Source organism: Nicotiana tabacum, chromosome 22, assembly GCF_000715075.1.
Source record: "Nicotiana tabacum cultivar K326 chromosome 22, ASM71507v2, whole genome shotgun sequence".
Taxonomy (NCBI): Eukaryota; Viridiplantae; Streptophyta; class Magnoliopsida; order Solanales; family Solanaceae; genus Nicotiana; species Nicotiana tabacum.
In genome coordinates, this window is record NC_134101.1 from 95,619,785 (window position 1) to 95,691,873 (window position 72,089).

A 72,089-nucleotide genomic window follows, 5' to 3' on the forward strand; every position below is an offset into this window, starting at 1 on the left:
TGAATAGTGTTTTTGCTCAGATTTATCTTACATGAAAAATAGCTAAATTTCAATTACTTTTGAAATTGAGCTATTTTTGAACGACTAGTTTTAAATCATGCTATTTTTGAATTTATCCATTACATACACTTTTACTTCTAGAAACTAGTCAAACAACCATATGACTTTTGACTGCAGAGTATTTTGACAAAAAACAAAAAAGTGAAGTGCTGAACATTAAGTGCTCGACTATATTAACCCTATATGCTATAAGCATAAAACTATTACAATAATTTTTCTGAGAAATTTCTTTCTCTCGCTCTGATTAAAGTTTCTCATATAAGAAGATGACGGCACTGTCGGAGCTCAACGATGACATTGTTCGTAGCATGACCGTAGCATCAGTCTTCTCAGATTTTGTGAGTAATCCCATCGAATTTTCAATATGGAACTGCTCTTGAATTCTAACGTTGTGATTTCCGGTGAACTCTTACGGTTTAATCGCCCGAGAATTAAGTCAATCAATTAATCCAACCTAGCTGGTGTGGGTTCTGTATATTCAGTTCTATTCGTGTTCTTTACTATTGGCCTGGGAGTTTAAGTGAGAGTTTTACTGAACGATTGACAAGCATTCTGTTACAAAATAACGGCCTATTTTTTAAAATCAAAGACCTGACACTTGTGAATTTTTAACACACTTCTCTGGCGTGGTAGCATATGATCTTACTCGACTTTGGGGAAGGATATTCAATTTCCTTTTACCTAATAATACGGGAACAATGTTAAACAGAAGTAGAAGGGCTGAATCAGGAAAGAGCAAGTAGCAAACACACTGGCAAATATAGAACTTTAATGTTGAAAAATCAACAAACTGGCTTTTATTTTTATTTTTTTCTGATATCGCGGAGTATGGGCTATCTTGTTTGCACCTCGAGTAATCTACGAGCAGGAATTTCATCAAGGGGTCCAAAAGGATGCTCTCTTGTATCTAGAGGAGGAATCAATGATTTATAGATACACAAAAAGAATTTTCACCAATAGACACTATATAATTTTTCGGCGAAGGGAATTCAGTTGAACCCCCTTTAGTAAGTGTACTGCTACTATGGCTGCAGCAGATGAGTTCATGGCTAATATTATAGTGGGAGATTCGGTCCTGGGATTTCTAGGTTGTTATTCCCATCCCTCAACTACTAGGCGATCACCTTGGGAACTAGTATCAAAGAACTTATTTTTATTGAAGTAGAACACTTCGGCTTGAGATAGTTATATGATCTAAAGAATTTCGCGTTTAACAACTTTGACAGCCTTACATAGTGGACTTCGAGTTTGAGCTGATAGAGAGATCATGATCAGGGCACTGTTTTCAATATATTGTAAATCAAGTGGTGTCTAATAAGTGGTTGTTATATCACATCCTATAATTTTTATCCCCTATACAAACTCAAGGCTAGATGCCTAATGAGTCCCTTTTGTTGGTATAACCTTGAAAATGTGAATAGTCTAGATAAATTCATGGATTTTGTTAGCTCCTTCAACTTCTACTAGCAATCAGAGGTGCATTATATCAATGTTGTCAAAGGCTCCTTTAAGGCGCGCTTAAGCCCTAAAGCTCAGGAAAACTTAGTTAGGGCATTTTGCCTCGCTTAACCTACGCTTTAGCGTAGGCAAGGCACTAAGGCGTGCGCCTCATTGCCCATGAATTCTATCCTGAATCGAGGATACTAAACAACAAATATAATCTGCAACTAAGTGTATTAGTTGTTGATGGAAACATTACAAATGAGTTGTTTCTTTTTTGTTGAATTACATATATAATTTTATTTTTGTCTGTCATTGCACCTTTTCTTTTTTTACTAAAGCCCACACTTTAGTTGCGCTTTGCGCTAAAGCCCTAATATACCTGGAGCGCTTTTTAGCGCTTTTTGCCTTCGACAATACTGCATTATACTGGAGATACCTTTTTTTGCTCAGCCGATGTAACTTTGGCATCCTCTGGATGCATTTTAATGAATTTTCTCATTTACTTGATAAAAAAATATATCATAATAATATAATATTGAATTTGTAAAGATTTAAGTATGTCCTTAGAGCAATATCAGTTTGCCATTTGTTTTTGTACCTATTAAGGAATTTTCTCTTTTGCAGAAAAGTTGATTTTTTAATGATAACAAATATATCTAATTATAGTAATGCTCACTCTCGTTTAGGCTTTGGCATAACCTATTTCGCTGAGAATCTAACAGCATAAACGTCCCTGATGGTTAAAGTAGTTCTAGCATTTTCATGAACTCTGAAAAATGACTTAGTAGAAAGGATTTAAGAAAGAGAGGCAAAGATGCATTAACACTAATAGCAAAAGCAAGGATGAGATTATGGGAAATTGGTTACCTTGTTCATGTGTCTACCGGCTCCCTCTCCTGGATGCATTTATTTAGCTGCAATATAAATAGAAAATAACTATATCCATGATGCTTTATACTTTTAATATGCAGTCAAAGCAGGGCGGATGCAGGCTTTAAGATATGGGTTCGGCTGAACTCATTAGCTTTGGCCCAAACTCTATATATGTGTTAAGAAATCTACTAAATATGTACAAATATTAAACTCACAACCGAGTTACTAGCACTTGATGTCTCTATCCTAGAATCCATAACCCACAAAGGTCAAATCCTGGATCCGCCTCTGGGTCAAGAAACCCTTTATCCTGATTAGGATAGAGGAGGTTAATGAAGAATAACTCTAAGCAAGCCAAGCGACAATCCATACTTTTCACCCTACACATTCATGCTCTTTATGCAACATCACACTTTCAATCTTTCATGACCTTTCTTTTTTCTGGCCCTTATACTGACTTGTAGCTTTACTTGAAATTCTGCAATGTACGAGATATGCTTATAAATAAGGTTAATACTTGTTTACAAAAGGTTCTTAAATCGAATCAGTAGCGATCTATATAGCTTGACAAATTGTTGTTTCAATCTATTAATTTTTAGTTTTAGATCTATGGCAACTTTGATTTTACCCTGACATATCTCTTTCTTTTAGGGCGGGCAGATAAACTCTCTTGATTTTCATCGGAAAGAAGATTTGCTGATAACTGCAAGTGAGGATGACTCAATTCGACTTTTTGACATTGCCAATGGGAAGTAAGTCCTTGAAGCAAGCTTGCAAGAAAAGGTCTTCCTTTACTTTCTTTTGTATGATCCACTTACTGTGCTGCGTCAGGTTATGAATCATGCCAAATTAGTGGATTAATCATAATTTATTCATCAGTATGATATTTATAGTGTCGTCTGAGATTGGATTTGGGTTTATAGAACAAGACTAGAATAGGAATCATTGCAACGATCCTTGAATATACTATCGTTCTTGTTCAGAGCATAATCAGGGTACAAAACCTTGAGTGTGTTTGTCTCCATTTTTTAAAGACCTGATGCTTCTCCATCAGAGCATTGCCCATTTTGTGGGCTTATCAGGTTCTGTCAACACCATATGTTCCTGCTTGCAAATTCTGGCCAATGACTTCAGTCTTCACGTTCTTAAGTATTAAATTTTGTGTAATTTTGGACTAAAATTTTGAAGTTAGTGAACCTTTGCAATATCTAATGGGCATATGGACAGATTGCGTGACCTTCATCTGGCATCAAGAGTTTATAGTTCATATAGTTGTCTTTGTCTGTGGTTATGTATTTCAAAAAGCCACATGCATTCTTAAACTTAGGAATCGTTTATCAAAAATTCTTAGACTTAGCAATCCTTCAAGCAGTAGAAGATGTTACATAAGGAGATCCTCTTCTTCTGGAAAGTGACTTATCACACCAACTCATACTTATTCTCTTCATTTACGCGGGATTAAAAAATGTGAAGAACTTCAGTAGAAGTGCATTTGAATGACTTAGGTTCACAGGAAGATTGCATTAGGCTGCAGCAGCCTTTCCATAGGAAAAGCTGATGTTTAGAGACAAAAAGGGGCTGAAAATTTTCAGTCATCCTAGAATTGCCCCACTGGTTGATTGGTGTGGGAAACTGAGACATTCACTTCCAAAAGTGGCCATTATATCAAAACAATAGTTCAAGGACTTGACCATGGTAGTTAAGGCCTATATGAGACTATTTCAGAAAGTTAAGGGACTCCTGTCTTTAGGGCTCTTGAGCATGAAAAGCAACTTTAACATGATTGTTTGAGCTATGTTAAGAAGCTTGAGTGTACCTCAATTTTTGGGCTATCTATTGGTGTCCTCCTCTGGGCTGTGGCTGATTTATTTTGACCCTTGATTATGTACCAAGGGAATGTGGATAAATTACTTATTCAAATTCATTTCTAATTATCTTCAAAATAAATTTATCCTCATTATCTATTATTCATATGAAAGTCTGTCAACGATAGAATCTAGTGTTCGTACTAGTTCCGCAATTGACAAAAAAAGTTAGGTTGGGGGAACATATTTTTGGGAGCATATTCTATTACCTTGTGCCTATTTCTCCATTTTGAAATGTTGAATGAATATTTAAACAACTTAGGCCTCGGACTGATTCAAATCGGGATTCTGTTTGGTCCTTCAGCAAGTTTAAGCTTTTGCATAATGCAACTAATGTCTCTATGAGCTATCTTAACTAGACCAAAATATATAGTTCCTGTAATTTCTTTTTGACCTTCAGGTTGCTGAAGACTGCATATCATAAGAAGCATGGAGCTGATCGAATATGCTTTACCCACCACCCTCACTCTGTTATATGCTCTTCAATACACAACTTGGATTTGCATGGAGGTGATTTTCTTTGGACCAACTTTTGATTTTGCATTACATGAAAGGATATTTCACATTTTTGCTTCCTGTCTGCTGCCAGAATCTTTGCGGTACCTATCCATGTATGATAATCGATGCCTTCGTTACTTTAAGGGACATAAAGAGAGGTAGGGTGCTTTTTCCTTGGTATTTATCTCTGGAATGATTAAAAAATTGTGCATTTTCGGTAGAAAAGTTGGGGACTGACAATGGACTGCCCTGGTTGTTTTATAAATGCTTACAACAACAACTACACCTCAGTCACAAACAAGTTTTATAAATTCTTTTTTTGAAATTGATAACTTTTGTATATATTAATAAGTAGATGTGCTGGTGTGCAACCTAGCAAGATCCTAGTATTTCTACAATTGTCAATGTATCTTCTGTGTAAATCTGTTTACACCAAAAACAAAAAAGAAGAATACAATTGAGTTTGATCTTCTGTACTGGGTTGCTTCTATCTTCAAAACATCTAGCATTCCTTTCCCTCAAGACTGTCCACCAGATACAAGCTGGGACAGTCCTCCATCTCTCTCTATTAGTTGCTTCAACACCAGCTTCTTCCCAACTATAAAGAACTTCATTAATCCTGCATGACATTGTCCATGAAATACCCCTAAGACTAATAAAGATTTTCCATAGTTGGTCAGTTATCTTGCAATGTAGAAATAAATGGCTAACAGTCTCAGCGTTTTCCCCACATAGGAAACATCTTGAACACAGAGAAATTCCTCTTTTTATGAGATTATCCTGGGTTAATACAGCCTCCTTTGCTAGTAGCCAAGAGAAACATGCTACCTTATAAGGAATCATTGTTCTCCATATATGCTTCCATGGCCAAGCATCTATCTGGAGATCATTTTGATTCAAAATCTTATGTGCATCCTTCACCTGATAGACCCCTCTTTTGTGCCTCTGCCACCAAAGTGAATCCACCTATTCCTGTAATCCTTTAAATGTTTCCAGCTCTTTGTAGAGGTCAGCTAATCTTGTTTTTTTTTTTTTTAATTTGCACCGGGTGTCCGAGTCTCTTCGAGCCCCGACTAATCCCGGGGGTGCACAGGCCCTCGACAAGGAGTTTCCCGCAAGTGCACCACGGTTAATTCAGGTTTTACCCAGTCCGATGGCCCACAGAAATTGTTTGCACCCAGTGGGTTTCGAACTTGAGACCTTGAAAGGGAGCAAACCCCAAGGCTCAAGTCAATTGCCACCAGGCCAACCCCTGAGGGTTAGGTCAGCTAATCTTGTTATCTCCCAGTCATTCAACTGTCTTCTAAGAGTGAGTTCCCATCCTTGATAACTCCATATATCAGCTACTGTCCTATGCTGGTTTTATGCCAAACCAAACATATCAGGGTATCTTTCCTTTAGGCTTCCATGTCCCAACCAATTATCATTCCAGAATGATGTGTTCCTTCCGTAGTTCACTCTTATGGAAGAGTGAATTTTCATTATAGGCCAAAGTTCTCTGATGGATTTCCACACACTAACTCCATATGATGTGCTGACTTTGTTTGACACCTAGTTATTTTCCTCACCGTACTTAGCTTTGATCACTTTGCTCTATAAAGTTTGAGGTTCTTGAGAATATTTCCAAAGCCATTTCAATCTAAGAGCCTTGCTTTGATTCTTCAAATTTCTTATTCCTAAACCACCTTGTTTTTTGGCCATTGTCTTCCATTTAACTTGCCAAAGGTCTTCCACAAATGGAAGACCTTTTTCTCCTTATTCCCTTGCCAAAGGAAGGTTCTTCGGAGTTTGTCTAGTCTCTGTATGATTCCGGCAGAAATTGGGAACAAAGACATCATGTAAGTAGGAAGTGAGTATAATACTGAGTTGATTAAAACTAGCCTGCCCCCCATTGATAGGTATTGCGATTTCCATCTTGACAGCTTCTTCTCACACTTTTCAATGACTGAATTCCAGATCTCTTTGGATTTGGATCTTGCACCAAGAGGCATTCCAAGGTATACAGTAGGTAGGGACCCTACTTCTCCTCCCATTATCTGTGTCAGTTGCTCCATGTTATTAACTTCATTAATGGGATAAATATGGTTCTTTCTCCAGTTGATGTGTAGTCCCGAAATTCCTTCAAATAAGACCAAGATGATCCTTAGAAACCTGAGTTGCTCCTTTTCAGCGTCACAACAGACTAGAGTATCATCATCATATTGAAGATGTGTGATCTCTAGACTGTTTGCCCCATTCCTGTGAACCTCGAAACCTTTAACCCATCCATTGACTTTGGCCGTTTTAATCATGTTGTTCAGTCCTTCCATAACTATAATGAACAAAAAGGGAGATAAAGGATCGCCTTGTCTTAGAGATCTATGTGCATGGAAGAAACCTTCAGGAGATCCATTTATGAGAATGGAGAATGTAATAGTAAATATGCAAAATTTCATCCAACTGATCCATTTTTGCCCAAAACCCATTTGTTCTAACAATTTCAGTATAAGCTCCAGTTGACATGATCATAAGCCTTCTCATTATCTAGCTTGCATAGGATTCCGGGTTCTTTCTTTTTGATTCTTGAATCCACAGCTTCATTAGCAATCAACACTGCATCTATTATTTGTCTTCCTTTGTTGAAAGCCATTTGTTGAGCATCTACTAATTTTTCTACCACCCTCTTAAGTCTTTCAGTCAAGACTTTTGAGAGCAGTTTGTAGAAACTCCCTATCAAACTGATTGGCCTGAAATCTCTCAATTCTTTCGCACCTGTCTTCTTTGGAATCAAGGCTATGTATGTTGCATTGAAGCTTTTCTCAAACATCTCCTGGGAATGGAAGTTTTTGGAGGCTTCCATGATGTCGTGCTTCAAAATATCCCAGCACTTAATGAAAAAACCCATTGTGTATCCATCTGGACCTGGGGCCTTGTTAGTTGCACACATCTTCAGACAGCTCGGGACTTCTTGTTCCTCAAATTAACTCTGTAAAGACTCCTTCTCTGTTTCAGAGATTTTGGGACTGTTTTCGAAATTGACTGTCGGTCTCCACTCTTCAGGTTCTGTGTATAACCCCTTGTAGAATTCAATGATCACATTCTTTATTCTGTATGGCTCCTCTACTGCTTCATCTTGAACCATAAGTTGATCAATATTGTTGTTTCTCTTGTGTGCATTGGCAGTACGATGGAAAAACTTTGCATTCCTATCCTCTTCTTTGAGCCACAGAGCTCTTGATTTCTGTCTCCATGCACTTTCTTCGTTCTTGAGGTGATCCTCAAGCTCCATGAGGGTAGCTGCCTTCCTCATTGATTCCTCCTTTGTCAGAGCTCTTAATTATTGTGTTGCCTCAAAACCTGCCAATTGACTCATCAATTTTGATTTTTGCAATCCCAGATTTCCTTTACAACTTCTACTCCATTCTTTTAGCTTGCCTTTGAGAGCTTTTAATTTGCAAGCTAAAATATAGTCTGGTCTTCCTGAAAATTCAAAAGATGTCTACCAATTTCTAATTCTATCATCAAAACCTTCCACGTTCAGCCACCAATTTTCAAACCTAAAGTATGATTTAGCTTGTTCCCAGGCACTGCAGCATAGAGCCACTAGTGAATGGTCAGAAATGAGCCTTTGTTGAAGCGTTTGCTTGATATTTCTGAAGCTGTCGTCCCATTCTTCTGAAATGAGAAATCTATCAATTCTAGAAGCGGTTGTATGATTATCCCCTTTGAACCAAGTATAGTAGCCTCCTTCGAGTTGAAGATCTATCAACTCCATGTCTTCTATGAAATCCGAGAATTCCACCATCTCTCTGGACCTCTTCGAGCATTCCCGTTTTTCAGAAGGGTACCTTGTGACGTTAAAATCACCACAGACTACCCAAGGGCCTTCCATCAATCCCCTCACTGCACCAATTTTTCTCCATACTGTTCTTCTTTCTATTCTGCAATTTGGAGCATACACTCCTGTTATATGACATTGAAAGTTCTGTAAAAGAGCTTCGAACTTGCATGTCAAAGTGTATGCACCAGTCTGTAACACCTCCCCTTTCGATACTCTGCAATCCCATAGTAACAAAATCCCCCATCTCGTGCCGCTAGCTTCTAAACATGCGTACCTCACCCATCTCCTACCCCAAATTTGATTGACTATTTCCTTGAAATCCCCCTCCACTTTTGTCTTCTGCATACAAATAATGTCTGCCTTCCAATTCAGCACTTGACTTTTTATGATCTCCCTTTTCTTCTTATCATTTAATCCCCTTACATTCCATGAAATTAAATTGATCTTCATATTGCAATAATAGATAGATCTCTTCCCCTACTCCTTTTCCCATCACTCTTGAATTTGACATCAAAGGAGGTTAATCCTTTTAATTCCAGTGAGCCATTAAACCTCCGTTTCTTCACCTCCATCTCTGTCTTCACTCTTCTAACTTGTTTGCAACTGTCAATTTGCATTAGTAACTCCAATGCTTCTTCTTCATGGCCTTGAAAATCTACTCCAAACATTTTCCCCAATTTGATCATATTTTGATGGACCCACAGTGTTGCATCCATCTCTTTATCCATTACTGGATTGTGTTGTTGTACTGATATAGGAGTAACCTCCTCTATTTCCCAATCTTGGATAGAGTTGAAGTGCTTTAGTTGTTGGTGCTCCAATGCATTTTCAACTTGATCTTCCCCCATCTTTTTGTTTATGGTATTCTCCCCTGCCTTCTGTCCCAGTATTCCTATCTCTGCTTCACCTTATGGCTGATCGCAACTCATATGTGTTGCCTGTGGCATAATTTCAAGGTTTGCAATGGGACTTGGATCCCCTGGATTGGATTCTTTTGCTTTCAAGTAAGAGTTGCATCCCAGTTCCTCAATATAAGGCGTCAACCTAATTTCATCAGTGGCCTCACACAAGAGATCATTAAAAATGACTTGTGCAGCCAAATCAGACACATTTGATTCCAGCTCATTATTTGCCGCATTCATGCTCAGATTTGTCGAACTTCGACCTTGCGTATGTTGCACCCGTGCCTTTCCCTTTTTATTATTTTGCAATATGGTGCATCCCACTTGGTCGCCCATGTTTCTCTCTGCTCCAAAGCTATATGTGTTTTCCGACGACTTCAGCTCAAATCTTGCCTATTTTTCAACCCAGATTGGGATGAAAAATTTGATCCCTTCTCTTTCAATCCCAATCTCATTAGGAATTTGTTTGCCATCACCAACAATTTGAATTCCAACCCACTTAGGGTGATTTTTGAGATCTGTTTCTTCTTCAGTAGATATCCATCCCCCACAGAGATCTCCTCTTTCTTTGAAGATCTTTTGTGACCACAGATGTAAGGGAATCCCCATGACTCTAATCCAGCATGTTTCCACAATTTGAGAGTTTGGAATGCATCCAGCAGTGTAGTTCCATCATTCCAGATGAAGCTTGAACTTTTTCCATCTCCAATCTCCTTGTAGAATCTGCTCAGCCATGTATCTATTCGGAAACTCAAATAGAAACATGTTGCCAGTCATCTCATACATGTTGACTCCATATGCTTTGTTCTATGAAGCAGTAGCCCATCGCCTTATGTCTGCTAGAGTGGGTCTCTCAGTGACTTCTTTCCCAAAATACCCAATAATGCATCTTTTTAGTAACCTGTGTCCTCCGCTCCCGAGGGTTCCAAAATAGAGATATCTCCATTGTTTATACTGACATTTGCCTCTCGAAGGGTATTAGATTGCCATTTACTCTCCTTAACTGCTTTGACATAAGGGTAGTTGTCCACAGTGTTTCTGGGTGGTACTGTGGTATTGAGCTTGGGGGCATGATAGATGATTCTTTCTATCTTAGCTGCTATGTCTTTCCAGCCTGCATTCAAAGCTAGCTCTGGGATTATAATAACTAACCTCCCTTCTTCCTTTAATGACAAAATACTCATATATATTCCATGAGCATTAAATTTCCTAGTGCAAAAATGTTCTGCCATTTGGTCCTTATACTTCCATCTCTTCACTAAATTCTTTTGGCCTGTCGAGGCTTCTTTAAGTACAAAGCAAATCCATTCCATTGTCTTTTTACCCATGGATAAGCGTCTCATCATGTTGCGGCTTCTCTCCACCCATTCAAACCATATATCTTTGTTGGTGTTCCATCTGGTGATGTCGAAAGATTTGAATCCGGCGTTGAAGTATATCCTGCTGTCTCCCATAATGAACTAACCAGCTGCTCAGGTTATGAAAATTATAGAGGGTGTTTTGTCGTAAACACAGTGGGTGAATACTGATTCCGGAGAAGGAGATGATTGGCTTCGTTGAGAAGTTCCCCGTAATGGAATTCTGCAGACTAGAGAAGAAGAAGCAAGAATTTTGGTTTGCAGCTGAATGAAAAATGATTGGAAAATGGCCGGAAAAAGGCTTCCCGTCGCCGGAGAAAAGTAAAAGTAGTCGGAATCTAGAACTGCAAGGATGGGTTGGGTCGGAATAGGGTGTTGAAGAGGCTATCCCGAAGAAAAAAATTCAAAACTTGCCCGGAGTAGCCTCACGCGCCGGCGCGTGGTGGACTGCTTGCCGGAGCTTGGCTCGCGTGGCTAGTTGGTCTCCTATGGTGTTTGTATAAACTCAGAATTTCAGGTTCTCAGGCTCCTCGGGGAGTGTGCCTGAGAGCATATTTGAGTTAATTGTTCACTGCAGTCCAAAGCATTCTCAGATTATTATTATTTTTTTTATTTTTATTTTTTTATTTTTTTAATAAATTCTTACTATGTAAAAACAGCTAGAATGGTTGAAAATGTGCCTAAAATACTTGATTTACTGATTTATCTTTACGCATTTGCTCAAACAATTTATTTTGGCTTGAATAAGATGTTATGGAGATTTATACATTTTCTCTCACAATAGAAATAAAAAATGTTATAATGTAGAAGAGAAATGAATAAAGGGCGAGGACAAGATGCCCTATAAAATAGGCAAAACATAATGGACTTTTAATTGGGTGACATTTTAGGTTTATTTTATGTACAGTAACAGAGTATATTTTTCATGTTGTCTCCCTTCTGACCCCTTGATTTTGACATATTGATTATCTTCATATCTATAACTCCAACTTGGCTGCAGGGTTGTGTCACTGTGTATGTCTCCAGTTAATGACAGCTTCATGTCTGGTTCTCTTGACCATAGTGTCAGAATATGGGATCTTCGTGTAAATGCCTGCCAGGTTGGTATCACATCTTTTACTAAATAAGCGTGGTCTTCAATTATCAAAGATATTTTAGACTATCTTAGAGACTTTATTTAGCCTTTAATATTTTGAGGAAATGAATCCTTTTTTATTGGGAATAATGGTGGTGTGACCAACTTGCTTAAACCTTGACTAATCTGCTGGGTACCTGTAACTCTGTCCGTCAAGGCTTAGATAGATGAAAAGAAATTACTTAATGTTTTCTTTGCCTCTTTTGCGACTTGAACTCTGGTCATGCATGGTCCCTTCCAGCTTCATTGACTATTAAGCGACACCCTTTAAGGAAGTCCAATTGTGCAATTACAGGGTTAGTAACATAAGAGAAAAGGTGTTATTTGGCACACATTCATTGTGAAATGTCCTCCCTTATCTTAGTGAGGCCAAATGTACTGAGTGATAGGATTTAGCAATGTTAGGTACTATTCCAATCCAATGAACGAAACAAAGAAAAACTGAAACTAATTAAATGAACTTCCCGACTAGTTGAAGAATTAGAACAATCATTTCTAGAACCGAGAACCACAAACATTTATCTTTTAAGGTTGAGCTATTTTCTCTGGCTGCACTTGGCAGTTGTAAGTTGTAACTGTGATTCCCATTTATGATCTCTGCAGCCGTCTCCTAAAACTGTTATATCATGTTAGGCACAACTTAAAAGTATTATTTGGAGTCATGTCTTCATGCAAGAACGAAATTTTTAATGAAGGATAATCTGTTCTTTAGGAACAAATATTGGTGCGTAACTGCATTCTATCCGAATGTTATTTTAGATTACTCAGGCTAGGTAGTCATCGGACTGAAAGAAGTGTATTTATTGAAAACCAATTGTGCAAGTCACAAAATCGGTACTGTATCAGTTTAGTGCTGGCTCTAGGGGGAATTAGCAGCCCCCCCCCCCCCCCAATTTATTGAAAACCAATTGTGCAAGTCACAAAATCAGTTACATATATTGTAAAATTATTATCATTATTAAAAAGATACTAGATTTATGTTTTTTTTGGGAATGTGATAAGAGGTTATTTCGATAAATACTTGAATTTCATAATAAATATGCAATACGTAAAAAAGAACAATTTGATGACGTTATTGACAATTAAAAAAATAAAAATGAAGTCTCTTGTAGTATCTCTTAGAGTTCATATTTCTATAAAGAGTGGATCAAGCCACTTTTTAAATTCATTAGACTTGAACTACTCCGAATGTGATTATATTTTAACTTGTACTTAGCAAAGTGAGATCATTAGATGATGAGAACTATAAAAAATTATCTTAACCATGGATGTTACTATTGTCGAAGCTTCGGTGAGTAGAGTTATCTTGATGGTAGGAGCTAGCAGGTAGCCCAGTGCCTTGGCAAGATAAGTACAAGATGGTCTAAACACCATCTTTACAAACAAAAAGAAAAAAAAACTTAAGATTTGGCTTTAGGCCACCAATACCGTTGAACCGCCTCTGTATCAGTTCTTATTCCTCTATACTCTTCAAGCTTGGACTTATATGTTAATTAATGATCTCGGATGTTAATTCTCCAGCGATTATAACATAACATTTCGGTAGCCTACCACTAATAGACGCATACTTCCAATTACACCGTGAACCTTTCAATGGTTTGACATTGTGGCAGAAATAGCCTCAGATTACACCTATTTGCTTGCACGCATGACTGATATGAAGATACTATCTATTCACTTGTTATAATAAAGCACACAGAAGATATTTTGTATGTATGTGTTCTAGGAAACATATATAATATATGCCTTTAGTCCTACTTACTCTCAAGCAGGGTGGGTGCTAATCTGCTGATATGTCTTAGCATTTGTGAGCTCTCACAAATATTAGTTCGTTAGTGTACAAAAGACCAGTTGTTGGTACTACTAGCTAGTCAAACTTCTACCGCATGAAACACATGTTGGTGATATACGCTCACTCTTGTAGTTTTCAGGGGATTTTGCGTCTAAGAGGTAGGCCTGCAGTTGCTTATGACCAACAAGGCCTTGTCTTTGCAGTGGCAATGGAAGGGGGTGCCGTCAAATTGTTTGATTCAAGATCGTACGACAAGGTTTGTGCCTCTAAAGTTCAGCTTGCTTAAGATTACAGATAATGAATTTGGTCATGTCTTGTGATATGTAGGGACCCTTTGATACCTTCCTAGTTGGTGGAGACACAGCTGAGGTTTGTGACATAAAATTCAGCAATGATGGAAAATCAATGCTCTTAACAACTACTAGTAACAGCATCTATGTCCTTGACGCCTATGGAGGAGAGAAGGTTACTTTTCCATCAGAATTCTTTCATCTGTCTGCTCTGGATTATCTTTTTTTGTTCATTGTATTTTCCGTGATGTTTTACGAACTTATCCAACACTAAAAGGCTCAACCATTTTACTGGCACAGCGGTGTGGGTTTAATCTGGATCCCTCCCCGACAGCAATGGAGGCAACCTTTACACCAGATGGCCAATATGTTGTTTCAGGTATTAGATTAAATTCTTTGAGCTTATTATTGACTGTAGAAGAATTCTCCTATATCATTGTTGTGACTTAGATATTAGACTTAGTGGGTTGGTGTTAGGATACTGTAAGTTTACCCTGAGCATGCCAAGGTCTTGATCTCAAGCAAATCAAATGCTTATTTAAAGTGAACGTGATAAAAAAATTTAGCTGTCTGTATTACTTGGAGATTTTCGATAAGATAGTAAGCTGTATATCGGTGCTTTCCTTGTAATGCAGCTGGAAAAACTTTTATTTATCTGAAAACATATTACTAAATTGTGGGATGACGTTTTATATGTTCAAGTAAACCATTAAACCCTGATTTGTCTGGGAGTCTGTGTAGTTGATGGGATGTTGATTGAAATTGTTGAAATTTTTAACACCAGAGTGTAGTCGAAGCTAAAATTTCCGAGACCTTTTTTCTCTTGGTTTCCAAAGTTTTCGGAAATGAAAGTGCCTTTGTGATAATATACCAATGTTGCGTGATATTGCCTTTTATTATTGAGATAATATGTCAATATTGTGCGGTATAAGTATCCAACATAATAATCTCAAGACTTATCGAGAGCGATGTTGTGTGCACAAAGGAAGTTTGTTACGCTTTTCAACAACTTTTGTGATAAGAAATAAATGCACTGTCCGCAAGGGAGTGACAGAGTGGTTGAGGTGTAGGAGTAACAAATTGGATTTCCCATGTTCTGAACCTTGCTACAACGATCATTATAAACCCACTTTGCTCCAGCCTCAGTGTGTAGGTTTACCTGGCGTTTATGCTTGTGGACTGTAGCAGGCTGCCAGATGACTTAGTTGAGTGCGTGCAAGCTGTCCGTGGACATAACCGTCGTCAAAAAATCTAATGCACTCTAGGAATATCATAGTAGTATTAACTACTTCCAGAATACCTGCCCAATCTTTATACCTTTTTGGTCCTATGTTGCTGCAATCTTTCAGCCTGACCTTGGGAAACAAATTCATGTTAGTTGCAAGTTGTGCATAGGGTTCATTTGGACGCACTACACAAATGTTAACCATCTTGATCTTGCATGAACTTGTTTTCAGTTTCTACCTTTCAGTGATTAAGGATCATTACTGCTCAAATAAAAAATAGATAAGAGTAAGAGAGAAAAAGAGTATACCTATAATCTTAGAGCTTGACCAGTAGGATTCTTGTCTTTAAGTTGTGAACCAGTAGCCATGTATAAGCACGATAACTTGACGGTCATCAGTATTTCACTCTTTCGGGTCCTTTCAAAAAAGTTAAATGAAAAAAGAACATTCTTGCACGGAAGCTAGTACGTATTGCAGACATTGTTTGAGCAAAAGTAGAGGGAAAAGAAATTTTGGCATTAGGCATTCTGGTGCAAACAATCTTTGGGTATTGGTGATCTCCTTGGGAACAGCGTAGCGACGGGTAATTCAGAATCATAATAGGTCCAGTCTAGGGGATAAATCAATAGGAAATGTTATTTGCTTCGTAAGAATAAGAATTCACTTCAATGAAATGAAAGAGTTTCATGGGAATTGTCATGTATCTGCATTGCCTGCACTTTAATATCTTTTTATCTGTGCCTCCGCTTTGATGAGAATTGTTCTTTTGATTCTGTTGTCGATGCTTGGTTCTTATTTTTCATCCTTTTCGTAATAACAATTGCACACTGTCAAATGCAAGCTTGAGGCATTCTACTCTATGATCTTATTTTTGATACTAGAACTAAGATGTTTTGTGTTCATGTTGAAGGTTCAGGAGATGGAAACTTGCATGCGTGGAACATTAACACACTAAATATGGTCAAAACTAGCTCAGGCTTGTGACTTGTTGGCTTTCCATGATTCTGCAAGCAATATAGGAGTGGTTAGTCGTACATCTACTAGCTATACATTCTGCTTCAAATTAACCCCATTCATTGACTAATTCAACGTGACAAGAGGGGTTGCTCTGATGGTAAGCAACCTCCACTTCCAACCAAGAGGTTGTGAGTTCGAGTCTTCCCAAGAGCAAGGTGGGAAGTTCTTGGAGGGAAGGATGCCGGGGGTCTATTTGGAAACAGTCTCTCTACCCCAGGGTAGGGGTAAGGTCTGCGTACACACTACCCTCCCCAGACCCCACTAAGTGGGATTATACTGGGTGAAAAGTGGCTGGCCCGCACTGTTACTTATTTGATTCTGTATCATTGATACATCTGTTTGAGTGGCCTGCCTTCTTGTGTCCCTTATTACTCATGGGAAAACTTACCTACTGTCTGTGTCTACACCAGACCGATTAACACGGGAAATGTATCTTTCATATGCACCTTTATCACTGACCATATTTAATCAATGTATAACATCACCCCAATTTATTGCTAAATGATGGTATACTAATACAGTCTGATGAAACACTGGGTGTAAATAAGATTTTTACAATACCCATCAGTACAGTTAATGGATTCTTTTATCTTCCTAAGGGCTAAAAGGTTGCCTGTTTTGATAGGTTTCTAGCTGGGATAGCCACATAGGCGTCCCATCCTGCTTGAAATGGGCGCCAAGAAGAGTAATGTTCGTTGCTGCATCATCAGTTCTTACCTTTTGGATCCCTAATCATGGTGCTGGTGATGCCGCTGGAGCCCAGACAGAAGAAGTTACTCTTCAATGACGTTTTCTAATGTTAAAATCTTTTGTTGTATACTTTTCATATATCGTTACGTGTGTCTTTGTATACCTTTGAGCTGCTTAAATCGAAACTTGGTCAGCTGATCCCCTCTTGGAGTTTATTAACATTCTTGCTTCTTCTGAGCCCTTTCTATTTCCCAAGGTTTTATATTAGGGTCTTCGAGTGACCATCTCGAAATTTTATTGGTCCTTTTAACTTTTTCCTTCCCAAACTATGCTATATGTGTATGTGTAAGGATCTTAAAATGGAGGTAGCATGTGTCTATTTTGATTTCTTTTTGGAAAACAATGGAGTTGGGCCAGGGTGGTTATTTTAGAGTTTTTGGCGAAAAACGTCCTTTAACTATACCCGTAACCTAAACTATATCCTTCACATATCATTGTAAATAGAAAACATCCTTGTTATATCCCATAATTAACAAGTTGCATCCTTCCGTTACTCTAAAGTTATAAAACTAACGGAATAAAGCTATTCACATGAGTTGCATGTGACGTCCCACACCGCCCAAAGCATTTCGTCGTACTCCTCTTGCCCTACCTTGCCACTACAAAGAAATCCAAACTCATTAGTCCTTTGCACAATATTTCTTTTCTGTTCTTTGCAACCAAAAGATGGTACAAGTAAATGGTAGTAATATCCAGTGATCCACCAACCAAATACAATCAAAACGCACATGCAAGTTGAGTTCACGATAGCGAAGTCGGCAATCTCACCATTATAATACACTCAACAGTACATCAAATGAAGTAGCTTACTGCTACAACTATGGAGCTCTAAATGTTGGAAGATATAATTGCACTTGCAAAAAGTAAATCTTAGTAATTGTGTACGCGTAAAATTGGGCATAAAGCTACTCCGATTTTCTGGTAAAGAAATGGGAGGACAGCCCGATCCAATATGACCTCGGATAAAGCCGAGGGCTCCTATGGATCTGAGCCCGGGAAGACTGAATGATGCGCTAAAAATCGGACACGGCCAAATATGGGAAGAATCACTTCGAGCAAAATAAAGAATCGAGACTAAAGGAAAGCCGGTTGGAAAGGACAAACAAGCGGATGAAATATTCGCCCTTAACCGAATATTACGGCGCAAATCTCGCCCAGTATCAACAGTGTATCACGGTTTACTAGAGAAAAAAAAGATTTTTAACTTATTTAAACTTCTACTAAGATTGAAACTCACCTATTATTTAAAGGGAGAACCTTTTTATTTTCAAGACCACGGTTGGCACACATATCAAAACATTAAAGTCAATTTTTGTTCTCTAATTATTGTTCAAAGTGTTCTTCCGTTGCTTATTTGTTTAATTACAATCGAGCCCGTTTCCCGGCTTAATCTAAACCAACTTTCAGTGTTCGCCATAAAGTGAGGCTTAATCATCCATTGCGTTTGGTTTGATTGTTTTTATCTTACTTTAATTCAATGATTTGTCATTCTTAGGTCATTCGTGTTAAATTAAATCACATATACTTTAAACCGCGTATAAATTCAATTGTTATTCATTTTAAGGATTCATTTTAAGGGTAAACACTAATGTAACTATATAATTGTAGTAGTAATTTTTCCATCATTATTAGGCCGAGAAATATTAACAATAATGGAAATGACAAAGCTTATGGAGTATGTTCCTATTCCGATCAAAGAGAGTCACGAGGAGCCTAGTGACAAGATAATAAGTTGTATTGCATTCCATATATTTTGCAGCTAAAGCTTGACTGGTTGTCTCTGTCATCTAAGTGATTGTAAGTTGTATTTGGTTTGGCACATACGTGACAATTACCTGGTTGCGTCGTTATCTCTTTTTGATTTCTTTGGTGCATAGTAGTTTGATTTCCATTTTTAATTCTTTTTAATTTGTTTGTAGAGTGCTGTAATGCAAGCCCTTTCTGAGATATAGTTTTGACTTCTGAAAAGAAGAGAGGCTCAGTTAGCTGAGAAGACTTTGAAATTTGCAGACGGCAATGATCGTTGAAGCAGACTTGGTATCTCACGTGAATAACTTTATTCCGTTAGTTTTATAACTTTTGAGTAACGGAAGGATGCAACTTGTTAATTCTGGGATATAACAAAGATGTTTTCTGCTTACAATGATATGTGAAGGATGTAGTTTAGGTTATGGGTATAATTAAAGGACGTTTTTCGCCAAAAACTCGTTATTTTACATGAGCTCCGATTCTAAAAAAATATTTTTTTAATGTTTGATTGGCTTAAATATTTTAGAAAATATTTTTCTTATGACTTAATTAGAGGAAAATGACTTCTTTACAAAGGGGAGAAAAAGGATTTTCTAAAACACTCTTTGAACCTTAACTTTACCCCTAAGCAACATCTTCATCATCCCGGCTTCTAGACTAACCTACTGTCACAGGGGCGTTTTCTGTCCGCCGAAAATGCTGCCCGATGTGCCGCAGTCAAGTCCCCACTTGACCTCAGTCTTACCCGATTTTCGTACGCTTTCGAGGTTTAACACTTAGAATAAATTTAAGGCAACATGAATAAACAAAGGCAACACAGATTTACGGGAACCCTTTCCCAACCTTTTATAATAAATCAATTACAAAGGAAATTCTCGAGTTAGGCATGGTGCTGCCACCCTTGGCAGGCACCAACTCACAAAAATGGCCTACACTTGCACGAATCTGCCCTATAAAAGCCCCTGCCTAAGGCCGCTCGTGCTGCCACTCGTTTGGCAAGGCAATGACACATATTTTGCCATGCTCAAGCCATAAAATAGACAACCCTATGCCTATCTTTCAGACCATTTCCCTCCCTAGGTACTTAGCCCGTTTTTAAGGCTGCTAGTACACATATATATATTGTAGTCAGCCCAAAAGTGTTTCCTATATTCAGTTGACATCCCCCAACTGATAGGACATGATCCCCATGATCAAAACGTGTAGGACATGTCTCTAACATGCCTAAAAACGTGCATAAACTCAGCCTATAATCAGCAACTCTTGGACAAAGGCAGTTGTAACCGCCAACTGCATGGCATGTGCACAACACACTTGAAAACCACTCCATGTGCGCTGCATGTGTGCGTTTCTTGGCCAGCTGCTGCACGCCCAAGGCTGGCTTTGCGCCCAGCCTTAGCCTTTGACACTGCTTCCGCTCAATGCCATCACCACAACTCGTCACCCTTGACTTAGCCGCACGCCAATCCGCTGCCACAATAGCTTGTTCTTGTCAAGTCGCCCCTACTTGATCAAGTCTGCCCGTTTTCCATGCTGATTTTAACATCAAGTCACCAAGCCTTGATGCCCTTCCCTTTGCCAAGTCGTTTGCCCACAAATAACTTAGGTGCCAGCCCGCTCACCTAAGTCATGGCAACATCACATTGCCAATGCCGCTGCCTTGGCACTAAGCTGCCTCACTTTAGCGCCGAGGTCTTTCCCGTTTAGCCTTGTCAAGCTCCCATCCAGCCCGCCTAGTTCCGTCAAGGTCTTGGCCTTGCTTGTACGCAACCCACTCTTGCTTTGGTATAGTCCGTCACACCTTAGCCCTCAAATACAAGTGTAGTCCGTCCCACTTGCCTTAGCAACAGTTTGTTGCCATCGATAACACCCCCGCATTGTCTTGCATGTTGATTTTTCCCTCGCACATAGGCCAATGGCAATGCCATCATGCCAAATCCTCGCCACTGCCGTGCCGCTTGCCGATCAGCTTTGTCAGGGGTCTAACAAACCACCCCAACCAGTTGAATTCAACGCCCTCGTCGAATAGATCCCAACACATGCTGCCATTTGCAAAGACATCACAAGTTCAACACCCTTTTGAGAATTACGTTGTCCTTGCCCTCAAGTGCAACATTTTTGTTTTCTCATTGCATTTCTTGTCCGTCGTTCCCACAGCAAAACCAGCACGCCAACTGACTGATTTGAAAGAACCCACACTGATTTTTGGCACCCACAAACTTGAAATTTCTGCATCACTGCCTTCCTTGCCTTTTCTGAATTTCTAAGCCAAGACAGTCCCTTCCATGAACAAGCACACTGACACACTGCCTTGTAGTCTTGTCCATGGCCATCTCGACCTCGTCACGAACCAAACCAAACCAAACTTAACCTAACCTGGCTCTGATACCAATTGTCACAGGGGCGTTTTCTGTCCGCCGAAAATGCTGCCCGATGTGCGGCAGTCAAGTCCCCACTTGACCTCAGCCTTACCCGATTTTCGTACGCTTTCGAGGTTTAACACTTAGAATAAATTTAAGGCAACATGAATAAACAAAGGCAACACAGATTTACGGGAACCCTTTCCCAACCTTTTATAATAAATCAATTACAAAGGAAATTCTCGAGTTAGGCATGGTGCTGCCACCCTTGGCAGGCACCAACTCACAAAAATGGCCTACACTTGCACGAATCTGCCCTATAAAAGCCCCTGCCTAAGGCCGCTCGTGCTGCCACTCGTTTGGCAAGGCAATGACACATATTTTGCCATGCTCAAGCCATAAAATAGACAACCCTATGCCTATCTTTCAGACCATTTCCCTCCCTAGGTACTTAGCCTGTTTTTAAGGCTGCTAGCACACATATATATATTGTAGTCAGCCCAAAAGTGTTTCCTATATTCAGTTGACATCCCCCAACTGATAGGACATGATCCCCATGATCAAAACGTGTAGGACATGTCTCTAACATGCCTAAAAACGTGCATAGACTCAGCCTATAATCAGCAACTCTTGGACAAAGGCAGTTGTAACCGCTAACTGCATGGCATGTGCACAGCACACTTGAAAACCACTCCATGTGCGCTGCATGTGCGCGTTTCTTGGCCAGCTGCTGCACGCCCAAGGCTGGATTTGCGCCCAGCCTTAGCCTTTGACACTGCTTCCGCTCAATGCCATCACCACAACTCGTCACCCTTGACTTAGCCGCACGCCAATCCGCTGCCACAATAGCTTGTTCTTGTCAAGTCGCCCCTACTTGATCAAGTCTGCCCGTTTTCCATGCTGATTTTAACATCAAGTCACCAAGCCTTGATGCCCTTCCCTTTGCCAAGTCGTTTGCCCACAAATAACTTAGGTGCCAGCCCGCTCACCTAAGTCATGGCAACATCACATTGCCAATGCCGCTGCCTTGGCACTAAGCTGCCTCACTTTAGCGCCGAGGTCTTTCCCGTTTAGCCTTGTCAAGCTCCCATCCAGCCCGCCTAGTTCCGTCAAGGTCTTGGCCTTGCTTGTACGCAACCCACTCTTGCTTTGGTATAGTCCGTCACACCTTAGCCCTCAAATACAAGTGTAGTACGTCCCACTTGCCTTAGCAACAGTTTGTTGCCATCGATAACACCCCCACATTGTCTTGCATGTTGATTTTTCCCTCGCACATAGGCCAATGGCAATGCCATCATGCCAAATCCTCGCCACTGCCGTGCCGCTTGCCGATCAGCTTTGTCAGGGGTCTAACACCTACCACCTTGCACCTCGACCTCACCCCAACACCCCTGACATCATCTAACCCCCACCTCCCCTCATCTCAGCAAACCTCTCCCTCTCCAACCAGCCTCTTTATCCACACCCTTACCATCTCTGCTTGGGGCCCCGGCTTATCACCTTGTACCCCAATCACCCCCGAACCACCCCCACCATGACACCCTCCAACACCTTGCCCCGGCAACCTTCCCCTCCACAAAGCTCCTGCCCTGCCCAACAACCACTCCTTCCCGTGGCCTCCACTTCTTCGCTCTTCCCCCTCCACCAAATTTGCCTCTTATAGTATTGTCTAAATTATTTATTTTTAAGAAATATTTTCGGCGAAATAACCAAATACCAAAAAATAAATAAGAAAATTAATTATTTTTTAAGAAAATATTTTGCACGAGAATATTTTCTGTGAAAAAGATTTTTTTCATACAAAACACACCCTAAGTTTCAAACCTTTAAATATAAGGGTTTAAGTTTCAAACTTTTAGATAGAAAGTCAGATTATGACTTGATTAAAGCTTCATATCTTCGGATATGGAAAAAGAAACAAGTAACGATATGAGTAGTAAAATTTGACAATAACTGATTAAATTTCAAATAAATTTTTGAAAATAAAATATGCTTTAAATAGAAGCGGTCAAAGCGGCTACCATTTCTAAAAGAAACTAGATAAGAGCACGAGCCACATGTGCATTCTCGACATTAATATTTGTGTTATTTGCAGGCAGATCACATATATTTTAAGGTATTTTAACATTGTAAATGAGAGTAATATACCATCTTTATATGTAATGCAAAAGCTATCAATTGTAAGTCAAAAATCTTTATATAACTCCTTTAAAAGGGTAAAGTGACAGCAATTGCACATAACATACAATACCAGGAGGTACCGACAAATTCACAAATATCCAGGTACGCATAGTGGTTCCTCATAGACACCTACTTCTTTGTAGAACCTCGCCTCCCCTCTCACCTCTCCCAAAAGAACATTAAAGGAAGCTATGTCTTTCTGTACATCGTTTGCAGCATAAATGGTAGCACTTTCCTCCAAAAAATGAGAAACCATGAGAATTTACTCTTATATGTAAACCAAATGGCACCTCTCATAGATCTTTTGTCCATCCTTTGTAAATTTTCTACCATAATGATATATCTTCTACCGTATAAATCAAGAAATTTAAAGATTGATTAACCACTTTGCTTATAGGACATGCATAAAGCTGTCGCAACCCAATTTCCATCATAGGCGGTGATGACGCCCATAGCTGCTGTTAGGCAAGCCAACGGTAAACCAACAACACAATCATCCATTCATAACACTTTTAAAATTAAGAATTTCAGTAATCAAGCGGAATTAAGTTAAGAAACCATGGTAAAATACTTTCATTACTACTAAGTCACGAAGTATGACAAAACATAAAGCGTAATGATATAAATTCTACGTACAACCGTGAACAACTATTAAAAATTTTCAAACCCGACGTCATAAGTGCATGAGCATTTAGTGGAATATAAAAGATTACTATAACTATTGTCTAGAATAAAATGGACAGAAATAAATAAACATAGTGGGAAGGAGACCCTGGGTGCTGCTGGGCGAAGCATGGGAAGCAGCTCACCGCTAAGTCCCCAGCTAAAGCGGCTACACAACCCACTGACCACCTGAAGTACCTGTCTCAGTACCTGCACAATTAGTGCATAAGTATAGTATGTGTACGTAAATCAACACATACTTAGTAAGTATCTAGTCTAACCTCAAAGAAGTAGTAACGAGAGATCATTATCGACACTTACTAGTGGTCCAATAACAATGTACATAATGTAGAGGGTATGAAACACAACAAATTGCAACGAAACAGATAAATATAAATAATATGATTCCCAAGTAAGAATAATTATGAAATCATCAAATACAATAAACTGCCTCGAAGGAGCAAGGACAACCAATATCAAATACAAAGTCAAATCTCAACCATGAGAATATAATTTTTTTTGTTTTGAAAAACTATAATTGCAAGCATGTTGTAACTCCTTTTGATTCAAGTGTTCACTTATTTCTTTTGCAAAATGATAATGATGTGATAAATCAAAAGGAATATGCTAGTTTATTGAAAGTTTGAGATATGTGACTAATTGTACTCAGCCTGATATTGTATACGCAGTAGGAGTACTTACCAGGTTTACAAGCAAGCCATGTAATGAACATTGACATGCCATAACAAGAGTTATGAGGTATTTACTTGGTACAAAATGGCTTGTTTTATAAAAAATATCTTGCTATACTAGAAGGCTTTTCTGATGCAGATTGGAACACTTTATCAGGTGCTTCCTATTCTACTATAGGTTATATTTTAACTTTGGAAGGTGGTGCTCTTTGTTGAAAATCAAAAAAGCAAACAATAATTGCTAAATCTACTATGAAGGCTGAACTAATTGTTTTAGCTTTAGCTAGTGAGGAAGCAAATTGGTTGAGAGATTTATTATTTCAAATATCTTAATTTGAAAAACCAATTTCTCTTATTTTAATTCATTATGATAGCACCGCTGCTATTGGCAGAGTACAAAACCGTTATTACAACGGTAAATTCAGACATATAAGGAGAAAATATAGTACAGTGAGATCATATTTGAAAAGTATACCATTAATGTTGATTATGTCTAAATCTTGTGATAATCTTATAGATCCATTGACTAAGGTTTTAGAAAGAGAAAGGGTCTGAAGCACATCGAGGGGTATGGGATTGAAACACAGAAACTCATAAGCCATATATTAGGAAACCCAATCCGGGGACTAGAGATCCTATAACCAGGTTCAATGGGAAGAACAAATCATATGATGGCTTGGTTTGAAATGTACTATTATATTTATTATTGTTTCGTCCCTATGGCATAAGTGCATTTGTCCTGCAATGATTTGCAAGATTGAGTTTAATTAACTCTTAATAAAAATATGTAGCTCGTATGAGTGGGATGTTAGAGTTACAGAAGCACCCTTGGCATATTTCACCTATGTGAGTGTGGAAGTAGGACGCTTCCTATGAAAATTGAGCTTATTCTAAAAAACACTCATGAAAATCGACATAATAGAAGGTCGTAATTTGCTGGCACATAAAGCTTATGTCAATACCTTGATTATTATGTGTAAGCAGTGATAATTTATTTCCCTAAAACAATCATAGTTCAAGTTTGAGACTACTACTGACTCTAAAGTAGAGACCGTTATTTTGCTAAGTGGAGGTTCAATACAGAGCACGCTTTCATTATGCATAATAGTCTCCCTTCAACTGATAAACTCTCTTATTTTAATGTTAAAATGAGTGTTGCAGTGGCTTGAATATCCTTAAAGAGAGCGAGATATCAATGCCTCATCCTGAAGATATTTTATTTCCTTCATTTTATTTTTCAACTGTAATTGTATTTTCACCAACACTTCCTAAAATGTGAAGTAGTTCATTATATTTTAACTGACAATATGTAAGCAATTTATTTAATCTTTATAGAGATATTATGTAACGACTTGACCAACCATTTTGAGTTTTAGCATTTCATTTGGTGGTTTGAGACTTTGAGTAGCTCCATATTATGTATTGTGACTTACATGTATGCTTGGTTTCAGTTTTCGAGCAGTTCAGGATTGATTTGGAGGAATGATTCTCGTTTTAGAAGCTTCAAGTTAGAAGAGTTGACCAAAGTTTGACTTTTGAGTAAACGGGCTCAAAAATTGGGTTTTAATTATTCCAATACGTTTATATGATGATTTTGGACATGTCTATAAAATTTGGTTAAATTCTGATGGGTTTTGGATAAGTTTGGGTTGTATGTTGATTGTTTCGGTTTCGACGTCAATTTGAGCATAAATATTACCATATTGAGAAAATAGCTTTTGATTCGTGTTTCGACTAAACCATTATATCTGTATCCTAATTTCAAAACTATAGCAACTGAAATCATCAAGTTTCGACATCGTATGAGAAATTTATGGTCATTTTACTAAAAATTGGGTTGCTAGATTTTTCAGGTTAATTACGAAATTACCACTGAATTCGTATTTAAAAATTTGCACTATTTTCAAATATTGAAACCAACATATCTCCTTCATGATAAGGTCAAATAAAGTAACTCAAAATCCTAACTTGAATGGAATTTCATGAGTAATCCATTGGAGGCATCAAAAACAAGGTTTGAGATCGTTTGGCATAAGAAATGAGGCAGAACAGTTGGACGTTTTTGGCTGTTAATGTTGTTGGAGTTTTTCTCATCTTGAAAGTTTGGGATTGGGAGAATTCAAGGATGTTTTTCAAGTTTTTTCCATGGGGTAAGTGTTTTCTACTCGGTTTGCATTATATTCTGTGATTCCATCTTTGTTTATAGCATTTGATTGATGATTTCAAAAGAGAAATTGGAGGTTTTTGTGTAAACTTTCCTTAAGTGAATTTTTGAGTTTTGAACACCGATTTAGAGTCGGAATTGAGTGAAATTAGTATGGTTGGACTCGTAATTGAATGAGTTGTCAGATTTTATGAGTTTTATTAGGTTCCGAGGTGCGGGCCCGGGTTTGACTTTTTGGTTGACTTTGGGTAAATGTGTAAAGATTTGACCTTTATCGATTGTGTTTGCTTCCTATGGAATTATTTGATTTGAGTTTCTTTTGGTGAGTTTCGAGCCATTCGGAGGATGATTTGAGTGGGATGACACTTCTAGTGTATCGATTGGGTCTGTTTGAGGTAAGTATCTTGCCTAACTTTGTGTGGAGGAAAACTACCCCTTAGGATTTGGGTTGATTGTGCTATTTGTGTTATGTGAAGGCCGTGTACGTAAGGTGACGAGTTGGTACATGGATTATATGTAGTGTTTGACTTGTCTAGATTATCTAGACTCTTTCCATGCCTTTAATTGAAATGTCATAACATGTTATATCTCTCATTGTTAATCTACTCTTACATGCTCTATTTGACGTTAGTAGCACTTGTTCTACTTCTTACTTGTTATTTTGCTCTTATATGCTTTAGTCGAAGTTATTACCTTCCTTATTGTCTTGTTACCTCTTAATTGTTGAATCACTTTTAATTGAAGTTGTTATTTCGTAGAATATCATCTTGTTGAGTTATTGGCGTTCAAGTTGTAATAGCCGTTGATACACCTGCAATAAGATAAGGTAGGTTTTATACAAGTGTTGCTAGTAGGGGAACTACTTGAAGCCACGCGGTGAGATAAGGTGGGATAAAATGCATGTAGCTATTTCGGGAAAAATGATTTTCAAAACTAAGTGTAAGGCTCACATGATATAAGGAAAGATTGTGATTGAAATTGTGAAATGTGAATACGAGGCGGTACCTCGGTAGTAATTTTCATTGTACATTTCATGTTGGAATAACTTGTTGATTTGAACGGTCATTGTTCTTCCTTTAATCATTCATCCGTATTTTGATTGTGTTTGATTATTCCTTGTTATCTTGGTGTTGGAACGATTGTGATTTCTTGTGTGAGTCATGTATTATATATGATTTGTTGTGTTGCTTTAACATGCCGATTTGTGCTTCCGTTATAACTTGGTGAATTGATTATCAATGTGAATTTAATTGCACGAAGTCACTATATCATATTTTGTTGAGTTGTTGGTAACATAATAGTTTAAATAAAAGAATTATTAAAATGCTTTATTCTATGTGCCTCTTAAGACAAAACTTGTTATCTCACTCGGTGCCTTATTATTCTAAATAGTTATCGTACTTTCACTATAATTGGATTCTCAAATTATACTCATCACCCTGTTAGATATTTACCTTACTTAAAATTGTTATCATATTTTTCCTTAACAAATTCTATATTTAATTCGTCAATTTAACTTATGTTTGCTTTGTTTAAAAATGATACTTTTACTCAATTTTATTGATTTCTAAACTAAACCATCTTATACTCTGTTTTGTACAAATTATATATTGTTTTACTTTACTTGATTTCTAGAAAAGAATTATTATTTCATTTGACACCTTATTTTATTCAAGATTGTTATTATATTTTATGATGTCTACATGTATATTTCATTAATCTAAATTAATATTTATCACGGTTGCAAAGTGCATGGTAGCACGTAGGCTTTGCGTGCGAAGGTGATTGTTATTGTGGGCACGAGGTGCCATATGCGTAAGATTTGAAAATTGTGGTTCGTGACTTGTGGTTTATAAATTGTGGTGCCTAGGGATAATTCTTGTTGTAAGTCCATACATTGGGAGCAATTTGATTATTTGAGTTGTCATTCATTTTTCCTTATTTGAGTTCATTTACATCTCATCGATGTTCTGATTATGTTATTTTTTTATTACCCGTTTACTACTTGCCACCATTTATGTTTCTATTATTTCATTGTTGGTTGTAAATCAATAATATTTCTGCCATTATTCTTACATTGATGTTCTTTCTATTGTTAACTTATGTATATCTTGAACAAGTTTCTATGTCTAGTAGGTGTCTTGACCTGGCCTCGTCACTACTCTACCGAGGTTAGGCTTGATACTTACTGGGTACTGTTGTGGTGTACTCATGCTACGCTTCTGCACATTTTTGTGCAGATCCAGCTATTCTAATTATGTTGTTGAGAGTTGTGTCTGCACGGCGAGAGACTTCAAGGTATACCTGCTTGATATTTGCAGGCCTTGAAGTCACCATCTTACTTCATTATGCTGTTGTTAAATTGTAATTCAAAATAGTATTGTTTTTAGAAATTCTAGTGTATTTTAGTAGTGTTTATGACTCTGTACTACCGGTTTTGGGAAATGTATAACTATTGGCTGCTTGTGGCTATGTATGTTATTTAATGATTTATGATAAATGATTAAATAGTTCAATTCTGTTATTAGGCTTACCTAGTCTTAGAGACTAGGTGCCATCACGACATCCTAAGGTGAGAAATTGGGGTCGTGACAAGTTGGTATCAGAGCTCTAGTTTCATAGGTGCTACGAGTCATAAGAAAGTTTAGTAGAGTCTTGCGGATCGGTACAGAGATATTTGTATTTATCTTCGAGAGGCTACAGAACTATTAGGAAACACTCCTTTCATTCTTTATCATGCGACATTGAATCAGCTTGAAGCATACATCTTATATCCCTTTACATCCACTCGTATATGACGTTGCACGCTCGGTATAAACTATGCTCTGACTATTTATAATGCTGTAGATGGGCTATGAGGGGGCCATAGATGCTTGATCATTGTCTTGAGGTATTGTCCAGACTAAGACCACTGACGTGTTAGTAGATCTTTAGTTGTTCAAGTATGGGACACAACTGGTTCGTGTAATTGATTGGTGATGTACGAGCTTATGAAGGTTGGTAATATGGATCTCCTCGCCAAGTGGGGGAGTCTACTATCGACGATCAGATTGCATGGGCAAGTGCCATATCAATCTTGAGTCTGAGGTATATATGCAGTGTTTAGGGGTTCCCTGGAATTGTACATGACTAAGATCTGAGATTCTCATGGGATGGTGCTGGAACTTCCGGTATATGTATATCATTGCTAAATCTACATTCCAGTATCAGAGAGGTTAGAGAAACATCTTCAGATTCATAGAAGATCTCTTCAGAGTGGGTATCTCGGTTACAACATTATTGGGGTGCTCTAGAGGAAATACAACGGTTTATGGGTTTTCAGACGATGAGGTTTGTGCTAGGGTCTTCCGTAGTGAGATTTGACTTGGGATCATTGCATACCAATAAGGGAAAGCGTTGACCTTAAGACAAGTCGAGGATGGTTAGAAGAAATGGGGCAGCTCGGTGGTGTTGGGCTATCATAGCAAGAAAGGTAACTGGTTTGTTGGTATGATATTGCTTCACCAGCATTCTGTGGTAATACTCTTGGGTTTTGCGTGACTTGGTTGAGTTGGAGAAGTTCAGTTCTGATGGCTTGGTGATGTGCGGACTGGCCTCAAAGAGTTCTTGATGCCGTCGGTCACAACTTAAGCTAGATGTCTGCTACCGTCATAAGGAAAATGTTGCATGTTATGTTTTTTGCTTGGATGGGGTCACGAGTTCTAGATACCATGGACGATTTTAGATGTTTAGAAGAATTATAGCATTATTTGATACTACCTAAGAAGGGTGCGCACTCCAGAAGGTGCATTGTGTTTCGACTTATGGATACCTGACTAGTATTATGCTAATCGCATGGCTGGTCAACTGCTGATATCCAGATTTCGCTTTGTGGCGCGAAAGAAATATAGAATTACTTCTCGTGGGCTGACCATTTGTGAGGAATATGTTAGTTATTTGACTAGTGTAGTTGTGATCGGATATGGAGATTCTAGTATTTAGGGACTTGAAGACTAAGAGGGTTCTTCGGGAATATTGTTACAAGGTTGTGAATGGTGAAGGTATTTTAAGAGGCTGGCAACTGATGGTATGTACTATAGATATGTTATTATGGGTTTTCCAGAGGCTATCTACCTACTTCGGAAGGATCAATATTGATTTGGAGGATACTAGTAGGTCTAATAAGGATGTGTGTTCTAAATCGGGTCAGATTTATCTACTCAGCACAATTATTGTGGAGGGTTATGTTATCGGTCAGGATGCATCACATTCGTGTTCTGATATGTCTTATGTGTTACTCTCCTATGCCGCGATGGGTTGTGATATGTTGGTTATCTGCTCACCGATGTGGTTATGTTTAGGCTTTGTAGCGAAATTCGAGCGAGATTTCTCTTAGGGTGTTGAATGGTTGATTGTGACTTGGTTATTGTCTTCTTGTTTCTGGTATATAGTGATATCCATACTTCCATAGTTATGGTCACACGCTTTGTGTGTTTGATGTTGATATGTTTATGGTTGTTGATTGTGAGTATCATGGCTCAATGTATTCCAGGTGGACTGGTATCGGATTGGGTCATGCATCGCAACGGTGTTATGCTAGGATATGATCTTTTGTGATTATTTCGTGTGTTATGGTTCCCCTTATGTGGTGGATTGATATCATTGCGCTTAGTGGTGGTATCTGTTGAGTTGGCGGGATGGTTTCTTCATTTCCATCATTGGGTATATTTGAGTTATTGTTTGTTGGTGCACGGATCGCATGGTATGTGGCTCTAATTAGGAAATGTGTGGCAGGTCAATCGAGTAGCTTGTACTGGATGAGGTAAGGTTATTGGGCCTAAAATGAGTTCCATCAGATTTGATTAAGGTATGTTTGCAAGAATTATGTCACTAGTCGGCTTAGATTTTGGCTATGGTTCTTATCAGGCAAGAGAGCTCCACAACTTGTTAATCTGATGGGTGGTTATGAGTTTCTATATGTTTCTTTCATCATTGGCAGTGTACGAAGGTTCAGAACAAGGTTTTAGTTGATATAAGGTTTGTTACCAGTGTCGGGTTGGTTATCGAGCAGCTATTGCGGTCGGATGTTATTGCTATGAGTAATTGAGCTATGTGGTATATCATGTGATCATGTCTTGAGATATGGTTATGGATTGATACAACTTTTATAGAGTTATACAGTGCATAGTGCAAGAATCGGGTCATATAATGAGTTTTGGATGTTTGGGATTTGGGTTTTAAGGTTTATGAACTAAGGTTGAAGTAAGGATCCTCTGTTAGGTGGTGTTGTCGGGCTTATATGGATTGGGGTGATGTGGGATCACCTATAGTTATGTGCATGGTGAGGTATATGGAGATTTGATGGCTTTGGAATGACTCTTGGCACGTTCGAGGACAAACATATCTTTAAGTGGGGGAGAATGTAACGACCCGACCGACCGTTTTGAGCTTTAGCATTCCATTCGATGGTTTGAGATTTTGAGTAGCTCCATATTATGTATTATTACTTCCATGTATGGTTGGTTTCGGTTCTCTAGTGGTTCGGGATTGTTTGGAAGAATGATTATTGTTTTAGAAGCTTTAAGTTGGAAGAGTTGACCAATGTTTGACTTTTGAGTAAACAAACTCGGAATCTGGTTTTAATTATTCCAATAGGTTTTTATGATGAATTTCGACATGTCCACAAAGTTTATTTCGATGAGTTTTGGATAGGTTTGGGTTGTATGGTGATTGGTTTTGGTTTTGACATCGATTTGAGCATAAAGGTTACTATATTGTGCAAACGGCCTTTGATTCATATTTTGACTAAATCATTATATCCATATCGTAATTTTGAAACCATAGCAACTGAAATCATCAAGTTTAGACATCGTATGAGGAATTTATGGTCATTTTACTAAAATTTGGGTTGTTAGATTTTTTTAGATTAATTACGAAATTGCCACTGAATTCGTATTTAAAAAGTTACACTATTTCCAAATATTGAAACCAACATATCTCATTCATTATAAGGTCAAATAGAGTGATTCAAAAGCCTAAATTCACTGGAATTTCACGAGAAATCTATTGGAGACATCAAAAGCGAGTTTCAGGATCGTTTAGCATAAGAAATGAGATAGAATAGCTGGGCGTTTTTAGCTATTAATGTTGTTGGAGTTTTTCTCATCTTGAAAGATTGGGACTGAGAGAATTCAAGAATGTTCTTCAAATTTCTTCCATGGGATAAGTGTTTTCTACTTGGTTTTGATTATATATCGTGATTTCATCTTCGTTTTTAGCATTTGATTGATGATTTCAAAAGAGAAATTGAGAGTTTTTGTTTAAACTTTCCTTAAGTGAATTTTTGAGTTTTGAACACATATTCGGAGTTTGAATTGAGTGAAATTAGTATGGTTGGACTCGTAATTGAATGGGTTGTCAGATATTTTGAGTTTTATTGGTCTCTGATATGCGGGCCCAGGTTTGACATTTTGGTTGACTTTGGGTAAATGTGTAAAGATTTGACCTTTATCGATTGTGTTTGCTTCCTATGGCATTATTTCATAATTTTGAGTTGCTTTTGGCTAGTTTCGAGCCGTTCAGAGGATAATTTGAGCGGGATGACACTTCTAGTGTGTCGATTGGGTTTGTTTGAGGTAAGTATCTTGCCTAACTTTGTACAAATTGTGGTTGAGCCATGGGCCATTAGTTATGGAAATATTGGTGTTGTTGACTTTGTGGCAAGTTTGACATATGGACACTTGAGGTGCCAGTTGTGCTTCTGTTATGATATTTATATGCATACGGTGGTATAAGGCTAGGGGTTGATACGCACGCAATGAGATAAGGTGGGTTTGATACGCATGTTGCTAGTAGGGGAACTACTTGAAGCCACGCGGTGAGATAAGGTGCACTAAAATTTCTAGCTATTTTGGGAAAAATAATTTTTAACACTAAATGTAAGGTTCACGCGACAATATAAGAAAAGATTGTGATGGAAATTGTGAAATATGAATACGAGGGGTACCTCAGTTGTGATTTTCATTATATATTCCATGTTGGAACAACTTGTTAATTTGAACGGTCATTGCTCTTCCTTCAATCATTCATTTGCATTTTGATTATGTTTGGTTATTTTTTGTTATCTTGGTGTTGGAACGAATGTGATTTCTTGTGTGAGTCATGCATTCTACGTGATTTGTTCTATTGCTTAAACATGCCAATTTGTGCCTCCGTTATAACTTGGTGAATTGATTGTCAATGTGAATTTAATTGCATGGAGTCACTATATCATATTCTATTGAGTTGTTGGTAACATAATGGTTTAAATAAAAGAATTATTAACATGCTTTATTATATGTGCCTCTTAAGATAGAACTCGTTATCTCACTCGGTGCCTTATTATTCTAAATGGTTATCGCACTTTCACTATAATTGGGTTCTCAAATTATACTCATTACCCTGTTAGATGTTTACCTTTTTTTTTGAGCAAACATGAATTATATATATTAATAATTAAGTAGAGTTTAGTACATGGTACACATAATTGGTGTCCCTAAGGACACTTTGATTACCTAGTCTTTCTAGAGTGTTACAAGCATCATAAGATAGAAATTTCTCAAAAACATACTGTTCTAGTAGTTCCTTTTCCACAATACATTTTACATAAGTTGGAGTTTCAACAAAAGTCTTCTTGCCTTCCATTTGATCCGTAGCCTTCCTTGCCATGTGATGAGCTACACTATTCCCTTGCCTGAATGTGTGCTGGCGTATCATCTCCTTCTGTTGGTGCATTAACCACCTGCATTCATTAACAATATCGTCATATAATCTATTGCCCTATAGGATGGATTGAATAACCTCCACAGAATCTGTCTATATTACAAGCAGGTACATTCTCCATTCTTCAGTTGTTTTGAGTCCCTCTAATAAAGCTTTTATCTCCGCTTCTAATGACCCGCTTTCATAGGATGATTTGCCAAAGCCCACACTCCAGTGTCCATTGGCATCCCTGAAAATACCTCCCAGACCACATTTTTGTGTAGCACTGTCAAAGCTAGCATCAATTTTTAGCTTAAACCATCCTTTTGGTGGTTTTTGCCATGCAATTTTGATGGGAAATTTTTGAGGTGTGTATATACTTTTCTCAGTGAGGAGTTTGTATTCAGTTTACTTTTGAATAATAAAGTCACCATTGATGGGAGTAGTCGTGTTGTTTTGGTTGTTACTGTTCCTATTTAGCCAAATGTACCATATAGCAAAAAGAAAGAAGAAGTCCCAATTTATAGAATTATTTCTAATTGGGTAGTTAAAAGATTTCAGTTGAATAAGCCAGTGGTCACCTTGTGTCTTATAGTAATGATGCCACCCAAGATTATCCCAAAAAAATTTAGAAGCCTTGTAGTTAAAGAAGATGTGAGCTATAGATTCTTCCTCATTATTTCTGCATATAGGGCACATTGGGTCGATTTTAAGCCAATTCTTGCTAGATATTGTCTACAGAGTATCCTATTATGGAGACATTGCCACATGAAGAATTTAATTTTATTGGGACAATCAAGGTTCCAAACCCATTTGAAATCTACTAGGTTGTTTTTTGGAGATTATTAAGTTGTAGCAAGTTTTGGTTGTAAAAAAATCTTTTGTAGATAGTGACCATAAAAGAATGTCGCATATTGTACCCTTTAGACGTATTCTCACCTTGCTGATGCTTTCCTTAGTGTCATTAGGAATATTAAGGGAGATTTTATCAAAATCCCAGTTTTCCCCATCAAATAAGTCCTTTAATTTTATGGAGTGATCCTTTTTTAGGAGGGATCCCTCCACTATTTTCCTAAGACTTTCCACCTTTGGAATTCAATTGGTTTCCCATATGTTCATGTTAGAAAGAATATGAGGTGACCAAATAATTCCTTTAGAGCATAAATCCCATATTTTTAAATACTTTTCCAAATGAAAGAGTATTGTTTGATGCGTAGGAAGAGATCAGTAGAGTAGCCCAATGAGTGGTAGCATTGGTGAGCATTCTCCATACCATACTAGCTAAGGTGCATCAATTTTTATGGATACTAAGTCCTCCATTTGTTTTTGTTTGGCAAATAGTAGACCAATTAATAAGGTGAATTTTTTTCCTTTCATTGTAGACCCCCAGATGAAATCTCTTTGTGTCACGACCCTAACCCCGAACCCGGTCGTGATGGCACCTCTCATGAAATCAAGACCAGCCAGACCAAAATAGACCACCTTCTTTAAACAGTTAAATACCATAAATAGTTCTAAAACATGATATAATAACCATAATTTGCGGAAATAATGATAACAACAGTAGAAACCATCCCGACACAGCCCAAACCGGGGTGTCACAAGTCATGAGCAACTAATAAATCTGGATACCAGTCTACTAGATACGAAATATGATACAGAAGTTCAAGAACATGAAAATAGTAAGATATGGGAGGCATGGGGGCTGCGGATGCCAACAACTACCTCGTAGTCTCCGAAAACACTACCTGGAATGGGAGGATCATCACTCAGGAGCGGACTCTGTGATGCCTGAATCTGCACGCACGGTGTAGGGAGTAATATGAGTACTCCAACCCAGTGAGTAATAAATATAAATAATGGCTGAAAGCAAGAAAACATGTAAAGGCACAAAGCAATTCTATATCAAGCAGTAAAATCACTTAAAGCAGTAAATTAGTGAGGAAGTCAAATGAAATTCCTTTAAACCAAGTAAAACAGGTAATTTAGCGGGTAAATAACAAGTAGAAATACGCCCCTCGGGCAAAGTAACAATTGCCAGAATAGTATCAGCCCCTCGGTCTCACTCTCAGTACAGTATCAGCCCCTCGGGCTCACTCTCAGATCATGATGGGTACCCGCGCTCACTGTAGGGGTGCAAACTCCGGAGGGACCTCTTACGGCCCAAACGCTATATCAAGCCACCTCATGGCATCATCTCTCGCACTCGGCCTCACATCACTCAAGCCACCTTATTGCGTATAAAAGTATCTCAGGCCCTCGGCCTCATATCACTCAGCATATCCTCACATATGGCCCTCGGCCTCACTCAGTCCGAAAATTCATCACAAGCCTCTCGGGCATTAGTACAACAGTGGTTCTTAGACTAAACTATCATTTAGAAATATCATTTAAGTCTCAAAACTGAGCAAAAGTGGCTGAGTTATAAAACAGTAGGAAACAATAGGACTGAGTTCAAGTATTAATCAATACAGTGAGGAAATTGTGATAAAAATCCCCGGAGGGTTCAAATAATTGGAACGAAGCCCAAATATAGCAATCAACCCAAATCATGATGATAATAAACAAGTTTAGTCAAATACGCAGTAAAAGCATCAGTCGGGACGGACCAAATCACAATCCCCAATAGTAAACGACCCCACGCTCATCATCAAGCGCGTGTCTCACCTCAATATAGCACTATGATGTGCAATCTGGGGTTTCAAACACTCAGGACATCATTTACAATCATTACTCACCTCGAACCAGCTACAACTCTAGCTCGCGACGCCTTTGCCCCTTGAATCGGCCTCCACGCGCGTCGAATATATCCAAAATCAGAACAAATACGTCACAATATGCTAAGGGAACAAAACCTAAGCGAAAACAATCGAAAAATATCAAAAATTCCAAAATTGGCAAAACTTGAGCCCCGAGCCCACTTTTCGAAACTCAGAAATTTTCACATCATTAGATTCCTTATCACCCACGAGTTCATATATATCAAAAGTTCTGCAATCCGACCTCAAATGGTTCTTCAAATCCCAATTCAAAGTTCAAAATCCTAAGAGCTAGTTCTTCCATTTTTAGCTTAAGTTCCAAGAATTTCTAGGTTGATTTCACAATAGAATCACGTTTTAGGTTCAAAATCTTACCTCCAATCAATTCTCCTTGAATCCTTCTTTAATCACCCTCAAAAAGCTCTCAAAATGGTCAACTATGGAGGAAAAATGACTCAATATTGCGAATGAAATAACTTATAAACTTTCTGCCCAAGTCTGACTTTCTTTCTACGCGAACGCGGTCAACCTCTCGCGTTCGCGTAGCACAAATTTACGTTGACCAAATTTTACCTTACGCGAATGCGACACGCCAGTCGCGAACGCGATGCCTCTTCTGCCTTGACCTTCGCGAACGCGAGACACCTGATGCGAACGCGAAGAGCAAATTCCACTGGAACCCAAATCCTTATACGCGAATGCGGAGAGCCTCATGCGAACGCGAAGCACAAACTCCTAGCCTTCCGCGAACGAGAGGCACCTCTCGCGAATGCGAAGGCTTAATTATGGCCTTCCTCAAATTCTTCTACGCGAATGCGAGGCTCCGCTCGCGAACGCGAAGAGATAATTCTTTGCAACAGCTGGGCAGATTTTTCTGCAACTTTCAAACTCCAAAATGGTCAGATTGACCACCCGAAACTCACCCGAGGCCCCCAGGACCTCAACCAAAAGCACCAACACATCCTAAAACCTCATTCAAACTTGTTCCAATCATCAAAACACCTCAAACAACACCAAATCCATCAATTCACATTGAATTAAAGCCTAAGTTTTCTAAAAACTTCCGAAATACGTTTTTGATCAAAACCCCAACCAAACGACGTCCAAATGACTTGAAATTTTTGTACACACATCAAAAATGACATAACAAAGCTACAACAGCTCTCAGAATTCCATTCCGACACTCGAATCAAAATCTCACCTACCAACCGAAAATCGCCAAAATACTAACTTCACCTATTCAAGCCTAATTCTACACCGGACCTCCAAAACCAATTCCGATCACACTCCTAAGTCATAAATCACCTCCCGAAGCTAACCGAACCATCAGAACTCACATCCGAGCCCTGTGACACAAAAGTCAACACCCGGTTGACTTTTCCAACTTAAACCTTCTTAAAATAGACTAAGTGTCTCATTTCTTACCAAATCCTCTCCGAACTCAATCTAATCAACTCGATCACCTAAAACACAGATAACGAAGCATAAAGAAGCAGAATGGCCGGATCGTCACATCCTCCCCAACTTAAACAAATGTTCGTCCTCGAACGAGTCAAGAAACATACCTGAAACCTCGAATAGGTGAGGATATCTGCTCTGCATCTCGCGCTCGGTCTCCCAGGTAGCCTCCTCCACGGGCCGACCTCTCCACTACACTTTCACTTAAGCTATATCCTTTGACCTCAACTTCCGAACCTGACGACCCAAAATAGCTACTAGCTCCACATCATAGGTTAAATCATCATCCAACTGAACCGTGCTGAAGTCCAAAACATGAGACGGATCCCCAATATACTTCCGGAGCATAGAAACATGAAATAACGGATGCACACTCGACAAGCTGGGTGGCAAAGCAAGCTCATAAGCCACCTCGCCAATCCTCCAAAGTATCTCAAAAGGCCTAATGAACCGCGGACTCAACTTTCCTTTATTCCCAAATCTCATAACACCTTTCATGGGCGAAACCTTCAGCAAGACCTTCTCACCAACCATGTAGGACACATCTTGGCCCTTCCGGTCTGTATAACTCGTCTGTCGCGACTTCGCTGTACGAAGCCTCTCCTGAATCACATTCACCTTCTCTAAGGCATCCTGAACCAAATCTGTCCCCAATAGCCTAGCCTTGCCGGAATCGAACCAACCGACTGGAGATCTACACCGCCTCCCATACAAAGCCTCATATGGAGACATCTAAATACTCGACTGGTAGCTGTTGTTATAAGCAAACTCTGCAAGCGGTAGAAACTTATCCCATGAACCTTCGAAATCGATAACACAAGCACGCAACATGTCCTCCAGTATCTAAATAGTACGCTCGGACTGCCCGTCCGTCTGAGGGTGAAAAGCTGTGCTCAAATCCACCTGAGTACCCAACTCTCGCTGAACAGACTTCCAAAACTGGGAAGTAAACTGAGTACCCCGATCTGAAATGATAAAAACTGGAACACCATGCAACCGAACAATCTCTTGGATATATAACTCTGCTAACCGCTCTGAAGAATAGGTAGTACACATAGGAATGAAATGCGCCGATCCACAATCACCCAAATAGCATCGAACTTCTTCAAAGTCTATGGAAGTCCAACAACAAAGTCCATAGTGATCCTCTCCCACTTCCACTCAGGAATGACCATTTGCTGAAGCAAGCCACCCGATCTCTGATGCTCATATTTTACCTGCTGACAATTGAGACACCGAACTACAAATCCTACAATATCTTTCTTCATTCTTCTCCACCAATAGTGCTGCCTCAAATCCTGATACATCTTCGCAGCACCCAAATGAATGGAATACCGCGAGCTATGGGCCTCTTCTAGAATCAACTCCCGAAGCCCATCCACATTAGGCACACAAATCAGGCCCTGCATCCTCAACGCCCCATCATCACCAATGGTCACATCTCTAGCATCATCATGCTGAACTCTGTCCTTAAGGACAAGCAAATGCGGATCATCATGCCGGTGTTCTCTGATGCGATCATATAAGGAGGACCGAGAAACCACACACGCCAACACCTGACTGGGCTCCGAAATATCCAACCTCACGAACCGATTGGCCAAGGCCTGAACATCAACTACAAGAGGTCTCTCCCCAATTGGGATGTATGCCAAACTCCCCATACTCACTGCCTTTCGGCTCAAAGCATCGGCCACCACGCTGGCCTTTCCCGGATGGTACAATATAGTGATATCATAATCCTTAAGCAACTCCAACCATCTCCGCTGCCTCAAATTAAGATCCTTTTGTTTGAACAAATGCTGAAGACTGCGATGATCAGTGAACACCTCACAAGATACGCCATACAAGTAATGCCTCCAAATTTTCAATGCATGAACTCTGGCAACCAACTCCAAATCATGAACGAGGTAGTTCTGCTCATGGGGCTTCAACTGACAAGAAGCATAAGCAATAACTCTACCCTCCTACATCAATACACAACCAATCCCAACTCTCGAAGCATTACAATACACAGTATATGAACCTGAAGCTGATGGCAAAACCAATACTGGAGCTATGGTCAAAGTTATCTTGAGCTTCTGAAAGCTCTCCTCACCCTCGTCCGACCATACAAATGAAACACCCTTCTGAGTCAACTTGGTCAAGGGCGATGCGATAGATGAGAATCCCTGAACAAACCGACGATAATAGCCCACCAAACCAAGAAAGCTACGAATCTCTGTAGCTGAGGACGGCCCGGGCCAACTCTGAACCGTCTCTATCTTCTTTAGATCAACCTGAATACCCTCGCTGGACACCACGTGCCCCAAGAAAGCCACTGAACTGAGCCAAATCTCACATTTGGAGAATTTTGCATAAAGCTTCTCCTCCCTCAATCTTTGCAATACAACTCTTAAATGCTCCGCATGCTCCTCCTAACTACGCGAGTACACTAGAATATCATCAATGAATACTATAACGAACGAATCAAGATAAGGCCGAAACACGCTGTTCATCAAATGCATGGACGCTGTTGGGGCATTGGTTAGCCCAAAAGACATCACAAGGAACTCGTGATGACCATATTTGGTCCTCAAAGCAGTCTTAAGAATATCTGAATCCCTAATCTTCAACTGGTGATAACCCAAACGGAGATCAATCTTGGAGAACACCCTCGCTCCCTGAAGCTGGTCAAATAAATCAGCAATGCAAGGCAAATGATACTTGTTCTTAATTGTTACCTTGTTCAATTGCCTATAATCAATGCACATTATCATGGTTCCATCCTTCTTCTTCACAAACAGGACCGGCGCACCCCAATGTGACACACTAGGCCGAATGAACCCCTTATCTAGGAGTTCCTGAAGTTGTTCTTTCAATTCTTTCAACTCTGCCGGTTCCATACGATATGGCGGAATAGAAATGGGCTAAGTGCCCGACACCAGGTCAATACCAAAATCAATATCCCTGTCCGGTGGCATGCCTGACAGGTCTGCAGGAAACACATCGGAAAAGTCCCTAACAACTGGGACAGAATCAATACTGGGAGTCTTAGCTCCAATATCCCTCACAAACGCTAGATATGAAAGGCAAAATTTCCCAACCATACGCTGGGCCTTCAAGAAAGAGATCACTCTACTAGGAACATAATCACTCATGCCACACCACTCGATCCGCGGTACACCCGGCATAGCTAAAGTGACTATCTTAGCATGACAGTCCAGAATAGCACGACACGGAGATAACCAATCCATGAACAAAACGACATCAAAATCCGCCATGCTCAATAGCAATAGATCTACTCGAGTCTCCAGACCCCCAATAGTCACCACACATGATTGGTACACACGGTCTACAACAACAATTTCGCCCACCGGGGTAGATACATGAACAGGTAAAGCAAGAAACTCATGGGGCGTACCCAAATAATGAGCAAAGTATGATGACACATAAGAAAAGGTGGAACCAGGATCAAATAATACAGAGGCATCTCTATGGCAGACTGAGACAATACCTGTAATGACAACATCTGAAGCAATAACATCATGTCTAGCTGGAAGTGCATAGAAACAAGCCTGGCCACCGCCTGATCGACCTCCCCCTCTAGGCGACCCCTGGCTGCTTGACCTCCACCCCTAGATGGCTGGGCAGGTGGTGAAGTAACTGGAGTAGAAGTCGAGGGCTGACCCCTCTACTGGGATGAACTAGAAACACGATGAGGACACTGCCTCCACACATGCCCAAACTCTCCACACTCAAAATAACTCCAAGGTGCTGGAGAAGGGGACTAAAGGGAACCCCTCGCACCAAAGTGACTAGCTGTTGCACTCGGCATAGAAGAACCCTGAGCCGACGGGGCACGAGATGAACTCTGAGCTGGGAGGGCGCTGAGTGAAGACTGGCCCTGCTGAGACCCATGATAACCACGACCTGAAGATGCCCCATGATTCTCTGGGCGGGGTGACTAAGCAGGCCTGAAAGAACGACCTCTGCCATGCTGAAACTGGCCCCTCGAAGGAGCACCACCATAACTGCCCGATCCTCGAGGCCTCTTGGCCTCCCTCTCCTCTCGATCTTGACGGCGAACTGTCTCAATCTCGCGAGCGATATCAACCACCTTCTTGAACGTAGCACCCAACACCCTCTCTCAGGTCATAAGAATATGGAGATGATAGTTAAGGCCATCAACAAATCTCCTGATCCTCTCACGATCTATCAGAACCATCCAAACAGCATGACGAGCCAACTCAGAAAACCTCGACTCATACTATGACACAGTCATATCCCCCTGTCGCAACCACTCAAATTGTCTACATAGTTCCTCTCTACAGGACTGTGGTACATACTTCTCCAAGAAGAGAGTGGAGAACTGCTGCCAAGTAAGGGGCGCCGCACCAACCAGCCTACACCTCTCATATGCCTCTCACCAAGTGAAGGCAGCCCCAGAAAACTGAAAAGTAGTAAATGCCACACCACTAGACTCAAGAATCCCTACTGTATAGAGCATCCACTAACACTTATCCAAAAAACCCTGGGCATCCTCGCCCTTAACACCACCGAATGATGGAGGCTAGAGTCTACCAAACCTCTCAAGACGACGCTGCTCATCATCCGGCATAACTGGCACTACAAACTCCTGAGCTGGTGCACCCGGTTGGGCTAAAGGTGCCCTTGCCATCTGAAGTCCCTGCACTACCTGCTTAGGTGTGCGAGCAGCAGGGGTCTGATTGCCTCTCCCGGCCTGTGAAGTAGCTGCTGCTGTAGTGGTTGAAACTACCTGAGCCAGGCCAGTGCAAACTGATAAGATCTGTGCCAAGGCCTCCTGAAGACCCGGAATCGCGATGGGCACAACTGGTGCCTGAACTGGTGCTACTGAAGCATCCATGGCTGGAGCTTGATCCGGAGCTAGGGCAGCTGGTGGATCTACAGGTGCTGGCCTTGCTGCGCTGCCTCTGCCATGACCATGACCGCGTCCACAGCCTTTGGTGGTCTCATCTGGTGGCACTGGTGGTCGTCCACCTCGTCCGGTAGCTCGCGTCCTCACCATCTGTGAGAGAATGGAATAATGGAAGTTTAGTACTCGGACCAACAAGTTCGCATGACAAGAATTTCAAGAATGTGAAGTTTTTCCAAAAGGTTCTGCAGCCTCTCGAGGATAAATACAAATGTCTCCGTACCGATCCGCGAGACTCTACTAAACCTACTCATGATTCGTGAGACCTAAGTAACCTCGGCTTTGATACCAACTTGTCATGACCCTAACCCCGAACCCGGTCGTGATGACGCCTCTCGTGAAGACAAGGACAGCCAGACCAAAACAAACCACCTCTTTTAAACAGTTAAATACCATAAATAGTTCTAAAACATGATATAATAACCATAATTTGTGGAAATAACGATAACAACAATAGAAACCATCTCGACACAGCCCAAACTGGGGTGTCACAAGTCATGAACAACTAATTAATCCGGATACCAGTCTACTAGATACGAAATCCAATACAGAAGTTCAAGAACATGAAAATAGTAAGATATGGGAAGTACGGGGGCTGCGGATGCCAACAGCTACCTCGTAGTCTCCGAAAACACTGCCTGGACCGGGAGGAGAAGCACTTAGGAGCGGACTCTGCGATGCCTGAATCTGCACGCACGGTGCAGGGAGTAATATGGGTACTCCGACCCAGTGAGTAATAAATATAAATAATGGCTGAAAGCAAGAAAACACGTAAAGGCACAAAGCAATTCTATATCAAGCAGTAAATCAGTGAGGAAGTCAAATGAAATTCCTTTAAACCAAGTAAAACAAATAATTTAGCATGTAAATAACAAGTAGAAATACGCCCCTCGGGCTCACTCTCAGTATAGTATCAGCCCCTCGAGCTCACTCTCAGATCATGATGGGTACCCGCACTCACTGTGGGGGTGCAAACTCTGGAGAGGCCCCGTACGGACCAAGCGCTATATCAAGCCACCTCGTGGCATCATCTCTCGGCACTCGGCCTCACATCACGCAAGCCACCTCATGGCGCATAAAAGTATCTCAGGCCCTCGGCGAAATACGCTTTTTATCAAAAACCCAACCAAGCCACGTCCGAATGACCTGAAATTTTGCACAAACTTCCCAAATGACACCGCAAAGCTACTGCAACTCTCAGAATTCCATTCCGATCCTCGGATCAAAATCTCACCTACCAACCGGAAATCGCCAAAATACTAACTTCGCCAATTCAAGCCTACTTCTACACCGGACCTACAAATCCAATTCCGATCACACTCCTAAGTTATAAATCACCTCCCGAAGCTAACCGAAGCATCGGAACTCACATCCGAGCCCTCTGACACATAAGTCAACACCCGGTTGACTTTTTCAACTTAAACCTTCTTAAAAGAGACTAAGTGCCTCCTTTCTTACCAAATCCTCTCCGAACTCAATCTAATCAACCCGATCACCTAAAACATGGATAACGAAGCATAAAGAAGTAGAAATGGGGGAAAACAGAGCGGTAACTTATGAGACGATTGGCCGGGTCGTCACACTTTGTACCTTATCAATTTTATTAAGGGTCTTCCTGGGCAGTAATGTGTATTGCATATAATGGTTTGATATTGAATTTAGACAAGATTGTGATAGGGTTGTTCTACCTGCTATATTAGTGAATTTTATTTTCCATGCTGCTAGTTTAGCTCTCATTTTATCAACAACGAATTAGTAGTCCCTTGGCCTAGGGTAGTTATTTAAAATAGGGAACCCAAGATAAGTACCAAAGAACTCTCTTTTTTTAATTCCTAATAAGTTTGTAATATCTTTTATGAGAGTTTCAAAACAATTTTTTGAAAAGATTATTTTGGATTTAGTAAGGTTTATATTTTGTCATGAAAGTTTGCAGAAATAGTTTAGACCTCCCTTAATGGTGTGGCATGATTTTTATTGACTTTTGCCATCAAGGTGAGGTCATCTGCAAAGACTAAGTGAGAAAAACTTGGACATTTTCTCCCTGTGGTTATTGGATCCCATCTCCTAATATCAACTTGATGATGTATGCATCTTGAAAGTATTTCTAAACAAAGGATGAAAATATAAGGTGATATGGGGTCCCCTTGCCTGATTCCCCTACTTGGCTAAAAAAAGTTTGTAATGGAGCCATTAACTAGGACTGCTATCGAACTAGTAGAGAAACAATTTAATATGAGTTTTGAGAATTTGGGAGGGAATTTGAAATATTGGAGGGTCTGATGGACAAAAGACCACTCAAGTCGATCAACCGCTTTTTCCAGATCAATTTTAAGAATCATGTGACCTTGTTTGCCTTTTAATTTTTTTAGGTTTGAAACTAGTTTTTGGATAATGACAGCATTATCAAAAGCTCTTATATTTTTCATGAAGCTAGCTTGAAAAGGGTTTATTAAGTGATCAAGGAATGGCTTAAGACGGTTTGCTAGAATTTTTGTGATTACTTTGTAAATGGTGTTACAGAGCCCAATTGGCCTGAAATATCTAATGTTGTTAGCATTAGGAATTTTGGGGATTAGACAAAGATAGGTTTTGTTAATTATGGGGGGGGGGGTTTACTTGCCTATTAAAAATGTCATGACATAGTTTCATAACTGAAGGGCCTATAATGTTCCGGTATTTTTGGTAAAAAAAAGGATGGAGTCTGTCTGGTCCTGGAGCTTTAAAGGGTTTAAAGAAAAAAGTGGCCCTTTAATTTTCTATATCAAGCAAAGGTCTATCTAATGCACTAAGGTTTAAAAGACCAGTGTTTGAGCTATAGTTTAGAGGACTCTCCCTGCTTGTTTTGTTGTGTGAAATGTTGAAAATATTTGCAAAATAGTTTTGGACATGAGACATAATTAAAGAGGATCATTGATCCAATTTCCAGCAACATCTTTAAAAAAATTTATCTTGTTTCTTCTTTTCCTATTTGAGGCACAAATAGGGAAGAACTTTGTATTGGCATCACCCTCATTTAGCCACATCACCCTAGATCTTATTTTCCAATAATCTTCCTTAATCCTCAGAAGATCATTATAGTCCCTCTTTAAGTCTTTTTCAGGGGTTTGGAGGAAAGTACTAGTAGCATAACTTTTGGAAGTGCTAGAATTTTTCTCTTTTTACCCATAATATCACCAAAAGTCCTAGTTTTCCAATCTCTAATGTTTTGCACAAAATTTGGCTAGCTATAAGGTAGTTAGGGTCATACCAATTGTTTTTAACAATAAGCAAAAATTTCGGGTGTTTAGACCAAAAGGTTTCTAGCCTAAAGAGTTGTTTGTGTAGGGTTCTATTTCTAGGTATTAATTCAATTACGATAGAGTTATGGTCTGAATAAGTTTTAGGAAGATGAATTATGGAACTTTTAGGGAATAAATCTACCCATTCATCATTCCCAAATACTTTTTCCAATCTTTCCATTATTTGACCCTTATTTTTATGTCTATGGTTAGACAAAGTATATTGCATCCCTTGAATCCAAGATCAATAAGTTTAACTATTGAGCTTAGACCAAAGGAACTTAGCTCTAGTATCTTTGAGAGATCTGCCTCAAAACTTTTCATTAGCACCAAAAATATCATTAAAATATCCTCCCACCATCCAAGGACCTATATAATTTCTACTAATATTTTCCAGATTCTCCCACATAATATTTCTATTAAGGATATCAGTACTAGCATATATTGTACTAAAAAGCCAAAGTTTACGTATAGGAAGTACCTCTATCGCTGCATGTATTTTTTGATTCCTACGAACAAAGTTTTGGACAGTCACAACATTGTGGTTATGCAATACCATGATGCCTCCTTCCTGGCCATCAGTTGGAACCTCTATCATCTCCATAAAGCCAAAGACAGTTCAACATGACTTCCCATTCTAGTTTCTAGTAGAGCCACCATGCATGGTCTGTGGGTGTCGACCATTTACCTAAAATTCCTTTTAAAGTTTTTGTTATTACCACCCCTTATATTACAAATGGTGATATTAGTTGGATGATTCATAGAGACATTAAGGTTTGGATTTGCTGGCTCCCCATTTTCCCTCACTGCCCCTAGTATTGGGTTCCTTCTCAATGCTAGAACTAGTATCATTGCCATGTTGCCCACCGTTGGATCCTGAGGTGGCCTGATATCTATCGAGCATTTGTATAATCCTAGTGGGCAGTTGAGTACGTGCCTCTTCTCTTGCATCTTCGTAAAGAGATAAACTCTTACCCCGTCTAGGTTTCAGAACTCTAGGACTCGTTCTAAGATTATGTTGAGTGGTTCCTCTTCCTCCTCCATTTCTACTTCTACTGGTTCTAGGTTTTGGGCTGCTTGATGAGGTGGTGAGGGAGGTTGCTGGGTTGGTTGAGGAATTTGAGGCTCCTGGACTGGAGGAGGGATCTCCCATGGCATGAATATGGGATTGAGTTGAGTTAGTATTTCTGGGGGAAAGAATGGCATATCTAGGAGAGCATTCTGTGGGTAGATTGGGTTGAATGGGGTGGTAGATTCAAATGGTTTCTCATAGCATGCACTAGTTATGAGTTTACTGAGGGAGCTAGGGGTTGTAGGATGTTGTTTAGCTACACTTGGTTGAGGTAGTTGTTCATGGCTAACCTCATGCCCTCCGCTACTAGTTGAGCTAAGTATTGTGTGTTGTGTAGTATGACAATTGAGTCTTGGCCATCGATTTGGAGATTGAATGGCACTGCATGGCCCATAAGTCCTATTTCTATCCATGACACAGGTTGGTAGTCTTGTGCTTGTGGAGATTGGACATAAATTACTTGTGGATTTTCTAGTTGGGGGGGGGGGGGGTGAGGTGGTAGATTCTCCATAGCAAGTGCTCTGTGTTGCCATAGAATTTGTATAAGTCTGTGTCGTCTTCTTAGGGTCGATGGAATCTGGGCATTTTGAATAGAGGGAGGAATACTTAAGGTCTCTAAAACAGGCGTGGGAGAGGGGCTAGTGGTAGCGTGTAAGGGATTGGGTGGTATGGTAATGATTTGGGTTGCCAATTGCATGACTTTTGGATGCCCAATGCCATTGTTTATAGGCTTCTCTTCCATAGATGTAGTATCCATTGCGTGATCATGGTTGTGGTACATTTGTGAGACCTGGCTATCATTTGTTTCATTTGGCTTACATATTCAGGGAGGGAAGGATTATTAAATCTTAAAGAAAGATTGTTGTCCAGATTTTTAGTTAAGCTAGGATAATTACTAATTTGTTTTGTTTCTTTGATAGCAGGGGCAGTAGAGTTAGTATTAGTAGAAGGGATCGTTTTGTCATTTAGCCTATTTTCTTGCATGGCTTTGTTTTCAATTTTTTTGGGTGTAGACACGTTCTTTTAACATGTCAAAATCTTCATTTGGGATGGACATTTGTTCATTTGCATAACTATGATTTGGATTAGAAATAAATATTTTATTTTCATGAGTGGTTTCATCTAAAACCATTTGCTCATTTTCATGGTGGCCGAATTTTTTGCATCCTTTATTTCCATTGGAATAATGGAATCCTTAGGATCCTTGGATTTATATTGTAAAATTTTTGTATCTAGGTACTTACCAATGCTTGCATTGAACAACTTAACGGGGATACCTGGATTGTTATTGTTTTTGAAAGGCTTGTTGATTACCTCTTGAAATTTGTTTTCTTTCTTTGTTGAAAGATACTGTCGTCCACTCCTCTTGCTTATTTTCCAGTATTGGTGTTGTTGGTTGTTCCTTGGTTGTTTCTTTACTGGCCTTGGTATTTAGTTGAATACACTATTTTGTTGTGTGGCCTAGTCTCCACACTTAGTGCATAGGTAGGATGTATTGTTTATTCTATCCAACATATAGGAAGGGTTGGACTGAGATTTCTAGATGGAGTTCAACACAAAATCTTGCATATCGTCCCCTTAGCGTGGTTGATGTACAAACATCAATCCTTAGTAGGCGACCAATAGCATTGCCAATTTTTTCAAGTATTTTGCCATCACAAAACTCTGTAGGCAGTTGAGGGAGCCTAACACATACTGCCGTTGTTGTTAGTCTCTCTTTTGATGCCACGAAATTTGTTTTCCATTTAGTGATGGAAAGGAAGTGACCATTGATGAACCAAGACCCTTGCTGAATAGCCTTCAACATGTTTTATTTTATTTTTGAACTTAATTATGTAATAATCTTCACCCAGATCAATCAGTTGAAAATCTTCCGTTGGCCTCCATAAATCCTGAATTTTTTTCTTTAAGTAATTGTCACGACCCAAAATTTCCCTCCGTTTGGGTATCGTGATGGCACCTAGTCTTAGGGATTAGGTAAGCCTAGCTCATATTGAAATACCACAATAATAAATGAAATTTAACAGTCTTGAAGTAGAAATCTCTACAAAATTTATAATTCCCAAAATCCGGTAGTACAAGTCATAAGCTCTACAGAGTTAGCTACCACTTCTAAATATAACTGTTCGGAAAAGAGTGAAAACAGTTGAATACAAGTAAGAAGGTGACTCCGAGGCCCGCGAACGCATCAATAGGTTTACCTAGAGTCTCCTCAGCAATGATCCGCCCAGCTCCTAATGATCGATTCCTGGATCTGCACAACAAAAATGTGCAGAAGAGTAGCATGAGCACACCACAGCGGTGTCCAGTAAGTATCAAGACTAACCTTAGTAGAGTAGTGACGAGGAACAGTCAAGACACCTACCGGTCTAATAAACTATACAAATATAGGAACAACGGAACATGATGTATATATAAAGACTACACGAAATGACTAACAATACTACAATCACAATAAGGGAAGAAAATATCAAGTAACAACGAAAATACCAAAATAATAACATAGAAGAGCGAGCGAAAACACAAACCTAAATCCTAAATTCACAATACAGTAAAGATAAGCAATAACTCAGATCCTATGACAGTGTTCACATCAGGTCTTATCCAACAATTTCCACGAAGTACCAAATCTCGGACAAATTACAGCTCACGAGTCCCAGTACCTAAAATCTAACACTTGGTATCTTGTGCCCCCATCACACCTCATGGTCATGCTGATAACGCACTTGCTAACTAGAGCCACTGTCACATATATAACAAGTAAACAAGGGTGTGCATCTATACTCAGCAAAATCAGCAGGACTTCACATCCAATAAGAGTATTCAACTACGTGTATGCTTGTGCAAGTGCTTTAACATAGTTCCTACCAACTAATAAATATAAGGAAAAGAATGGACATCACGTAAGATGTTTCCTCACAAATTCCACGAGATAAAGCTCATACAGGTAAGCGTACCACAACACAATATCAAACAACAAGAATGCCCCCAGGCCATCACAAATCATCACAATCAATCCCTGACATAGACCACCTTATCTCACCACGTGTGCAAATAATAACATAATAAGTGCCCGCTTTGTTTCGCCACACGTGCACCATAATGTTCCCACCTTGTCTCGCCATATGCGCAAACCACATATAAGCATATATACATATCCTGCCTTATATATATATACATACCCTACCTTGTCACGCCGCATGTACAATATATCAATAGTAGCAAAAGCACGATAGAAACCTCGTGCAACCCCATAACAACAACCGCACGACAGAAACCTCGTGCATCACAATATCAACAACCGCACGGCAGAAACCTCGTGCACCAACACAACAAGTACAACAACAACATTGACAACATATACAAGAACACGACAAGTAAATCAACTCAAGAACTTTTTGTTACATCTCGCGTTTTCGTACGTTTCGTTTTCAGTTAATCGACGTAGACTCGGGGATGCGATCATCTTGACGTTAACGTACTTACGCTATTTATAACAAGCAATAAATAAGTGTTATGAAGGATAAAGGGGTACACGGATTAAAGAAAATGAGTTTCGTTGAAAGTGGCCAATTTGGAATAAAATACGGGCCAAACGGTAATACCCGATAATTATAAACTACTACCATGCAAGGTACCATATGACCACAGTAGTATAATATATAAAGTATATATGAAGTACTTAAAAATAAATAGAATTTTAAGTAATTTGGGGCAATTTTTAAATTATGCAGGTAATTGATTAATTACCGGATAACAGGACATTACCCAATTAACTAATAAATGAATAAAAATTTATAAAATATACTCATTTAAAATATGGCAAAAAGCCACCATGACAAAAATGACTCATTAGTCATCATGCCATGTGACAATGTATGGACTTGTTATGCCATGTGGCAAAGCCACCAATACTTAAAGTAACATAAGTCTTACTAAATGAGAAAACCAGTAACGTTCATTGGAAAATTCCTTTTTTAAAGATTCCATAACAAGTAATGTTAAGGATTCCTTTCTTAAAGATTGGAAATTCAGAAAGTAAATTTCATAAAAAAACAAGAAGGTTTTGCCCACTACTTCCTTTATTCAACGTGCAACAATTTCAAATTCAAGCTATTAGAAAGGTGTTAATGGTGATCAAGTGTCTGTTATGGGCAAGGATTATGCTTTACTCAAGCCTACTGAAGATCAGTGGATACATATGCAAACGTCCTTAGATATCAGTTTCAAAGGAGTTCTGGGATTCTTGGTGTGTTGCTTAACGTGAATTGGTTCTTGAATTCAATTGCCAAATGATAATGTCTTTAATATCTACCATCATACGGATTTTTCCCTACTCCAAGTATGTTAAGATCTTCCCTTCTTTCTTTTGGCATTGTCCAAATTATACTGAAGAAACAAGCAAATATACAGTTTCCATAAATTACTCTATTCATAGAGATACTAGGGGTGTCTATATTCTTGATTCCCCATGAAAAATATTATTATCTTCTGTTCATGTGTCTCAGAATAATACGTAGTTGGAAAAGTTTATCCGGAAAGAATATTGAGATTATTACGTATTTTTCATGCATTTCACTCATTTATACATGTGCATTGACCCATGACCAGATGACATTATATATGCGTATATACGTAAATATATGTATATGGGATATGGAAAAAGGTTACGACGTTATATACGCACCACCACCTGATCAGCTGGTATATGTGATGATGTTGCCCACAGTGGCTGAAATATGATTCAAACGGCGTTATATACGCGTATATATATATATAAATATATGTATATGGGATATGGGAAAAGGTTACGACATTATCTACACACCACCACCTGATCAGCTAGTATATGTTGATGATGTTGCCCACAGTGGTCGAGACGATATGATGGGATGCCCTCAGCGGCTTGATGATATTATTTACAGCCATACTTGTGCATGACATGATATTTAAACGCACGTGCATGATATTATAAACGTTTCAGAATTTATAAAGTTATTCAGATTTAAAGATGTGTTTCTGCTCCATGTTTCATCAATGTTTTTTATGTACTAATTTTCATGCCTTACATACTCAATACATTTTTCGTACTGACGCCCTATTTCACGGGCCCTGCGTTTCATGCCCGCAGGTGCAGGTAGGCAAGCTGATGGTTTCCCTTCTTAGTATCCCTAATCAGCGAGAGTTGGCGTGCGAGAGATGGCGTGCTCCACTTGATCTAGAGCTGCTTTGATTTTGGTATGATACGTTTGTATATATATATATGTATGTATGTATGTATGTATGTATGTATATGGGTATGACGTGGCTCAGTCCCGTCTTTGTACAATTATGTTTCTATTAGAGGTTTGTATACAGTATGTCTAGTTGGGTTGTATGTGGCCTTGTCGGCTTTCAGTTTTGGATATATAGTTGTCTATATCAGCCTTGCCGGCTCGCCCACTATATTCTGCTTTTATACGTACATATTCCTTGATGACATATTTCCTTCATGTATGTTATTTTTGTAATGCAACAGATGATTATTCAGATTCATATCTTAGACGCATGCTTAGGGGTGTTTGACAGGTAGGGCTCAGTCACACGTCGCGGCCCATCGGTTTGAGTCATGACAAAAGTGGTATCAGAACAGTTCTGTCCTAGGGTTGTCTATAGACCGTGTCTAGTAGAGTCTTGTGTATGGGTGTGTTGTGCACCACACTTATAGACAGGAGGCTACATAATATATAGGATGTTATCCTCTATTCTTATCTTAGATCGTGCGATATAAGCATTCATGTTCCTAACAATTTGTTATATTTTTAGCGATGCCTCCGAAGACTACAGCCGCTAGCACGGGTTAGAAAGCTATGAAGGTGTTAGAAAGAGATATAAGTTATACTATGGATTTAGACCCATCAGAGATCATGGGTTCTATTGAGGAGGATCCAAATAGTTATAGTTGTACTTATATTGATGTCGTTAGAAAAATCAAATAAGTATTATTAGATAATGTATTTGAGATATAAAATTTAAAAATATATGGACTCTAGAAAATTATTACTGTTGGTCATCATTAGCTAGATCAACAGATGAAGATATTCTGTCACATAGAAGTCCTCAAACATATGGAAGTTGACAAAATAAAATTCTAAAGTAAAATATTGAAAAACACCATAAATTGGAAGAGCAGCAACCAATTCAGCCCTTACTCAACCACTTGCCAACAAACACACTCTCACCTAGATTTAACGGATGAATCCACCATTCATGATCTACAACACGACAACTTCATCCCACTTACCTCCGCTGATAAGTACAGATTATATTTACCTTGAAATTATTCAGTTATAGTTAAGGTATTTAGCCGGAAAGTGGGTCATCAAACGCTACGCTCAAAACTCACAGCACTATGGAAACCAACGAAGGATTTACCACTCATTGATCTAGTGTGTGATTTTTACATAGTGAAATTCCAAAAGGAAGAAAACATGTCCACTGCCTTACATAATGGTTCTTGGTTTGTACTTAATCCTTTGTTTCCGTCCGTAAATGGGAACCAAAATTAATAGCTTCCAACACACAACTAACATACCCAGGCATTTGGTTAAGACTCCCTGAATTACCTACAGAGTTTTATGATTTAGAAATACTGCAACAAGTTGGAGAAAAGATTGGATCATTACTCAAAGGCGATACCTGCACGTCCGCAACTACAAGAGGTCGCTATGCAAGAATATGTATTGAAGTCCCGTTAGAAATGCCTCTTAAAATCCATGTCTATATTGGATCCCATAAACAACAACTAGTATATGAAGGGTTCAATGTGTTATGTACTGCTTGTGGTAAACTTGGACACACAAAGAACCTTTGTTCGTCCCTCTCCAATCCAATAACATCCACCTCCACAACTATACATACGCCATTACCTAATATGCCTTCAACCTCACAAAGCTCCTTTCCTAACACCTCCCAAGCTATCCATCCACAACCCAGAATAGTAACTAACGACTGGAAAACAATCAGTTTTCCCTCCGAAAATCGTTCAAGAGCCAAATCACCAAACTCAACTAAAGTCAAATCCTATAACTCCAACAATGGCGACGCAGGACACACATGGACGTCTCCTAACCCTAATTCTAATATTTCCCCTGTTGGTAAACACTTACACCCAAAGAAATCTCAAATTACCACTAATCCTTTAATTCAACCCAAGTTTTTAATGAAACTAATTTAAAAATTCTTAATGACCCTGAAACAATGGATCAAATGGCCATATCTACTGGGCCAGGTCTTGAAACCCAAGCAAATAACCATAACAAACCCAACCCAAAACCCAACTCCCCACAATCTTTACACTTAGAAAATTATATTGCTGATTCATCAATTACCAACACACAAAGCACATCAAATAGCCATGTGGCACACGAACACAGACCAACTGCCAATCAAGGCACATGCATCCACACCCCATCTCAAACAATAGGCACTCAATTGCAAGCCTATCTTACGGCAACCCAATCCTCCAAAACAAATAACCAAGACCCAACACCCTTACTCCCTACCCAATTATCTCCCACATCTTCTAACAAAGCCCATTATCCCATACAAGCAACTAGCTTAAACACTTTACACGAGCCTACACACACACTACCTATATCAAATCAACCAGCCAAATTAGCCACTAAAATTCCTTCCAACACTAAAATATCATCATCAACCTCTCAAAATAACACTTCTTCACATAACCCTCCATTACCTGATACATCCCAACCTAATGAACCGGTCACCTTACAAATTTCAACACAAGAGAACACACTCCTTTACCAATACCTCTCTTTTTCAACATCCAGTCTTCTTAAACACCATCACCATGCAACCATCACAGGACCTCCCACCACAACCAATACCCATTTATATCACACAGTACCCACTAGCTCAAGCTTACCCCCGGTCATGATTGGAAATGAGCATGCAGGAACATGCACTGACCTTCACCATAGAGATAGACAACCAAGATGTAATAGTGATGATCCAAAATCTGGCGGATATAGCTCAAATAGTCACCGAATGAATGCGCATGGGAGTGGCTCTCTACAATCAATTACTATGGGCAATGCACCCCCCATCAGTCCTTCATCAACATCTATCAATGACACCACAGGTTCCCTCTCTACTACCAATATTCATGCCACCATCACCACCAACGAACACCATGGACCTTCCATTTTACCCACCACAGCAGCCACCTCAGACCTTCGTTCCATGGATACAACCTCGCACAACAATCGCACCCATAATTCCACTCCAAGCACAAACATCTCCATACCACCCTCTAGCACCTCCAACAAGCCCACAACCACCTTCCAGTCCATTTTACAGCGAACTCGATGAAATAGCTCGCTTGGAAGTAGCAACAACTATGGCATAAATAAGAGAAACACTTCCTATACTGAGCTACCTAAATGGAAACAAGACATACATCCTCAAAGAACAGTACGAAAGAAAAGTGATCATAACCTGGTCACCAGAGCTACAAAGTGTATCACTAAATATACTTCCAACAAGAAACCCTGAGGTGGGGAAGTTTGCAATAGTGTTGATTCCAACACTGATAACCACATCCTCAACAATAGAGAGGGAGACTCCATCAAATCCACTCATTAATTAATCAATGCAGTTTGTCATATGGAACTGTCGCGGGGCTCAGTCACTGGAGTTTAAAAGAAATTTTTATTGATGCTTAACTACCACAGCCTATATCTTGTGGCACTACTGGAAACGCACTTGCAAGGTCATGATTATCTTAAAGCTGAGTTTGGCTTCTCACACTTAGCACAGTCGCCGACAGAAGGAATCTATGGAGGAATTGCCCTACTGTGGAAGGAGGAGGACATTAAACTTGATCAAGTGGCAGCCACCAATCAAGAGGTCCATTCCATTGTCCAGGTATACCCTAACCGTAACGCTTGGTTACTGTTCATTATATATGAAAAAAATGATGTACATGCACGCACTATACTATGGGATAATTTACGTACTATACATGATCAAATTAGACTGCCTTGGTTAATAGGAGGTGATTTTAATGAAATTATTAGATCCAATTATAAATATGGAGGCCTTAGTATAAATAATAGTCGTAGTGATCAGTTTATAAAATGTATTAACTATTGCAACCTTGTGGATCTAGGGTATATGGGTAGTCGGTACACTTGGTCTAATAATCGTCAATAAGTCAATAGAATTCTAGAACGATTAGATAGATGTTTAGCTAATTACGAAGGATCAAACTTTATCCTGAGGCTTCAATACATCATCTGCCCGGAACTCACTCGGACCACAATCCCTTATTATTAACTTTAAAAAAGCACAAAGCTCCACAGGACAAAATATTTAGGTTTGAAATAATTTGGACCACTCACCCTGAATTTCCTTCTATTATTACCCAAAATTGGACCCCTAATAAACCTACCTTGCAGGCCATTAAAGATTTCCAAAAACATATTACTGAATGGAATAGGATTACTTTTGGTAACATTTTTAAGAAAAAAATACTTTGCTAGCTAGGCTACAAGGAATACAAAAATTTACCAAGTATCCAACTAGCCAATTCCTCCAAAATCTAGAAAAAGACCTTTGTATATGCTAAAATCGGAGGGTTCAATTTTTCATTGTTAAGATGCCTCGTAGGCACGTCTCGAAGGCTTGAGACCACAGTTGAGTTTCATCCCTCGGGGGCCATCGACACTCGACCTCGGGCAGTATGAGACCGACGATTATGAAAAGAAAATGGGGAGTTCCCAAGGCGTGAAGCTAGAGCCGACAAAGTCTGTCAGGCTAGTCTGAGCCCACATCATGGAATCAACTAGCTGTCCCATCCCCATATATTTGTAATAAATGCACTTGTACTATGTTAGGAATCCCCCTCTTATATAAAGGGGATCCTTGTCATTATGAAAATGTTTGTTGCTCAATAGTAAAGACATAAGAACATTCTCTCTGCTCTCTAACATATTCTCTTGATCTCATTACTTCATTTATTGCTCGTATTCATTGTTTTCTACTTAAAGTTCATCATTTATTTTTTATTATTGGCCATAAAGAGCCGTCATTGATTTATTTTTCACTGTTAGTCTCCATCGACCACCCTTGACAGCTCCCAGCCGAGCTTCAAACTCGACCCCAAGGCCCTCGAATTGGCAAGCTCGAGGCCTCGATTGATAGCGAATCGATTTGGTTAACATCTCATTTTTAAGACCTTATCTCGTTTATAAGTTTCTCACATAGCATCAACTGCCTAACAACTAGCATAAAAATAGATCACGTATTTTTAGAACCACTAGATCAAATTTAATTGTTATTACCATTTTCACAGTAAACAGTTTGGCGCCCACCGTGGGGCTAAAAATAATAGTGATTATTTTCTTGCTGGTTTAACTACATAACACAAGTTATCTTTCACACTTTTTCTTGCCTAAGATCTTTGATTTCAGGTCAAAATGTCTGACTTAGTGAAATCTTGAGAACCACGGAGAAAATGGTGTGGATTATCCAGGTGTTGGTGTACCACCACAAAACGCTGAGAACGCACCAGAACCGATTCTCGTGGACGCGGTCTCATGCAATGCTCAACACGTCGATGTAAGCTACCACACTAACAGAAGCTTGCACCAAGGAGACTAACAAGAAGCTAAAAAAACCCCGGCTAGGGAAGAATGGGAGGTTAGCCTTCACTTTATTTTTGAAATGTTGCAAGCACAACAGCTAATGATTGCTCAGCTAAGAAGTCACCAAAAACCCCCCAACACGGTAGCGCTAGGGACGGATCCCCCAACCGAGCAGGTACCGAAGAATCAAGCAATAACGGGTCGGTGGCCTACCCCGCCATCGTAAAGATGCTTGAGGACCTCACAAAGAGGATTGAATCAGGTGAGAAGAAGATAGAAGCCAACAACAAAAAGGTCAAGACCTACAACTCCAGGGTCGACCAAATTTCGGGTGCACCCCCAATCCTCAAAGGTGTGGATTCGAAGAAGTTCATAAAAAGGCCATTCCAAAGAAGTTCAAAATATCGAACCTCCCGAAATACAATGGAACCTCAGACCCCAACGAGAACATTACTGCTTACACTTGTGCAGTGAAGGGCAACGACCTAAAGGACGACGAGATCGAGTTCGTCTTGCTAAAAAAGTTTGGGGAAACACTCTCGAAAGGGGCCATGATGTGGTATCACAACCTGGCTCCTAACTCCATAGACACATTTGCCATGCTGGCAGATTCTTTCATAAAGGCACATGCCGGTGCCATCAAAGTAGCAACAAGGAAGTCTAACGTCTTCAAGATCAAACAGAGGGAGAACGAGATATTGCGAAAGTTCGTATCTCGCTTTCAAATGGAACAAATGGAACTACCACCAGTCTCTAACGATTGGGCAGTACAGACCTTCACTCAAGGTCTTAATGAGCGAAGCTCGGTGGCTTCGAAGCAGCTGAAATAGAACCTGGTCGAATATCCTGTCGTCACCTGGTCGGACATTAACAACTGATATCAATTGAAAATCAAGGTTGAGGACGACCAACTAGGAGCCCCTCCAGCTCGGTATACCCAAGTAGGCTTCTGGCAAAAGAGCCAAAGCCAAACAAAGAAAAATACCAACCATATACTAAAAAGAGAAGAAATGCCCCAAGGCGCAACATACCTCGCAATGATCGAAGGATGGACAGAGGTCAGAATCCTCGAGGACTCGTCAATAGAGCTGGGCTCGATAGGTACACAGGGTCGATAGAGGCACCTCACTTGTCGGAATACAACTTCAATGCCGATGTATCAGACATCGTGTTCGCCATTAATAAAATCAGAGACGCCAAGTGGACAAGGCCTGTGCAATTAGATCCTTCACAAAGGAACCATAACTTAGTGTGTAAATTTCACTACATACACGATCACAGGACCGAGGATTGCCACCAACTCCGAGAAGAAGTAGCCAGATTACTCAGTAAAGGTCACCTTTGAGAATTCCTCAGTGACCAGGCCAAAAATCAGTTCAGAGAAAGAGAGGCTACCAAGAAGAACGAAACTAATGAGCCACAACATGTCATCCGCATGATCTTGGGAGGCATCAATGCCCCACAAGATTCCATGATCAGAAGAACAAAAATATCTATCACCAGAGAAAAGTGAACTCGGGGTTACATACTCGAGGATGCCATTCAGCGACGAGGACATCAAGACCTTGTCTCAGCCTCATAACGATGCACTGGTAATCTCTTTTCTTGTAAATACATTTCAGATTAAACATGTACTTGTAGATCCAGGTAGCTCGGCCAACATTATCAGGTCGAGGGTGGTAGAGCAGCTTAGACTGCTTGACCAAATCGTACCTGCCTCTTGAGTCCTCAATGGGTTCAACATGGTGAGCGAAACAACGAAAGGGGAAATCACCCTCCTAGTCAATGTGGCCGGCTCAACACAAAATGCCAAATTCTATGTCATCGAGAGAGATATGAGGTACAACGCCTTGTTCGGAAGGCCATGGATACACAACATGAGAGCAGTACCTTCCACCCTCCATCAAATGATGAAATTCCCAACAAAGGATGGGATTACGATCTTCTACAAGGAACAGCATGCGGCAAGAGAAATGTTCGTAGAGCACGATATGGCCCCGACACCGGTACCTCCACCTTCAAAAGAGCTGGAGGATAAGCAAACAATAAAATAGCAATAACAAGCTACACTCTGTACTATCCTCGATTAAACAAAGCAAGGGACCGTACCGCATCCTCATCACAAGCGACTGAAACATATCAGGGCTCGAAGCATCGCCGACACATTCTACACTGAGGTATGACCGTCTCCTTTCTCTTTCAATTACATTGTACATTGACCTGAGTGCAGGTATCCGATCGAAATGGCCAAAGCACTCTCTAACTTGAAGGCCTTAGTTTCAAAAGCATGCATTGCACTTTTTTCCTTCGACCGGGTTTTTATCCCAAAAAGGGTTTTATCGGCAAGGTTTTTAACGAGACAACACCCATATGCTACCTGAGGAAGACTTAAAAAGTATTCAAGGTTTCTTTTTCAATCAACCTCGAATACTGGGGTGAATCCCCCCGGAAGGCCACTGACTCAGAGAAGCCAAGATACGCAAAAAAGGGTCTCGATAGGAAAATAATGTACCGGGCCAAACGGTAGAGCGAACCGTGCCCGTATAGAACAACTTGGCCTTTAAACAGCAAAGACATGTATACTTGTACCATGTAATCAAAGAATACTTCCCAAAAGCATTTTGCGTTTCAAGGAAGCTCGACATTTTTTGTAAAAAGCGGCCCCAGAGCCAAAAAACATCCTGAATAATCGGGGACTAGCGTCAACAACTCGAAATAGCACGACCCCCGGGTCGGAGCTTCAAACTCATAAGCCCTCGATGAGGCAACACCAACATCAACATCGCAAAGTGGCTCCAGAGCCAAAAACGTCCCAAACACTCGAGGACTAGCGTCGAAAACTCAAGGCTACATGACCTCCGGGTTGGAAACTCCAAAATGGCAAGCCCTCAATAAGGAAATACCAAGTTCACAAGTAATGGCTCCCAAACCAAGAAACCCTCGATGACTTGGGGACTGCCGTCAATCGCCATCTCCATCGACTTATCAAAACCCGAGGCCATAAGACCACATGCGGGCAACCTCGGTCTCGTAAAACCTATATAAGGTAACATCAATATCTGTAAGACATCAAGCAAGGCATGAACCATACTTGTACCAAGTATCCAATAACTGTAAAACCTCAAAGGCATGTAAAACTTGTAAGACCTTATTAAAGGCATAAACCCGATCTCAAAGTTTAGGCTATATATCGAACTTTTAAGACCCCTAAAAAGGCATACCCTCGATATAGATGCCGAAACTACTTCACTCGGGACTTAAAGGCTCTGGCCAAACACAAATGACTCCGATCACAAGGCTGTACCAGCCAAACTAACACTACTCAGGGATGCCCAACCGTCGCTATAAAATCATAGGCCTTCATTATTACTTTGAATATACTTAAGAAAGAACCGGTTGAATAGGATACCCTCGACATAGACAAAAGAGCTTCGACCATGTCAGCTCCTAAACACTGGCTTCGAGATACTCAGCCTCCGAGCCAAACCTCCTTAGGTGCTCGATCATTCTACATAACGACTCACAATTGAGGTTTTTTATTAAACCATTGAAGAGTCAGGCAAACATTATTTCAAAAAGTCCTTAACGAGGGAAAAATAAAGCATATATAAAAGGTCGTATTGATCTAAGGCGTAAGAGCCATTATCACCAGCCCACATAAAAGGTTGCATTGACCTAAGGCGTAAGAGCTATTGTCGCCAACCCACACAAAAGGTCGCACCGACCCAACGCGTAAGAGCCTAAAGGCCAACTCGCAATTCAAAAACTTGAGGGTCGAATGAGCTCGAGTCAAAACCCAATTCGAAGACTGAACCCATAACAGTTAACTGAATATGCCTAAGAGCAAACGCGTAAGATCCACTGTCGCCAGCACTAAAATCGAAGGTCGCACCGACCAAACGTGTAAGAGCCACTGTCACCAGTGCTAAAACCGAAGGTCGTACCGACCTAGTGCGTAAGCGCCTAAGGGCCAGTTTGCAGTTCAAAAACTTAAGGGTCGAATGAGCTCGAGTTGATACCCGACTCAGAGATCGAACCCAAAACAGTTGACCAGACACGCCTAAGAACATGAGCGTAAGAGCTCGAACGCAACTTATACTTAAAGGTCGCATCGACCAAGCGTGTAAGAGCCTACAGGCCAGCCTAGTGAGCCCTAGGGCCATACCACGAATCTAAGGATTCCTCTCAACTCAAAGACTAGTTCATCTGGCTAAAATAAAGGCAAAAAAGAAATGCAGGAGAAACAAAATCGCGAGGTTTCCTCTTTATACATACATGCGGAAAAATACAAGCTCTATTTACAACATGCTTAGAAAGTACTATGTGTAGAATCAGAAAAGGAAACCTACGCCCCCTTAACCTCTTCTGAGAGGTCAAAGCCCCTAGCATGAATCTCCTCGAAGGTTTCCCTTCGAGACTTACATCGAGCATATTCTTTTCCGCTGCCCTCGCGGTCAAGAGTCCTTCTTAGCCCAGCTTGGGCATCGGTAACATCTTTCAAATAGACCGCCACTTTCTGGTCAGCCTTAGTTTGGCTCATTATAGCTTCGGCCTGGGCATCCACAACCTCTGCCTTAACTTTCAAGAGCTCAGACTCGAGCGTCGTAATCATATCTATTCGAACCAAGCTATTATCACGCGCTAAGCAAAGTTGAACCTCCAAGGCGGAAGCTTTAGCCAGATCACCCTTATCCATTGAAGCCTGAGCATCCGCCTGAGCCTTTAACTCATCATACTCGTGCTTGGATAGGCAACCTCGTCCTGAAGGCACTCCAAGTCCTCCATCTTTATTTGCAACTAAAATAAACGAAATATTAGCCTTAGGAGCTAGAAGGAGGAATGCACACTCGCTCGGAACAAAAACTACCTGCTCCTTCAAATAACTCTCATAATTCAATCTCCGACTTACCTCATACCGTTAGCGTGCTAACTTGACTTCCCTTTTATCGCAAAGGAGCCTAAGGGATTTCTCCTCATCCAGAGCTTTCCACAGCCTGGCCTCACGTCGAAGTAGCTTGGACTGAAGATTGTCGAAAGCCTGCAAAAGAAAACTCAATAAGGAAGGGAAGGAGCGAAACTCGAAATACCTGCGCCAAAACTCACTACAGAGTAAAGCTGCTGGGCTTCCTCGAAGGTCAAGCGCACATCTGCTAGCCTAGATCACTTAGCTCCGAAAGAGTCGACCCCGGTCGGGGCACGATCCCAGGTTTTGAGTATCCCTCAAAGTACCTCCGACAGAAAAAGAAGACGACAGCAGAGGAGAAACTGCCTTTCCAAAACAAGAAATCACGGGCGTGGCAGGCTCAGTCAATACTTCCACTTCGGGCCCGTGGTCTAGGTTCGCCTTGCTTTGAGCACCGTCACCCTACAAAGGTATCGCTTGCTTATTGTTATCATTTTTAGCCTAGAAGCTAGTGATCCTTCTCCGTCTCCAAAGAGGCACGACATCACCTTAGAAGGCTCCCCAATGCCTATAATAACAGGGTTAGTACGCAGAAAGAGAAAGTGCTTTTCCAACTAAAAGAAGGGAAGGGAATAGATCGCACAATGTATACCGTGTTGTTTTGCTTCCCATCTACCCCTATAAAAAGCTCGCCACTTATGCTCATCGTAGGTCGAGTGGGTCACCAACTCCCAAGACCAATCTGGCAGTTTAGGGACCTCGCACGGCATCCACGAAATTGCTGCAGAAGAGGGAAAGAAGGCACATTTATGGAACACTCCTTTGCCATAATTAAAAAACTGCAAAGGCACGAGTGTACCACTTACGTGTATAATTCCATTCCTCAGGAAATGACATAAACTCCACGAGGATAATATCAATAGTCTGTACTCGAATGAATCGATTCATCCACTCTCGACCTCCTTCTTCTTCATCATCAACAACGAAAGGCGTGGTCGATCGGCATCGTAAGGTTAGCTGACCTCAATGATGAAAAGTTCAGTATAGCCTGATAAGATGACTAAGCGTAAATTCAAGCCCTGCCTTCTCTGCAAAAAACCTCATCATTAACACTATTCACTAAAATGACAGGTGAATATGCACCAAGGTAACCTGATACTTTTGACAAAATTCAAGCACAACCCTATCAAGGGGGCCCAGCATGAAAGGATACATGTACACATTCAAAAACCCCTCGGCACGGTCCGTAATACTCTCATCCAGGGAAGGTACCTGCAGTATCACCTTTTCCCCCCATCCACAGTCTTTCCTCACCAACTCAAGGTGTCCATATCCTATCAAAAAAGTAAACTTCAAGGTATGCTCCCATTGATCCTTAGCATCGGGGTACTTTTCTGATGAAAAGTCCCCTCTCAAAGCAAAATGCCCCAAGTTAGGCCCGCCTGTCATCAGCGGCGCTCTGCCAACAAAGCGATAACTGGAGGCGGAACTCTCTCCTCCATACTGAACGGATCCTGATGTAGTAGTCATGACTGCAGTAAAATTAGAGGACTGGAGCAAGAATTTAGGCAAGAGCGTTAATACTGAAATAATGAAAGGCCTACGGGGAAAAAAGGTGACTACTCAGAATGGTGGAATCCCCAAAAGGGCGGAAACAACCTTGTATATGGAAAAAGCGGCGACAATCTACCTGCCTCAGAGACCGATTCAATTGTTGGCCGAAATCACTTTGGGAAGATGTGCCGATGGGATCGCCTCGATCACTTTGCAGCCGTATCGTCCAATTGACGAAAGACATATGACGTTTTGCGGTCGGAGACCCCCGCACCAAACAAGTCCCGAGATGGTACCCGATCTCGAGGACCTCCATCAAAAAAATGTTAGGCTCCAGGAAGCCATTGGCATCATTACAAGTCCCGAGATGGTACCCGATCTCAAGGACTTCCATCAAAAAGAAGTTAGGCTCCAGGAAGCCATTGGCATCATTGCAAGTCCCGAGATGGTACCCGATCTCGAGGACCTCCACCAAAAAAAAGAAAGGCTCCAAAAAGCCACTAATATCACTAAAAGTTCTGAGATGGTACCCGATCTCAAGGACCTCTATCCAAAGGAAGATAGGCTCCAGAAAGCCATTGCCACCATTGCAAGTCCCGAGATGGTACCCTATCTCGAGGACCTCTCTCAAGAAGAAATTGAGTTCTAAAAGGAGCCGCTCGTATATTAGCTTAACCTTGGGGTGGCATCCTACTTCGAAAATTTTAGCTTTTGTGAGTACAGATCGTCTATCCGATTCTCCGGACCTCGAACTACCTAAGCTTGAGTTAACTTCCGCTCAAAAGCTACCAATAAAGCCTTAGGGCTATCTTTCGTCTTCAGATCAAGCTATCTCTATTCTCAGACACTCGAGCAAACTCCCCCTCGAGGGGTATCGCAGTAAATTCAGAAAGATGGTTATCAAGGTCGTTTCTTATCGTTCTACTCTAAGAAACTTGGGGTCCATCTGTATGCGGTAAAATCGGTGGGTTCAATTTTCCATTGTTACGATGCCTCATAGGCACGTCTCAAAGGCTTGAGACCACGGTTGAGTTTCATCCCTCGGGGGACATCGACACTTGACCTCGGAGTAGTATGAGACCGACGGTTACGAAAAGAAAGTGGTGAGTTCCCAAGGCGTGAAGCTAGAGCCGACAAAGTCTATCAGGCTAGTCTGAGCCCGCATCATGGCATCAATTAGCTGTCCCATCTCTATATCTTTTTAATAAATGTACTTATACTACATTAGGATTCCCCCTCTTATATAAAGGGGATCCTTGTCATTATGAAAACATCTATTGCTCAATACTAAAGACATAAGAACATTCTCTCTGCTCTCTAACATATTCTCTTGATCTCATTACTTCATTTATTGCTCGTATTCATTGTTTTCTACTTAAAGTTCATAATTTATTGCTTATTATTGGCCATAAAGAGCCGTCATTGATTTATTTGTCACTATTAGTCTCCATCGACCATCCTAGATAGCTCCTAGCTGAGCTTCAAACTCGATCCCGAGGCCCTCAAATAGGCAAGCTTGAGGCCCTTATTGACAGCGATTCAGTTTGGTTAATATCTTGCTTTTAAGCTCTTATCTCATTTCTAAGTCTTTCACATAGCATCAACTGCCTAACAACTAGCATAAAAGTAGATCACGTATTTTTAGAACCACTAAATCAAATTTAATTGTTATTTTCATTTTCACGGTAAACAACCTTATTGATCAATTTTATGATATCCTAAAACTTGAAGAAGAATTTTGGAAGTTAAAATCAAGGATAAATTGGCTTCAATATGGTGATGCCAACACAAAATCTTTTCACTTAACAACCCTGCAGAGGCGCAGACGGAACCGTATAACGGCCCTACAAGACTATGTTGGAAATTGGATACTACACCAAAAATATATCAATACTTCTATTAAAAATTACTACCACACACTATTCACTACTACTCACTTCCACCACCCAATCACACCCTACAACACAGACCCAAACAACTCCAATGATTACTCAGTGTTTGAAAAACAAATTACACACATAGAAATTGCTGAAGCTCTTCAATCTTTCCAACCTTTTACAACACCAGGCCCGGACGGGTTACATCTGTATTTTTTCCAACAATACTGGCCTCAAGTTAAATCCCAAGTTATTACCTTTTGTGAAGAAATATTTAACACTCAACAAATTTCTTCCGAAATTAATATAACCTACTTATGTCTAATTCCTAAAACACAACAACCTTCATTCATCACACAATACAAACCAAATTAGTCTTTGTAACACACTCTACAAATTAATCACTAAAATAATTGTCAAACGCATCAAACCTTTCCTAATCAACATTATTAGTCTTGAGAAATCAACTTTCCTACCTCATAGAAGAGCCTCAGATAATGCAATTATAGTGCAAGAAATTATGCATCACTTTAGAAAGAAGCGAGGAACCCAAGCAGCTTTCTTCCTAAAATTGAACTTAGAAAAAGCTTTTGATAAACTAGAGTGGGGGTTTATACATGACACACATCAATATTTTTGTAACGACCCGATCGGTCGTTTTAAGAATTAATGCCCCGATCCCCTATTAACTCCATTCCTTGTATTTTTTTCTGATATTGTAAGTTGTCGGGAAGGTTCGTTTTGGATTTCGGAGTGTTTTGGGACGCTTAGTCCCTAAATGAGAGTTTAAGTTTTAGAATTTGGACCGTAGTTGGAGCAGTGTGAAGACGACCTAGGAATGGAATTTCGTTGGTTTCATTAGCTTCGTTGGGTGATTTCGGGTTAGGGGCATGTTTAGATTGTGTTTTGGAGGTCTGTAGCTTATTTACGCTTGAAATGCCGAAAGTTAAATTTTTGAAGTTTCCGATTCGATAGTGAGATTTTGATATAGGGGTCGGAATGGAATTCTGAGAGTTGGAGTAGCTCCGTAGTGTTGAATGAGACGTGTGTGAAAAATTTTAGGTCATTCAGACGAGGTTTGATAGACTTTTTGATCGAAAGCGGAATTTGGAAGTTTTGGAAATCCTTAGGCTTGGATTGGAGAGTGATTTGTGGTTTTAGCGTTGTTTGATGCGATTCGAGGGTTGGAATAAGTTCGTATGATGTTTTAGGACTGGTTGGCATGTTTGGTTGAGGTCCCGGGGGCCTCGGGTGAGTTTCGGGTGCTTAACGAAAGTTGAATTGGACTTAGGAGAAATCTGAAGTTGGCTGAACCTGTCGTAACCACATCTGCGTGTGTGGGACCACAGGTGCAGCGCCGTAGAAGCGACTTGGTGACCGCAGAAGCGGAATTTGGCCCAGGCTCCAGAAGCCGCAGGTGCGAGAAGTCGGATGCACCTGCAAGACCACGAGTGTGGTAAGGGAGTTACATGTGCAGAATTTGTGGTTTAATGAAAAGTCGCAGGTACGACATGGCCTTCGCAGAAGTGGGACCGCACCGAGCCGAGGGTTTAGTCTCAAAACCTTAGAAATTAATTTGGGAGCTCGGGATTGGCAATTTTGGGAGAGTTTCTCACCTGGGTGTTTTGGGTAAGTAATTCTTACTCGGTTTTTTATTAATTTCAACGAATCTATGCTTAAATTGTTCCTTTAAATTCGAATTTTGGGTGAAAATTTGTGAAAAATTGGAAAAATTCTTAGGCCTAATTTTGGAGTTTTGATCAAGATTTTGATGTCGGATTGGAGTAATTTCTGTATGTATGAACTCTTGAGAGTGTAAGGATTCCGAATTTATAAATTCTACCCAATTTCGAGACGTGGGCCAAAGGGGAGGCTTTTTGAGCAATTTTCCTAGTTTCGCGTATTTGCTTCGAATTAATTAGTTGAATTAGTTACTTTAAATCATATTTACATTATTCAATTACTTTAAATAGATTTGGTCCATTTGGAGTTGGATAATCATGGCAATAACGTGGTTTCGAGTTGATTGAGCTAGTTCGAGGTAAGTGGCTTGCCTAACCTTGTGGGGGGGGGGGACTCCACTTATGATTTGGTATTGTTGATATGTGAAATGCCTTGTACGTGAGGTGCAGAGTGTGTACATGTGCTAATTGTTGAAAATCCTGTTTTCATTAAGTAACTATAACTGTGTTTTCTTCCATGTTTATATTACTTGCAATTTAAGCCTACTGTTAGCTTAGGGAAACATGTCTAATTGACCTAATTGCTTTACTTGTTCAAACTGCTTATTTGAATTCTGTGCAGCATGCTAGGTTAGAAATAGCTGTTTTACCTTGGTACGAAATTTGGATTTGAATTGAATATTCTTCATGTTGCTTCTGTGTGTTACTTTAGGACTACGGGGCGATATCCCGGGATATACCCCTGCATGTTTACTTTTGGACTACGGATTTGTATTCCGGTAGATCCCCCTGCATACAGTTATATTAGAACTACGGGACTGCACCTGATAGATTCCCCCAGTACTGGGTATTTAAGTTTGGGACTACGGATCGGGATTCCAGTAGATCCCCGCGCACTATCAGTTGGACTACAGGACGATACCCGGGAGATCCGCTGGATATTTACATTTGGGACTACATGACAGTATCCTGGGAGCTCCCCAGTTGCTATTTCCGTGTGGAGCTATATTCTCTCTGTGATTTCTCTCTCTGTTGTAATTGATGTCATTCTTATTATCCTGTGTTATTTCATACAGTTAGCACTTAAATTATATTGTCGTACCCTATACTATTTTACCTTGTTTTTCATCTATAATCAGTAAGGCCCTGATTTCCTCGTCACTGCCCGATCGAGGTTAGGCTTGGCACTTACTGAGTACCGCTGTGGTGTACTCATGATCTTTCTGCGCATTTTTTCACGTGTAGATCCAGGTTCTTCGGCTTATCCCTACCATCCTTGAGGCGAGGCAATTCTTCAAAGACTTCGAGGTATATCTGCTGTGTCTGCAGATCGAGGAGTCCCTCTCCATTCTCTCTTGTAGTTACAGCCCTTCTGTATTTACTTTGATTTAGACATTCTAGAGTTAGAGCACTATGTAGTATCCTTAGCTTGTGATTTCATGAGATTCCGGGTTTTGGGAAGTTGTTCAGTTTTTTGAGATCTTGTATTAGTATATGCCGAACGACATCTTAAACGCTTCTATATTTATTTATCTTTAGTTTTTATTAGTTTTTCCGCATTTGTTTTCTCTTTCCGAAATTGTTAGGCTTACCTAGTCGTAGAGACTAGGTACCATCACAACAGTTCACTGAGGGCAAACTTGGGTTGTGACTAGTTGGTATCAGAGCTCTAGGTTCATAGGAGTCATGAATCACAAGCCGGTTTATTAGAGTCTCGCGGATCGGTATGGAGATGTCTGTACTTATCTACGAGAGGCTATGTAACTGTTAGGAAAATTCCACTTCATTTGATTTCCTTGTCGCGCGAGATTTTGATATCACAATTCTAAACTTCTGTCTTCTATTCTCTCACAGATGGTGAGGACACATACTATCGGAGATGACCAAGCACCCGCGCCCCCTGCTAGAGCCTTTAGAGGCCGGGGGCGAGGTAGAGGCCGAGGACGCGCCCGTGGTGCAGCCTGATCATGCCAACTATGCCTTATAAAAGACAAAGTGGTCGTTGCAAATATAATCCGGTTTATAAGCCCAGAGTCGAATCCTTATGGAACTAACCTATCTATTACAACTCTTAGTGATGCTATTACAAGCTCAAACAATTTTCGGATGCAAGATTTTTATCAATAATATTGGGGTTTCTTTAACTAAATTAAAATGATCTTAAAACTAACAATATTCCAAATTAAAGATACTTCAATGGTAAAAATATCTAGGGTATTGATTTCCCCAATTGCTAGATTAAGTTTTTGATCTTTTACTATAATCTCGCCGTAATACTCTATGAGGATTATGAGCTATGGGTTACCGCATTATCTTTCGATCAAATAAGATAATTTACTAGAGCATTCTCTCGAACTACTCTAGCTGATAATTTATGCAGCTCTGAATTATCCCACCAAAGTTTCGTTATCTCTAACCCCACTTTTAAATTCAAGTAATGAATCTCTTCAATTACCCAAAAGTGGTGTTTTTAATTGTCCCACCAAATTTTCGTTATCTCTAACCCCAATTTTAAATTCAAGTAATGAATCTCTTTAATTACCCAAAAGTGGTGTTGTTCAACAACAATCTAACCTAGTATTCTTTCTCAAGCAACACAAGGCAATTAGACACGATTAATCAAGGGCCTATTCAATTAATCACCATACAAAGAATAGTTGAACAATCATATAATAAACCTGGCTCGATTATAACAAAACTGAGTCAAAACTTCATCTAACAATTGGTTCCATCAACCCTAGATTAAATGTTTAGTTACTCATGGTAAAACAAGATAAAACCGTAAAATCATTCATAATTCACAAAATAGTGATAACAAGAAGAAGAATGAAAAACTCTAATGGTGTCTTGATCTTCTCACACTTGTTCTTTCCTCCAATTAAGTCTAAAAACAAGCTTCACCTTGACTTGGGCGAGTTTGTTGAGTTTATATAGGGTTAGGATAAGTTTCTCACGATTTACACTTTAGCCCTTAAACTTCTTGGCCTTCTCCAGATCGACCGCCGTCACGGGACAACCGCAGCATGACCACGGTCATTTTAAACCTTTTTATTTTTCGCCTTCTTTCACCGCGTTCCAGCCGCAGCCCTACCACGGTCGCGGTGGACTATTGCCCAGTTTTCTTCACCTTTTCTTGCTCGTTTTTATCCGGGCTCTTCTCAATTGGCCTTATATCTACATATTTGACCCCAAAACACTCTATATCCTCCTCCTAACTTGGAGGAGTTCCTACTAAGCATAAAACCTCAATTTGAGCATTTTGTTGTCATTTAGCACTTAAAACATCAATAAAGTATGGTTAACTTAGAGCATAAATAGCATCTACATCGTAAAATATAGGCTACTATCAATACCCCACACTCTATAG

General features: G+C 39.9%; 1 protein-coding gene across 2 annotated transcripts; it reads left to right on the forward strand.

The window, feature by feature from the left end:
* The first annotated feature begins 241 nt into the window (after nucleotides 1-241).
* Nucleotides 242-17,348, forward strand: LOC107781691 (protein ANTHESIS POMOTING FACTOR 1-like). 2 transcript variants are annotated; one of them, XM_075244702.1, is made up of 10 exons: nucleotides 242-398; nucleotides 3,028-3,159; nucleotides 4,642-4,751; nucleotides 4,831-4,897; nucleotides 11,820-11,919; nucleotides 13,886-14,002; nucleotides 14,074-14,211; nucleotides 14,337-14,415; nucleotides 16,173-16,222; nucleotides 16,905-17,348. In XM_075244702.1, the coding sequence occupies exons 2-10, from the start codon at nucleotides 3,092-3,094 to the stop codon at nucleotides 17,064-17,066; spliced, it is 891 nt and encodes a 296-aa protein (XP_075100803.1). In that variant the 5' UTR covers nucleotides 242-398; nucleotides 3,028-3,091; the 3' UTR covers nucleotides 17,067-17,348. The 2 variants fall into 2 exon arrangements, with proteins under 2 accessions (XP_075100803.1, XP_075100802.1); XM_075244701.1 differs by having other exon boundaries at nucleotides 3,028-3,128.
* The last annotated feature ends 54,741 nt before the right edge of the window (nucleotides 17,349-72,089 follow it).

Bases quoted from the DNA above. Each gene is read 5' to 3' on its own strand.
- LOC107781691 (XM_075244701.1), top strand. From the start codon at position 327: ATGACGGCACTGTCGGAGCTCAACGATGACATTGTTCGTAGCATGACC. The intron at 4,898-11,819 runs GTAGGGTGCTTT...ACTTGGCTGCAG, and splicing joins TTTAAGGGACATAAAGAGAG to GGTTGTGTCACTGTGTATGT. The intron at 11,920-13,885 runs GTTGGTATCACA...TGTAGTTTTCAG, and splicing joins TTCGTGTAAATGCCTGCCAG to GGGATTTTGCGTCTAAGAGG.